The sequence below is a fragment of the Carassius carassius genome, chromosome 2, assembly GCF_963082965.1.
Source record: "Carassius carassius chromosome 2, fCarCar2.1, whole genome shotgun sequence".
NCBI lineage: Eukaryota > Metazoa > Chordata > Actinopteri > Cypriniformes > Cyprinidae > Carassius > Carassius carassius.
In genome coordinates, this window is record NC_081756.1 from 28,141,150 (window position 1) to 28,213,238 (window position 72,089).

At 37.1% G+C, this 72,089-nt stretch overlaps 2 protein-coding genes across 7 annotated transcripts in view; both read left to right on the plus strand.

The window, feature by feature from the left end:
* The first annotated feature begins 4,561 nt into the window (after positions 1 to 4,561).
* On the plus strand, positions 4,562 to 37,873 carry LOC132107762 (cadherin-5-like). 5 transcript variants are annotated; one of them, XM_059513995.1, is made up of 13 exons: positions 4,562 to 4,788; positions 12,906 to 12,987; positions 16,561 to 16,785; positions 23,468 to 23,750; positions 23,905 to 24,018; positions 24,167 to 24,349; positions 24,453 to 24,634; positions 24,754 to 25,010; positions 25,138 to 25,274; positions 30,223 to 30,332; positions 30,437 to 30,539; positions 34,259 to 34,501; positions 35,176 to 35,457. In XM_059513995.1, exons 2-13 carry the CDS (start codon positions 12,922 to 12,924, stop codon positions 35,247 to 35,249), a joined length of 1,977 nt encoding a protein of 658 aa, XP_059369978.1. In that variant the 5' UTR covers positions 4,562 to 4,788; positions 12,906 to 12,921; the 3' UTR covers positions 35,250 to 35,457. The 5 variants fall into 5 exon arrangements, with proteins under 5 accessions (XP_059369978.1, XP_059369952.1, XP_059369944.1 ...); XM_059513969.1 differs by lacking the exon at positions 35,176 to 35,457 and adding an exon at positions 35,476 to 37,873 and having other exon boundaries at positions 4,578 to 4,792; XM_059513961.1 differs by lacking the exon at positions 35,176 to 35,457 and adding an exon at positions 35,476 to 37,873 and having other exon boundaries at positions 4,578 to 4,788.
* Positions 37,874 to 49,481: 11,608 nt separating this feature from the next.
* LOC132107793 (protein BEAN1-like) overlaps positions 49,482 to 72,089 on the plus strand; it is a 72,460-nt gene continuing 49,852 nt past the window's right edge. Inside the window, exons 1-3 of one of the 2 annotated variants that reach the window (XM_059514006.1) lie at positions 49,482 to 49,889; positions 51,883 to 51,918; positions 53,537 to 53,665. In XM_059514006.1, the coding sequence (XP_059369989.1) occupies positions 49,862 to 49,889; positions 51,883 to 51,918; positions 53,537 to 53,665 (193 nt within the window). In that variant the 5' untranslated portion in view covers positions 49,482 to 49,861. The remainder of the gene's footprint in view (positions 49,890 to 51,882; positions 51,919 to 53,536; positions 53,666 to 72,089) is intronic. The other variant, XM_059514015.1, reaches the window with a different exon arrangement.

Genomic DNA, 72,089 nt, shown 5'->3' on the forward strand with positions numbered 1-72,089 from the left:
ACAGTTGTGTCTGCTTTGTATTCGCCCCCTCCAGAACTGGTTGAAACCACAAGTTCCATCCCATGTGTGGCTTCATGGATACCTGAACATCAGGTTGAGTCAGGCCTGTGTAACAGCTCTGCTCCCCTGGACACATTATCTTTGGATGTAACAGTGCGTGGCCTTGGGGATGGCTTGCAGATGGACAGTTGTCATGACTGATGCCTACAACTCAGGCTGGGGGGCGCTGTGCAAAGGCACACCAACTTTTGGCCACTAGTCGAAGGCAGAAAAAGGGCTTCCCCATCAACTGCCTGGAGATGCTAGCAGTATGTGGAGCCTGTCAGTTCTTCCTCCCACTGACAGACCTAAAAGGATGCCATGTGCTAATCTGATTGGACAACATGTCTGTGGGGTCCTACCTGTACATAAATTGCCAGGGAGGCCTCTCCTCGTAGCATCTCTTAAGAGCTTGCTGAGGGTAGCACATATAACGGACAAATTGAACAAAGGAGCGGACATGTTATCAAGTAGCAATGTCCCCTCAGGGGAGCGGACGCTCCATCCTCAAAAGGTTCAGTGTATCTTGGAGATCTTCAGCAAGCCCGAGGTAGACCTCTTTGCCTCAAAAACAACTCTTAAAAACCAAATATGCGTTGGCCAACGATTGGCCCAACCTTCTTCTTTATGCTTTTTCCTCAATAGTGGGTTCTCATGCACCTGTCAAGGGCCAATCTCTGGGCAGACACAGCACAGTCATCCACTTTCTAAGGGCCTGAAGGGCCCCGCCCTCGAGCCGCTACAGTCTGCCAGCATTCAGTCGCTATCGTTGAATACTGCCCTGCTTATAGTACTGGCATCGGTAAAGCGAATAGGGGACCTGCAGGCGCTCTCTAATTTGGGCCTAATGACACTGAGTTGTCCTGAATCCAAGGCACGGTTACATACCTAGGACTGAGGGAAACCATGGCCTAGTGGTTAGAGAGTTTGACTCCTAACCCTAGGCTTGTGGGTTCGAGTCTCGGGCCTGCAATACCACGACTCTGGTGCCCTTGAGCAAGGCACCAAACCCCGAACTGATCCCTGGGCGCCGCAGCATAAATGCTGCCCACTGCTCCGGGTGTGTGTTCATGGTGTGTGTGTGTGTGTGTGTGTTTACTGCTGTGTGTGTGCACTTTGGATGGATTAAATGCAGAGCACAATTTCTGAGTATGGGTCACCATACTTGGCTGAACATCACTTCACTTCACTAAAGTGCTCTCAACTCCGTTCAGAACATAGGTCATTACGGTCTCCACGTTTCCTCCCTCTGAAGAGGACAGTGAGCTATCTCTCCTGAGAAATTATATTGAGCATTCTGTCCCCTATATGCAGTCGGAACAACTCTTTGTCTTCTTCAGTAACCGCACCAAAGGGCTCCCGATCATGAAACTAAGACTCTCTAGATGGATAGTAGACGCCATCTCACTAGCATACTCTTCCTTGGACCTTCAATTCCCCATTAGAGTTCACCGTATCACGCTCAAGCTTTTTGTCATCAGTTCACCTGTCACTTCTTGGCCCGTGGGTATCGAAGTGGCAGGAGTGGATGGATTGCTTATGGAAGTTTGATATCTTTGTCATTCCACTACATAAGCATGGCATGATTGTACTGTTCCCATTTGCATCTAGCATGATGCAGTACGAATGTAGTATTAAAAGGGAACATACTCAGTTACTTAAAGTAACCTCAGTTCCCTAAGATACTGGAATGAGTACTGTGTTGCTAGCCATGCTATGTAACTGCATGACTCAGTCGTTGCTTCAGTCGAAGTAACCTGAGAATCCTGTCGCGAATGCCCGCTTATATAGCCAGAGCAGCCTGCCCATTCTGGCGGGCTTTGGCAGGCTTGGCAGGCTTCGTCGCCATAGGCTTATGCAGCACACCTGCCTAGCCATTGGTTCATTTTTTAATACATTGCACAAACCACTGGCCGTGCAGTTTCACTGCGTGATTGAAAAGTCTTGAATTCAGGAGAAAAAAGTATTTTTCCCATATGCGTCTAGCAAGATGCAGTACTCATTCCCGTATCCCAGGGAACCGAGGTTACATTAAAGGGATAGTTCACTTTCAAATAAAATTTTGATATATTTTTAGCTTACCTCAAGGCCATCCCAGATGTAGGTGTCTTTGTTTCTGCAGTAGTTTCCATTTGATATTTTTAGGTCAAACCGTACTTGTCTGTGACTCACATAATGGAGGTCTATGGTCACCACCTCAAAGAGCATGCACAGAGAAGTCCAAATTAAACAATTCCCCATCGTAAGTACACACTGATGACCTAAGACACAAAACGAGTGGTTTGTGTGAGAAAACGAACAGTATTTATAGTTTTTACCTCTTGTACACAACCACGTCCAACTGATCTGAGGGCGCGCGTGCTTCCTGCTTTGTGACGTGTGCCCGCGTTCTGGCTTAGTCTGCGCAAGCGCGGAAAGCGCCGGAAGTGATCTCTCGCGCTTGTACATCACTCATAGTTTCGGGAATTGTTTAATTTGGACTTCTCTGTGCATGTTCTTTGAGGTGGTGACCATAGACCTCCATTATGTGAGTCACAGACAAGAACGGTTTGACCTAAAAATATCAAAATGGAAACTACTGCGGAAACAAAGACACCTACATCTTGGATGCCCTTGAGGTAAACTAAAACATACCAAAATTTATTTTGAAAGTGAACCATCCCTTTAAGTAACCGAGTACGTTTTTAAGTGTGTTTCTTGCCTATATAAGTCATGGTCTCTGGAACATTTAAAAATGACTATATAATGGCTATGGCAATTGTATTTATAACCCCATTAAATACAACCCAGGTTGTCCTATGTGCTTTACAATCAAATAAACAAAAACACATTACTCATGAAATTAAAAACAGAAAGACAGAAAGAAAAAATTATGATAAAATACAAGACAATAATGCATCAAAATAAGTTGTATGCCTTATGTTTTTTATTTATATATATATATTCCTTCTAAAAAAATAAATATTAAAGTTAATACTATAAATACTTTTATAAATTATTGCAAATAAAAACTAATATAAAAATGAATAATAACAACAACAACAATACACATTTTAAATCATTGAAAATACAGTAGGTACAGTATGTTTTTTAATGTTCATCGAAGTCACAAAATTTATTCTATATGTATATATATATATATTATACTTATCTGTTATTTTTTCTGGATCAGATTTTCCTGTGTAGGGTTTAAGGGGCTGCTGGTGCATCCTGGACAGGTGACCAGTCCATCACTTTTTCTTATTATTACTGGTATTATTCTTTTTATTGGATAATGAAACTCATGAAAGGTTTGCTACATTCACACTAACTTGAGGTTTTATTTCTTGCTGAGAAATAAACCTGACACATGTACTGTATAGTAGCACTGTATGTCTACGTACAATGACAATAATACTGGAAAAAAATTAAAAAAACATTACATTTTTCATGAAGGTACTTGGAGAGAGCTGACCTTGATGATTAATTCTCCAAGACATCCACTAAGCATAAAATTCTTGCCTCAGTCTCCAGTTATGTAACATTCCATATTGTATAATTATATATAAGTCTTTACATTCCATCTGAATTGAACAGGTATCATAGAATGAGGTGTGTAAAATGTAAAATGTAAGTCAAGCTAGCTGGAGGTTTCCTAATCATTTATTTTTTAAATTAAAGTTATGTTTCAAGACCACAACATTAAGCAGGTTAACATCTCTTCAAAGACAGGAAGCAGATTTAAAGTGACTTAAAGAGTGGTCTGAGCCAGGGCTAAAAAAGGATCAAAGGTCAGACCCAAATTTTTTTTTTTTTTTTAACCAGAGTCCTTGTGTGGGAGTCAGCCACGTCTTTCAAAGTGAAGTCCAGTGGACATATTCAAAGAAATAAGAAAATCCTCACAAAAGCCAAGAAGCAGACAAACAAACAAAATCAAATGTCAAGCAGGGCTGCAATTCAGCAATTGCCTCTCTGTCTAAGCACCCAGGGGTATTTATTTTAGGTCTGCTGTCAAAACGGCCCGGCTATTCCATGCAATTAATCCTACTAAACTGACTCTCTACACTTAGATCAATGGGGCACAACGCTAAGCACTTCTGACATATACATATATCCACTGCAAGTCCCAGTCCCTAAACTCAACCCTCCGCTCAACCCACAAGTAGATTCACCCATCCGCCCCTTTCTCACTTACTAGTTTAGACAAGACCACAGAGGCAGATATGACAGTCACAGCCTCTTTAAAATTTAATACCACTCTGAGAAAAACCTCTTGGGATTACTTTAACTCCTTTAACCTGTTTATTGTGCTCTTTATTCTATAGCTTTGAATAGTAATTCACTTTTGCTTCCCCTTCTTTTTAAGGGAGCGAGCGAGAACTTATGATCTCCCACTTCCAGCCCCCTCAGTCGAAATTGCTCCCCATCTCTCGCTCACTCTCTCTCATTCAGCGGCGCAATGCTACGCTTGCCAGTAAGAGCTACTGGTGGTCAGGGGGGCTGTGAATCTTATCTGATTTTCCAGAGAGGGATTTGGAACTGGACTACAGAGGCAGGGACAATAACAGGAAGTGGCAGAGGAACTGCTGGGCTGGGCTGATCACTTTTGCCTCTGGAGGGGCCTGATTAACCAGTGAGCAGCTCTGTGGGAGCTCAGACAGGTTCACATGCAGCTGGAAACAGACACCGCTGACCTGAAACTGAGGAGGATAATACGATTCATATACTGAAGGGATTTTCAAATCAAGGAAGAGTGTTGAAGGGACCCTGGTAGGTGATTCATTTTTATTTGTATTTTTTTATGTTTGACATATATTTAGTGTATGATTATATTGATTTTTCTAGTAATATTTTTAAGGTGAGATATTTACAAATTGTAATAACTGTGTAATATACTGTGTCTCTGTGTGTTCTAATTGATTTGAATAAGTTTTTTATGTATATTCCAACATTTCTTATATGTATCTTATAAAATCTGAAAGTCTGATTTGAATGAGGCTTCCTGGACTAATGGGAAGGAAATTCCCAAGGAACACTGATTACCCATGGGAAGACTTTGAACTTATCTGGATGGGACATTTTACTTAGGGAGAAAAAAAAACACTTATAAATCCCTACACCATCTGTCGTGCTTCTTTCTTGAAGCAGCACAGCAGCTACAGGTTATTCTTAAAGTCTCTTCCCATAAGCCACTGTAAGAATGTTTTAAAAGGTGCAGAAATGAGTGATATGTCATCATACAAAGAATGAAAGTCAGTGATGTTAATTATTAAAGGTCATATGAAACATCTCAGTTCAGTCTACAAATAATAACAAAATAATAAAGAGAGGTGTAGCAGATGAGTCAGAGGTGAGAACAGGTGCAGTGCACACACTTCAGACAGTGGCAACGTTAACAGGTTTATGGAAATTGTGACACAGAAGACATGAGATAGAAATGAGGGGAGAGTTGATGTATGTCAGGCTGAATTTCCTAGAGGAGAGAGTAGGCAGACTGCAGATTGCTGGAAGCTGCTCTGTGATTAAACCTATTTTAATCTGAAACCCACACATGGACACACACACACATACACAGACAGACTTTCAAATGACTGGTTTAAACTGCCGACTGAATTATCTAGAACTTAATATTTAGTAACCAATAGTTCAAATAAAATAAAAGAAGTAAAGAAGAATCAAGAGTTGGAATTCAGTGTAGCAAACACAGACAGGCGAAGTGGTGCTGTTACAACACATATCAGCACTCATGGAACACAGCTTATCCAGTAAAAGTAGTTTAAGTTGTTTTTCTAAAAAAAAAAAAAAATGTTGGTGACTTTGTTTCTTAAGTAGAACACAAACTGAGATATTTAACTCAAACCGTTGCAGTCTGTCACTCTTATAATATAAGTGGATTGGAATCATGGCTAAAACACAATAAAAAACAAAAACAAAACTAAATGAAACCCTGCGGCTTGTGATGATACATTGTTGTGTAAAGTGTAGCTGCACTGGGTTGTACATAATAATTAACTCAAATGATATATAGGGAATTTGAATAATTAATTAGGAATATGATTAATATATATATCATATTACAGTTGCATTAAGGTTATTGAAGATGAAAAATAGGTCAATTGTATATATTAATAACTCATCACAAGGCACTGTAATTTACTCATTAATATTTCAATATTCTATTCTTCATATCAATTATTGTGATATCTTTTACTAGAAATTAATGTAAATCAAACGTGGTTCGTCCAGCAAACGGCCATAAGATTTATTTATTAATTCTCAGTAACGCTATCACTTCTTATAATTCCAGGACAAATAGTTTCTGGCCATGAAACCATTCTCCTGTCCTTATAAAATTTATATTACTTAAAAGTAACAAATTAGCTTTGTAGCTAAGATCGACATTTCATTGACTTCGTAACATGAGCAACTTAGACAGACAATCTGGAGTATACGGAATTTAATAATTGAACTAATGATACATCAAACTACGATTTATACAGAGTAAATACGCGTACGACACTATAGACAGTAAACTTTGTACAAGACATAACGGAATCCAAATGAGGGAGAGAGAGGGAGAGAGAAAAAGAGAATAGGCGTGATCACAGAATCACGCGCTCAGTTATGCAAACTCACAGACAGTAACCCTTGAAAGGCAACATAGAAATCAAATCATAGACAAACCTTAAGCAGCATTTAAATCCCCATAGAGAATGATACTTGCAAGTGTCTCTGTGTCTCTTTGTGTGCTGGAGCAGCGTGCGTCTGTCTGGGCGTGTCCTCCCGTGTTCTCCGGGGTGAGCGGACTCGCGCGAAGTTTTGAAGGTTCAAAGAAAGCAATGTTTCAGAATTCGTCTTCCTCGTGTGGAGAGGCGAATAGGTGAATAAACTTAGTAATGAAAATAAATGAAAAGGAAAGAAATAAAAGCTCCCGGTGGAGCCATGGCTGTTCTCTCAGATGAAGTGCTGAGAGGGACGGCGATAGGAGAGCGGACCGAGGCCGCGAAGAAGGACGAGCAGGGTCCAAGAAAAAGGGCAAGAGCGAAGAGGGTAAAAAGCAGGAGGTGCTTCCTGGGTCAGTCATTTATAGCTCGACTGGTTCACACCTCTGTTCGCGTGAACAACCAATGAACGTCCGCGATCTGAAGCGGGAAAAAGTTCCTTTGTCTCTGGGGCAACACCCACCCTAATAAATTAGGGCTTATCAGATTTCAACAGTGATATTCTAGCAAGTTCGTAATGCCAGATTAATACATTTTTCATTAATTTCCTTTATATAAGCGAGTTAAACAGATACCAAAAAGAACATATATAAATGATCAAAACATGAAGTTACATTCAAATGCAGAATTACACACATTTAAAGTTTGATTAACACACAATAAAACTGCAGATACTCCAATTTGATATGGGGAGACATCTAAGCACAAAAAGAGATACATTCTATACCTTTAAAAGGTGCTTTTCTCTTTCCTTACAAAAGATCCCAGCGAGAGCTGGCTTCCCTGTTTCTCCCAGATGAGGTCATAAAGTTTTTATGACTAGGGGGAAGGGAAGGGTTACCAACAGGGCTCTATTTGGGAACATTAAGGATGAACATTTCCAAATAAGAAGTTACTGTCAGGAGAAAGCAGGCTGGATTCAGATGCGGGTAAACTCAAGGCTTTATTCGAAACAGGAGAAGAGTCACGGTTCACAGGTTACACTCGCAGTGACAGGATGAGTAGCAGATGAGTCACGTTTCACAGGTTTCACTCGCAGTGACAGGATAAGTAGCAGATGAGTCACGTTTCACTCGCAGTGACAGGATGAGTAGCAGATGAGTCACGTTTCACAGAAGTACGTATAACCGCCGGACCGGAGGGATGAACAGCTGGAAGCTACTAGGAGCTCAAGGCTTGTAAGAACAAGGGCAGAGGAATCAACTAAACACACTGGAGCCTGAGGACAAGACACGACAAGGTGAGTACAAAGAGCTGCTAGATGATCGGAGCTATTGGTATGAATAACAACAGTCTGACAATAGACAGAGAAACACAGGGAATAATAAAGGGGAAAAAATTAGAAGGACATAGAGAACAGGTGGCGAGCAATTAAGGTTAACAACGGGGAAACAAGGGAGGCGGGGAAAACAAACAGGCAGACGTGGTGAGCTGTCAAACCATCCCAACACACACACACCCACACCAAAAAGACAGGTGATTAGCCCAGAGACCCGACAGTACCCCCCCTCCCAGGAGCGTCACCTGGCGCTCTAGGAAGGGGCCTACCTCGATGCCGCCGGAAGTCCTCAATCAACGAGCGGTCCAGAATGTCCCGGGACGGCACCCAACACCTCTCCTCTGGACCATACCCCTCCCAGTCCACAAGATACTGAAACCCCCTGCCGCGACGCCGCTCATCGAGTAATCTCTTAACCGTATAGGTAGGAGATCCATCCACAAGACGAGGGGGTGGGGGGGTGGGGCGACTGCAAGCAGGATTAAGGGGGGAAGAGAACACAGGCTTGACCCTGGAAACATGAAACACCGGGTGAACCCGACCAAGAGTAGGAGGGAGCTTGAGCCTATCCAATTCCCGCGGGAGCTCTATGGCCGCGAGTTCATCCGAAATGGCGAAATCCAACCCCTCAAGAAAACGAGCGCGCAGCGCGCTCTCATTCCAGCCGCATGCCGCAGCTAAAGTCTGGAACTGGATAGCATAGTCAGTGACGGAGCTCCTCCCCTGAGACAGTCGTGATAACTGGGCCGCCGCCTCGTCACCCTGAGCAGAGCGATCAAACAATTTGGCCATCTCTAGACTGAAATCCGCGAAAGTGGCACAACAGGGAGCCCGCGATCTCCATACGGCGATTCCCCATTCGCGGGCACGGCCCGAGAGGAGTGTAAGGACATAAGCCACCTTGGTCTCTTCATTTGCGTAACGCCGGGGCTGCAGAGAAAACACCAGCGAGCATTGGGAGAGAAACGCTTGACAGGCGTTAGGATCGCCATCGTAGACCGGCGGATTGTTGGCATGGGGTTCGGACTCGTGTGACATACTGGTGTGAGGAACGGGCCCCCGGCTCGTTGCCTCTCGTTGAAGATCGTCCACCCGTGTGAGGAGTTCGGAGACTCGGGCACTGAGAACGTCCACATCCTGCACGGTGGTGTTGAGCTGGGTGGCATGCTGCCCTAACAACACTCCCTGTTGAACGAGAGCCGAGCGAAGCGGATCAGATCCCGCTGAATCCATAAACGTGTTGTGGTCAGACTGTTCTGTCTGGAGAAAGCAGGCTGGATTCAGATGCGGGTAAACTCAAGGCTTTATTCGAAACAGGAGAAGAGTCACGGTTCACAGGTTACACTCGCAGTGACAGGATGAGTAGCAGATGAGTCACGTTTCACAGGTTTCACTCGCAGTGACAGGATAAGTAGCAGATGAGTCACGTTTCACTCGCAGTGACAGGATGAGTAGCAGATGAGTCACGTTTCACAGAAGTACGTATAACCGCCGGACCGGAGGGATGAACAGCTGGAAGCTACTAGGAGCTCAAGGCTTGTAAGAACAAGGGCAGAGGAATCAACTAAACACACTGGAGCCTGAGGACAAGACACGACAAGGTGAGTACAAAGAGCTGCTAGATGATCGGAGCTATTGGTATGAATAACAACAGTCTGACAATAGACAGAGAAACACAGGGAATAATAAAGGGGAAAAAATTAGAAGGACATAGAGAACAGGTGGCGAGCAATTAAGGTTAACAACGGGGAAACAAGGGAGGCGGGGAAAACAAACAGGCAGAAGTGGTGAGCTGTCAAACCATCCCAACACACACACACCCACACCAAAAAGACAGGTGATTAGCCCAGAGACCCGACAGTTACAAATCAGAAAATCATAAACATCGCACAACAGGCTAACACTGCAATGCCTATCAAATACATCTTAATAATGACTTACATGATGAGTGGGTGTGTGTGTGTGTGTGCGTGTGTGTGTGTAAGTTGTAAGGAGAGTTCGTAATCTCTTTGAAGCTGGAATGTGTTGTCGGGCCGTGGGGGAAAGAAAAAACAGGGGTTTCGTCTTTTTTTCTTTTGAGGCTCCCGCGAGTGTCTCTGGAGACTCTCTCTAAGGTGTAATAACTGTCACCCACAGCAGGATGTTGCCGACATCACGGCGCCCCAAATGGTGAATTATGTTGGAAGATGTAGTAAAACTCAAAGTCCTGGTTTACTCACGTTCTGGTCTTTGAGTGCAAAATGTGTTAGAGTTAGGATTCATTAATATGGAACAGATGGCTGAAATACCATCAGCTCATTAGCGTTACAAAAGACACTAAATTATCATTCTGTGCAAGAAACTGAACAGTATTTATATTGTTTTTTACCTCTGATTACACAATGTTTTAACTCTTAGAACTGTCCTGGGCATGTCCTCCTATGCGCATTCTCAACAGCAGGAGCGTGAGGTGTCTTCTTCTTGCTTTATAATTTCTAGGAGTCACTCAATTAGAAGTGTCAATGGAAAAGATGGGTTTTATGCTCAAGAGATTACACTAACAATTAAGCTGTCTATAACTAGCATGATCTATAAAGGTCCAAAATCCAATTACTATGCAAAAGTATTAGGCCACTAGTATTTTCACCAAAAATAAATAAATAAATAATTAAAAAATAAAAATTGTTGTAAGTCTATTTCTATCTTTTGCTGTAGTGTGTAATATCAGTTTACATTTCCAAACATTATTTTTGCCATTACATGTAACAATCCAGTGAGATTTTTGTTTGCACAAGGAGTCTGACAGTGGCCAGTGATCCACACAGAGATCTGGAATAACATGAAGAAACTGAGACAGACTAAATCCAGAAGAACTGTGGCAATGTCTCCAAGATACTTCAAGAAACCTAACTGCAAAGCTACCTGAAAAACTATGCGCAAGTGCACCTAGGATAAAAGTGTTTTTTTCAACGCATAGTGGTCACACCAAATGTTGATTTAATTTAAGTTAATAGAAGTTAATTTATAAAATCTATTTATAGCATTATTTTTGATGGCATCCTCAATTTACAGCATTTTTATACACGTGTATAAAACATTGCCACAATTCTTCTGGATTTAGTCTGTCTCAGTTTCTTCTGTTTCTTCATGTTATTCCAGACAGTATGATGATGGTGAGATCAGATCTTTGTGTGAAGCACTGGCTGCTGTCAGACTCCTATAATTCATTATATAAAATAATAGACCTGTTCAAAAACAAAATAATAATAATAATAATAATAAAAAAAAAACTTTTACAAACATTTTCAATGATGACAGCGCATCATGCAGATTACATTTAATAATAAAAGTAATCTAATAATAATAGGCTTAATAAAAAGAAAAATGTAAAGGCCTACATTAATTGGAATTGCGAAACCCTCTTACTATTGCCAAATTTGGATGCTTTTTTAAAATTTCTCTTCCTATCTTCAACACATGATACGACGGATCTCACCCCCCGCAGCGCATGCATGTCCGCTATGCCAATGTGTGGAAATGGTTGGAATTTTCGGCACTTTATCTATGGTTAAAAATAAATAAATAAAGTATAATTTACCATGTTTTCCTGCCAATTGCCACTAAGAGCGCCTGACACTTGATGGTCAGAAAAAAATGGCTAAATAGCCTAGATCTGTAAAAAATAAATAAATAACAATAAAATAAAATAATAGTAATAATAATCCTCCTTTCTCTCTTTTCTATGTGCGTTCATAAATTGTATTAATTTGAAAATTTCATATTTGGCAGTTGGCATTAGAAGTTATAATACCAGAATTATTATTATTATTATTATTATTATTATTACTATTATTATTATTATATTTATTTATTTTCTTTTTTTTAATCTGTCTTTTTTGAAGTACATACATAAAACTGTACATACTGTACATAAAAAACACAAGGTGGCTGAATGTGCATGCTATTTAAACAGCAGAAGCTTATAAGCATTCATTACTTTCACTCAATTTTTAAGCACCCCTCTGAACTGTTAAGATCTTTCTTAGCAACCCCAACAAAAAAATCCTGGTAAACTGGTATAAAAATACTGCTACAATTAATGCAAATTCAATTGATGGGGGCCTTTAATCAGTCTGTGCTCAGGGCACCGCTGCATCATATAATCCGTCCCTGCAATGCATTATTTTCCACAAGTATGTTCTTAACTTCTTACTTCTATTCACTAATGCAAAAGATAATTTGTTATGACCTTGAAGAATAAAGTCATTATATAAATTTGCCTTCTTAAATTTATTTATATTTCTATAATGATTCTTTTAAATAATATTTGTTAGAGAGAATTTGTACAATAACTATTTTAACTTACCAAAGAGTGGATAATGAACAACGTTTTCCTTTTGCCCTTAACTTATGTTTGGAGAATGAAAGAAAAGAAAGCACAGACATGATAAACAGGAACATCCAAGTAGGAATGAACTCAAAGCATAGTTAGCATAGTATATTATGCACTGCCCATAAATTTCTGAATCCATTGTTATAATGTGAGGGCTTTTTATACATTATGTGAAAGTAAAAAAATTTTGAGTGGAACAATTTAGGAGTCCCTATAGCAAAGATTTAGCAATTTGGGAACACTTAAGAAGCATAATCCACCTCATCTTAATATCATCATAAGAATTGTCCATCAAGCTAAAGCGTGTTTATCTGAGATGGGAATGTCGTAGGCTAGGCAATGTATTAGTAGGCTTTAATCGTGTCACATAGTTCGAGTCTGCTGTTTCCCATGATTCATAAGAATACAATCTAAAGTCTGTGTGATAGGAGGAAGTTGATAATAATGAACTTTATCTTTCTCTTTATTTCTTATTTCTTTCTTTCTTTCTATTTCTATTTTCCTATTTTTTAAGGAATCCTGGAACATCTATGTTTATCAGATTTACAAGAAGCTCTGTCTTTACATCAAAGTCTAAACTCTCTCTATATTTCACAGTAAGTCCTCTCTATGCTAAATCCAGTCCAAGTTTTAGCTCATTGAGAAATCAAGCAAACAGTTATCTCTTTCATAGGGTTGGACTGGTGCCTATTAAAAGAGAGCAGTTTGTTGTTAGTTAAACAGATTACAAAGAACTGCTCTAAGACCATTGAATTATCAAGTTGCAAATTAATATGACAAATCAAAATCTGAGGCGGTCTCTGTAGTGATCATTCTATAAGCAGTACATGTTGCCTCGCCCAAGATGTCGTCTTGTTTCTTCTATAAAATGAACACTTAAGAGAACTTCATTATAATTTTTGACCACAACTGCATATAAGCAATCTTTCTATGGTCAGTCATCTTGTTCAGTTGTCCAAAATTTAAGGAATCTCATCCAGTTAACAATATATAGCAGTTCTTTAGTTTATTTTAATAAGCAAGTTCTTCTTTGCTGGAAAAGAGCAAGCAATTCCTTCTTTGCAGAATGCAGAAAAGAGTAACCTATTCTGTCTGATATGAGCATTTCCTATTCTTATAAATACATCAGCATGATGCATATTATTATAACTTCAGAATGAAATCATATAAATAATCTACCAAATGTAACAACCAAAGTAAAAAAAAAAAACTAATATATATATATATATATATATATATATATATATATATATATATATATATATATATATATTCCTCTTTTTTGTCTCTTTCTTTATTATTAGCTTAATATGGCCGTTTAAAATAGTCACTCAATCTTGCTCCCATTGGTCACAATGCACAAAATGTTTTCGTTAATACAAAAACTATAGTCTCAATCTCTGCAATGTATCTCATTTGAGGCTGTCCCCCAGAGATAACGGACACTTCATGCCCGTAAAGATAAGATGTAATGCAAACCATCTCTCTGAAAACATTTAACATTATACTATTTTTTTATTAATCAATATAATTCCCTTGTGGCTCCCACTTTTCAATTAATACTTAATAAAAATTAAGCCAAGTCATCTAAATACAGTTTTCATTTCTGCTCTATTAATTCTTTACATTTATATAGCACTTTTCTAGGCACTCAAAGCGCTTTACATTGTCAGGGGGGTTTCTCCTCATCAACCACCAGTGTGCAGCATCCACCTGGATGATGCTACAGCAGCCATATTGCGCCAGAACGCTCACCAGCTTACTGGTGGAGAGGAGACAGAGTGATGAAGCCAATGAGCAGATATGGGGATTGTTAGGAGGCCATAATGGTCAGAGGGCAATGGGCAAATTTAGCCAGGATGCCGAGGTCACACCTCTACTCTTTTTCGAAAGACATCCTAGGATTTTAATGACCACAGAGAGTCAGGACCTCGGTTTAAGGTCTCATCCGAAGCACGGTGCTTGTTGACAGTATAGTGTCCCCGTCACTACACTGGGGTGCTAGGACCCACACAGACCACAGGGTGAGCACCCCCTGCTGGCCTGACTAGCACCTCTTCCAGCAGCAACCTAGTTTTCACAGGAGGTCTCCCATCCGGGTACTGACCAGGCTCAGCCCTGCTTAGCTTCAGTGGGCAAACGGTCTTGGGCTCCAGGGTGATATGGCTGCCGGCCATATTCTATTCATTGTTCTCCCTCTAATCAACAGTATTGTCCTACTTTTGGCTTTGTTGGTGACTGACATAAAGCTGTGCTTTCATTTCCCTTCAGATTGCGCAAACTGACATTGTGAATTGAAAATACGCCTAATGGAAACGCACCAATTTCCCAAAAACTTGCATGAGGTGGTTTTCCAGGCAATGCGAAAAATGAATAATTCGCAAGACTGCAGTGGAAAAGGTGTTTTCGCATTTACAGGTCACATGTATGTAAAGTCATATGATAATTCTTCCATGTACATCTAACCTCCAAAAAAAAAAACACTTCATACCTGGCCGTTCTCCAGTATAAGGGCTTTCCCTACCATTAATGCTTAGACAATTTACACTGTATATGTATGTGGTGCAGTGTGGCTCTACAGCCACTGAAGCTGCGCGCGGCAACTCTAGTGAATGCTCCTGTTTGTTCCGGCCGCGCAATGTGAGTTCCTGAAGCGGCTCTCTGCTTCTGTAAAGATACATGCACACGCCTCCTTTGAATAAATAGAGCAAAAGTCCATTGCCATGACTTATCGCGAATGGCAAAAAATTACGTTTTATTAGCATTAAATTGGTAAATGGAAACGCTGTTATTTCGCAATACTTATCGACATTTATAAAATATCACCAAGTTTTGCGCAAATCTGTAATGGAAACGTGCCTCTTAAAAAATCAACGCATTGATCTAACATGGCTGAGAGAGAACAAAGCAAGAGTAAATTCGTTTCAAAACTTCATTAAATCTAAGTGAACTTAGAATGGTAAATAGCCATTAGTTGACTTTGCTGTTTCACCCACCCTGTCCAGATGATTTTGATTTTTAAAACAATTTGTTTGTTTTAGTGCCTTGCAAGGACACAAAACTCTCAAATCATTTAAAAATAATTAAATCTAGGAAGGACTGAGAATGTCAGTCTGAGAAATAGGTAACAAAGATAGCCTTTCACGAAGTGTCCTTTCACTTTTTAATAATGAATTATGAAAAAAGGTATATTTTGCAAAACGTATATTCTATTAACAGTTGGTCGCGACCCAATACTGTTCTTCCCATATGTCTTACACAGTACGAGGATAACCCACTCTGCCAAATACCCACTCTTAACCCTAAGGTTGTGGGTTCGAGTCTCATGCCGGCCATACCACGATTTAGGTGCCCTTGAGCAAGGCACTGAACCCCCAACTGCTCCCCGGGCGCCGCAGGATAAATGGCTGCCCACTGCTCCGGGTGTGTGTTCACGGTGTGTGTGTGTTCACTGCTGTGTGTGTGCACTTTGGATTGGTTAAATGCAGAGCACAAATTCTGAGTATGGGTCGCCATACTTGGTTGTATGTCACGTCACTTTCACTTTCACCATTCTCAGTCCTTGCATGGGCCCATGGAAAGAAGTATGAACATTAAGCCTTTTAGTCTGCTCACAAACTTCTTCCAAGTTTATTATTACATTCACACATTATATAGTTGCATTGCAAGTGGTGGTGTTTTAGTTTATCCAATGAGATATGGATTACAAGTTAGCTGAGGTAAGCATATAGTCAGCAATTACTGGACATATAAAGACTAATATTGGCAGTAGAACACTTCAACTTTCAGTATAGGACAAACTAAACCTGGGCCCACAGAGGTCCCTCACCATTCTTCACTGATTCAACTCTATGTATCATCTGCACATGTGCATATACATTGAGGTAAAGAGACATAAAATTAAAGAATATAGAGAGAGAGATACCAGAGGGGAGAAGGGATTGCACACTCCACATTAATAGAAAACATCTGTGGAATGGAGCGAGTAAGGGAGGAGGGATTGCAAAGAGGCAAACTCACAGTAATATCTGACAGAGATCATGATATAATATAACAATTTCTTTCCAGCAATAAACGTACTGAAGTTTGTCATGCTGAAGAAACCATCTTCAAAGACATGTATTAATGTATATAATTTTGTTCTGTTGTTCCATTCACATGTTGTGCAGATGATGAAACAGTCAGCCTGCAGGCAGTTGACTGAGCCTGGCTTCTGGGCAGGTGTCCTGGTTGTTTTATGTACCCTCAGCATGGGAGCTGATGTCCACAAAGCTCTGAAAAAACCATCCATGCCAAGCAGAGTGCTTCAAAGACATAAGAGAGACTGGAAATGGGATACACTTTTTGTGTATGAGGAAATGGCTCCAAAAAAACCATCTAAAAAAATTGGAAAGGTAAAGGGTCTTAACAATGACTTAACAATGACACTGTAAATTCTAATTAGTAAAGTTTAATTAAAAAATGCATGCAATCCGATTGCCTTAAAAAAAAAAAAAAGTAAAGTGAAATAAAAATAGTAATTTGTTCTAACAAATGTTTATTTAGTGTTGTAAACTTACACACAAGTTTTGATTATTCATAATCCCTTTTTTCAACAACTAAATGAATGAAGTAAATAAACTTAATGAAGTACAATATACTATGTGCACATTTAAAACATCTATTTTATTGAAGTTTAGCTAACTCATGTAACATTTCCTTCAACTTGGAATTTCTAAGTTTAATTTACTCGTACAGCAATCTAGTTTGAACCAACTACCTTAAAAAAAAAGTTAGCATTACTCCAGTAACTTAAGTGCTTCAAACATCCATTACAAATTACTGAAAACTATGTTGAATTCATCACACACATACAATTACAAAAAAAAAAAAAGTTAGAGACAGTTCAAGGTTAAAGGTAATGTATTGTTTTATTTTTTTTAATGCAGTTTTAACTTGTATTACAAACATTTTGAAACAAAGCAAAAAAAATCTGATTTAGGATAAGCTTCTTGTAAACTGTGGAGGTAGCAGTATGATGAGTATAAGTATGCCACTGACGTACAAGCATAATTACTTTTTTTTTGTTCTTTCTTGAAGTTACTGAGGAGCAGAAGCTGTTAGTTACCCACATTCTTCAAATTATCTTATTTTGTGTTCAGCGGAACAAAGAACTTTATGCAGGTTTAGAACAACATGTGTACATTATGACAGAATTTTCATTTTGGGGTATGAACCAGTGGCGGTTTCTCCATTAGGGGGATTTGGCGATGCACCACCAAAGGAAAGGGAGGGATTTTTTTTTCTTTTACATTCAACCACAGTGTTACACTAGCTTTCACTATTGTAGACTGATTGTGCTGCCTCTTGATAGTCCAATCAGCGTCGTTTTGTTTTGTGTAGTACCGCAACTTTAGGGGCGATTTCTGTCAAACTGAGAATCGCCCCGAGTGCTCTCATAGACTTCCATACAAAGATAATTTTTTTCGAACTGCAGGCACTGCAATGCAATCTCAATGAGTTCCTAACGTGCTTTCGTCATCGTGCGTAACCTTAACTTGTGCAACGACTGGTGGGAACAGTGACATCCAATAATATTTAAAAACTATTTTTAATTTTAACAACAAGAAAAAAATTAAAAACTACTTTAATATCTTTATCAAATGTGAAAAAACAACAACAGAGAAACGGGGACAGCTATGCCTTTGTTACGTTACCTCAGCGCAGATTATTCTATCTTGTCATTGAAAGAAATACCATTCAATCGTCGTAGCAATATGGATAAATTGTGTTCCTGTATCTCAAGTGGTAGAGCATTGCGTATGAAGTACAAGGTTGGGGTTCGATTCCCCGGGAACACATGATAGGTAAAAATTGATAGACTGAATGCACTGTAAGTCGCTTTGGATAAAAGTGTCTGCTAAATGCATAAATTACATTTTTATTTAATTTAAATTGGCAATTAAAGAATTAGGACAACCAAGACCAAATTTAAACATCAAACAAGTATCTACAAAGGGCGGGAAGTCGTATAAAAGAGGATTTTCAAGGACGTGGTATGTGCGGAGAAAAGGAGCTAATAGGCTGCGAAGTAGCTGACGGTTTATTCTGTTAATTTAATGCTACATTTTGTTCCATCGTGAGAGCGTGAAGGACATCACATAGACAACTACAGGTGTCACCGAAATGCATCATCTCTCGGAGAAGGTGAAAAAACACGAAAGAGCAAAGATGCATATGGAAAGTAGGGAGCAGTGTAATATAAGTGATTAATTTAAGTAAGCAGTGTAATGTAAGTGAGGAATGAGATATAAATGAGCAGTGTAATATAAGTGAGTTGTGTAAACAGTGATTTATGTGACTTCAATTATTTCTTATTAAACTGTAATTGAAGTAAAAAGGTTTTTTTTTTGGAAAAACTACATCCTGGCGTCAGTCTTCATTTGCTGCTGAATTGTGTTAACACGCATATAGAAACATAAGGAGAGCAAGAGATTGGTTTCTAATGTCAGTTTATTTTTAATTAATAATATTAGTAGTTCAGTTCAGCAAAGCAGACCTGACATAATGTGTGACATATACATCTTGGCATCTAACATAAAACATGCTACTGTTCAGACCCTGCATTGTGCAAATAAACTCACGAGAAAATTACAATCAGAAGAGGTCACCTTGAGGTTGCAGTACCTAGGGAAAGACAGTTCTGTTAAATTAGTGGTGTACAGTGATTCCTCAATGGAAAACCTTCCAGATGATGGGACACAGGATGGACATTTAATCATTCTTATGGGAGAAAATGGAAAATTCTCACCTATATCCTGGCAGTCAAAATGCATCAGGAGAATTGTACGGAGTACCTTAGCAGGAGAGACTTTGGCACTTGCAGATGGGATTGACAGTGCTGTTTTCCTCACTACAATCTACTCTGAGATTACCACTGGTGACTGAGTGCTCATGCAACAACTTGCCCATTGTGTGTATAACAGACAATCATTCCCTTCTCGATGCTCTCAAATCTACAAAATCTGTCACACAAAAGAGACTGCACCTAGAAATCAGCAGTATGAAGGAGCTTATAAACTCTGAAACTGTTCTGCAGATCCTGTGGTCAGCTACCAAAGAGCAGCTAGCTAACTGCTTGACAAAAAAGGGGTATCTGCACTTGGCCTTCTGAAAGCTCTCAACATGGGTGAAAAGAGATGGTCTTCATCCCTCCTAATGTGGCGCCACTCTTCTCTCTAGAAATATGGCAAATAGTCTTAGAGTTTATACTTGACTAACTGGGGCCCAGCTCATGAAGCAGACAGACTGGCTAAACTGACCGTCTGCTAGCTGCCTCCCATCACAGAGGTCAGTTAATTCTTAAGACATAGAGACTCTTTCACCTAGATATCACACTATAGAGACTGTGTCTGTTCCCCGAACTAGAAAATACAAAAAATGTCCAAACCAAGTTAAGATTAACAATTTAATTGAGGTTCAACAAATTAAAAACAGGTGCAATATGGATAAGCAAATGATAAAGCTTGGCTTATTGAATATCAGATCCCTTTCTACGAAAACACTTTTTGTAAATAATTTGATCACTGATCATAATGTAGATGTACTCTGTTTGACAGAAACCTGGCTAAAACCTGATGATTACATTATTTTAAATGAGTCCACCCCCCAAGATTACTGTTATAAACATGAGCCGCGTCTAAAAGGCAAAGGGGGAGATGTTGCTTCAATTTAAAACAACGTTTTCAGGATTTCTCAGAGTGCAGGCTTCAAGTATAACTTGTTTGAAGTAATGGTGCTTCATATAACATTATCCAGAGAAACAAATGTTAATGATAAATCCCCTGTTATGTTTGTACTGGCTACTGTATACAGGCCACCAGGGCACCATACAGACTTTATTAAAGAGATTGGTGATTTTACATCGGAGTTAGTTCTGGCTGCAGATAAAGTTTTAATAGTTGGTGATTTTAATATGCATGTTGATAATGAAAAAGATGCATTGGGATCAGCATTTATAGACATTCTGAACTCTATTGGGGTTAGACAACATGTTTCAGGACCTACTCATTGTCGAAATCATACTCTAGATTTAATACTGTCACATGGAATTGATGTTGATAGTGTTGAAATTAGGCAGCCAAGTGATGAGTTTCGGTTCCTTGCCGTTGTCGCCTCTGGCTTGCTTAGTTGGGGTCACTTCATCTACAGCGATATCGTTGACTTGATTGCAAATAAATGCACAGACACTATTTAACTGAACAGAGATGACATCACTGAATTCAATGATGAACTGCCTTTAACTATCATTTTGCATTATTGACACACTGTTTTCCTAATGAATGTTGTTCAGTTGCTTTGAAGCAATGTATTTTGGTTAAAGCGCTATAAATAAAGGTGACTTGACTTGACAGGTGTTTGCCAACTCAAAGACTGAAATGATTTAACAATGATTTTCTTATGTTTTGTCAATGTTTTTTCATTCAAACTAAATCTCTGTTAACTAGTTATGCATAAAAAAGTAAAAAGAAAAGAAAAGAGGGGAGATTGTTAAGTTATGTTTTATCTTCTGCGCATGTGCGAAGAGCACCATTTTGGGGGTTAGCACAGGTTTTTGTTTTTTTTTTGGAGTTCAGTTCAGTCTTGTATACAGAGCTTCTGTGGATGAATGTGTTTGAGCAGTAAAGAGTGTTATTGCTAAGAACAATTGTGGTTATTGAGTCAACAGCCAGCACTGGAGGACACATTCTAAGAGCCGGCACTGGAGCGAGCTCTGGGGTTTAACTGGGGAACTTGAGCCCATCCTGGGCTTAAGCGGGGAACTGGAGCCTGTCCTGAGCTTCACTGGGGAAATGGAGCCCATCCTGGGCTTAACTCGGGAACAGAAGCCCATCCTGGGCTTAACTGGGGAACAGGAGCCTGTCCTGGGCTTAACTGGGGAACAGGCACTGGAGAATGTGAAGCACCCTCAGGGCTGGACGAGGAAACCAAGGACAATGGATGGCTGGACGGGACCAGCGGAGAAGATGAGAGGAGAGTGGGCAGTACAACTTCCAGTACCGAGTCACAGTCTATAAGATCATCCACCTCATTTTGACGCTCACCATCAGGCGCGATGAAGTGGGGTCCACTCCACTCCACACTAGGGATGGGTACCGAAACCCAGTATTAAACTGGCCCCGGGGCTAAATAATGAAAGACCGTAGTATCAGTAAGATCTGATGCTATCGGTTTTGCTTTCGGTACTGGAGGGAAAAAAATAATGTACTATGTATTTTTCCTTAATAATGTTATCGTGCACAAAAAGATGCTGGAGCCAATGAGCAGGGGGCGGGGGCTGGTTGCAGGACGACTTAAACTCCGCAGACAGTTTTTAATGTTTATCAGACAATAACTACTCAAGATTTTGCTTAAGTATAATTTCGGGACAATTAGGGCCAGATTCGGGATTCGGGACAACAGTTTAGATTTCGGGACTGTCCCAAATTTTTCTGGAAATCTGGTCACCCTAACTAGAGCTCGTTGTCATAAGTGCAACAAATTTTTGCTTGTAAGGGTGGAAACACAAGCAATCTGTCAAAGCATCTTTCAAAAGTGCATTATGTGCAGACAGAGAAATCAACATATTTTCTACTTGTTTTTAAAATTCCAAATAAAGAAAAATCAGTATGTATCTTTCTTCAAAAGAATGGCTAAAGAGTCCTTTTGCAGCCTACCTACATGCCCCACCCGTGTTGCTTTGTACCACTGTATCTTCTTTAGCAGAAAAATATAGTTTATTTCATTTGTTTTATGTTCATTTGTTTTTTGTATAATAGCTATTTGTTTAAACATGGCTGTTTCTTGCACTACAAATAATTGTTTTATTAATTTTACCTAATTTTTAACTACCAAGCATGCAATCATGTTCTAGTACACCCCAAAACAAATTCAAGACATTGTAAAAGAGCATTATAGGATGCCTTTAAGGGGCGTAACATTTCTGTCACATGCTTGAGATATTCGGCCAATCGCAATGCACTGGGTAGCTGGCCAACCAGAGCGTTTCTGAAGGCGGGACATAGAGGAGCAACAATAATCTACAGTATGTGGAAAATAATGTGTTTTTCTAATCTTGAACTGCATAACCACATTTCATTACACCAAATAATGTTGTTTTTAGCAACATAATATGACCCCTTTAAATGTCTGATCATGTAATTACTATGATTGTGATGTAGTAAAAATATGGACAATAAAATCATGAACTGAAAAATAAATTTTTTACCTAAAAAGTAACCAAAGCCTCAGTATCATACAATTATAGAGAGAATAGTCCAAAATATTACATTAAACAATTAATTATCAGTGGCACATAATGATTCATTTTAAAACCTACCGTGAGCTCATCTTGAGAACTTTTGACATGTTCTCGAATTATATCTCAGATTTTTCATGCTTTAATTTTTAACTAGTTAAAAGTAATTTGCCACAAGATCTGTATTTCTACAGTCTTTGTTCTAACAGCAGAGTGTTTCAGCAAAATCGGCGAACAAATTAAAAACTGCTTGTTCCGCATGCTCTCAAACCATCCTTATTTCTTCTTCTGTTTTGTTGTTGCACATCAGCACACTGCTGCCACCCACTGGTAAATTAATGTCATTGGTTTTGTTGCGGCTACTTGTATATTTTCAGTAAGAGTTACTCATTGCAGCAAGTCGTTTTATTCACCTTAAAATTAGCTGTAACTTAATAAAACCGAGTAAGTATAACAACTAAGTAAAGATAACTAATTATATATAAGTAAGGTAAACTATTAGATTTTACAGTGTATATAGTGCTTTTTGAATAAATACAAAATCTACTACTTAAAGGGATAGTTTACCTTCAGTTGTTGGTCCCCATTGACTTCCATAGTATGAAAAAAAGAAAAGAAAAAAAAAAGCTATGCAAATCAGTGGGGACTGGTAACTGAAGGTGAACTATCCCTTTAATTCAAACACACTTCAAGGAGAGTCATTTGATGAATCACTAGTAGCTATTATGAACATAATCTTTGATTATTGTCTTTGCTTTTGTTTCTACCCCTTTTTTCATTTCTTTGCCTTTCTTTTCTAGCTAGAGAATACATTCTTCAATACGTCCTCAAAATATAATCTCTCAGGAGAGGGTGCTAACACATTTTTTACTGTAAATGAATATGGGGATATCAGTGTCCATGCAAAGTTGGACCGGGAGGAGAAAAGTATCTACAAACTGTCAGCTTCACTCATCAACAAAGAGAGCGGTAAACCGCTTGACAAAGATGATACATTTGTAATAGTGGTCCTAGATATTAATGACAATAGCCCTGTTTTTCCACCTGACCTCTCCGGATCCATCAGCGAGTCTTCTGAAACAGGTATCAGAGTAACATAAGCATAGACTTTTCACATAATCACCATGATGTCCATGTGTATACAGCTACACAGATAGAACTAAAGACTGATTATGTAGTAGAACTTTCATTTATTTATTTATGTATTGATTGATTGATTGACATATTATCTTTCTAGGATCAATACTAATGACAGTAAATGCAACTGATGCTGATGATGGCAGCACTCTGAATGGAAAGATTGAATACAAACTGCTAAATGGGACAGACCTCTTCTACATCAACAAAGAAAGTAAGCAATTATAAAGTTTGGGGTCAAAAATGTTTTATTTGTATTATTATTATTATTATTATTATATCTTATTATTATATATCATATAATATATAATAAGTAACTGTATTTTCTTCTTCTTCTTCTATTTTTTATTTTTATTATTTAGGATTACATAATGTAGGTGAAATCAGATTATTGAAAAATAGTCTTGACCGTGAGAAACAGAGTCAGTATATAATTGCCATACAAGCCAAAGACCTGCCAGGAATTGAGAATGGGAATTCTGCTACTACCACTGTGACAATTAATATTAATGATGTAAATGACAACATTGCCACCTTCAAGAAAGGTAAGTTAACTGTAAACATTTAAATATTTTGAAAAGACACACCGCATGCTAGACTAGACTACTTTTAAAGTCAAAGTCAACAGAATGTCTTGTTCTCCTGCAGGAAAATACACATTTAATGTAAAAGAAGACAGCAAACCTGAATATGAAATTGGCGTATTAGAAGTGGATGACAAAGATGAGATACAAAACAAAGATCCAACGTTTACTATACAACCTGAATTTAATGAAGTCTTTCACATTAAACTAAATAATATAAAAGATGGAATTCTTAGCCTCAAAGTGGTAAGCATTTCAAGCTTTTAAATCAAACTAGCTACTAGTCAACTTGAATATTTCAGACTGAGCAATACTGTTATGAATTATTGTTGTTTTGTTCTTTTTGTCTGTCTTTTCACTCACAGCCACTTGATTATGAAACGAGGAATATGTACAAATTTCATGTAAATGTAGATGAGCACACAGTGTCTAAATCACCAGATAATCAAGCACCCAACCTGCAGAAGAGAGCTGAAGTTTTCATCAATGTAATTGATGTTGATGAACCACCTGTTTTCAGCAAAACTGAATACAACTTCAGTTTCTACGAAGGCCATTTCAGTAGTCCAATCATTGGAGCCGTTTCAGCAAAGGATCCAGATAAAACTGGTAACAAAATACGGTAACTCTATATTCATTCATTTATCAACAAAAAAGAAAGCCTTCTGTGTCATCCTGTACTGTCATAAAAGTTACAGAGTAAACAGATGAAAATAGTTTCACCTAAATCTGACATTTGACTACTCTAGGTACTCAATCGAAGATGCAAACTGTCCTGTAGCTGTGGATCATGTACAAGGACAGCTGTCCGTTAAGAGACAACTGGACAGAGAGCAACAATCCTTGCACACAATCAATGTTACAGCACATGAGGATGTACCAAATGGTAAGATATAAAAAAAAAGCTTTCACAACTTACCCATTAACACTACCAGTCAAAAGTCTGGGCAAAACTTCATATTTTGTATAATTCTTACTTTTTCAAAATTTTAGAAAAATATTTACTGTAAAATAAAAATAAATTAATATATTATGTGAATTGTGTGAATTATTATTCCGGGAATAAGCTGTGTTTTTTATATTAAAATTATTAGCTGTTTCTTTTAATTCATCCATAAGCATAATTCATATTTACGATAATAATTTAAGAATTTTTGCCTAAGCCTTTAAATTAAAATATATTTACCGCCATGATGAACATTAATTCACTTAAACGAATCATTCACACAAAAAAGAAAATTCTGTCATTAGTTACTCACCCTCATGTCGTTCCAAATCCGTGAGACCTTAATTCATTTTCGAAACACAAATAATAAAGATATTTTTGGTGAAATATGAGAGCTTTCTGACCCTGCATAGACAGCAACACAACTGAAATGTTCCCAGGCCCTGCAACATAGTAAGGACATTGTTAAAATAGTGTGTTACATCTGTGGTTCAAACGTGATGTTATGAAGCTATGAGAATACATTTTGTGCGCAAAGAAAACTAAATTAATTCAACGATTTATTCTCTTCTGTGTCAGTCTTTGTTCATAAGAGTACCATGACACATGCATGTGCATTCCTCTCCCAGATATCAAGCAAACATTGAAACAATGTTAATCAAAGTTGATGCATTAATGCTAACTGCTTTGAATTAATGTTACAAAGTGATGTTGGTTCAATACCATTTTTGCACCCACAATTAATGTTGAAACAATGGTGACATTTCCACACAAAAAAAAAATAAAAGAAAAACAATCAATTGAATAAACATTATATTATGATTGGTTCTACATCACTGTTGTGGAATCAACATTGAAAAGAGCAAAAATAATCAATGGTCATATTGTTGAACCAAATTTACAATATATGATTGATTCCACATCACCAATGTTGCATCAATACTGAAAAAAAATAATAAATATTGTGACGTGTGGGGCGGGGCCGAGGGACATGGGAGCGAGGACAGGTGGAGTGATTGGAGATGAGCTACACCTGTTCGACCCACTGCCGGTCTCGAGGCCCATGGAGGAGATGGAAGGATATAAAACTGGAGCGATGACAGTGAAGGACGAGAGAGGTCCAGGCCTGGGATTTTAGTTGTGTTTTGGTTTTATTTTGCGCGCATCAGTCGTCCGTGAGGGGCTGATGCGCTGCTTTGTGTTTATTTTGATCATTAAAGTTTTCTGTTGATTGTGCACCGGTTCCCGCCTCCTTCTTCCGGATGAATACAAAGGTTTATTATCGTTACAAATATTAATAATAATAAATGATAATGTCAGTGAATCAAGGTTACACTGATGTCTATTCTAAATCATTGATGTTGAGTCAATATTGAAAATAAAATTGATCAAATGATATTACCAAAAGTATTTTTTTGTTAATGTTATGTAGGTTCTAAATCATTTTGCTGAATAATTGAAAATACAACTGCAATGTCATCATAAAGTAGTATTGCCATCTCAAATACCAAGTTAATATTGAAATAGTTAATATTTCTGACCACTTCAAAATTTTGGGGAAAACCTATTCAAACATAAATGACACATTTCCAGCAGTTGAGTCAGTTTATTTTCTTTGATGATAGTTCACAATCACAACCAATAACAAAAAGATAGAAAATTAATTCTTACAAAAAAAAAAAGAATTAAAATAAATAAGTTTGTCAAAAAGTGCAAAAGCATTAAAATCTTTAAAAATAGTATTATTTTCAGAAGTCTTATTTCATTATAACAAGTGGTCAAACGGTTCAAGTTTTCAAAACCTGGCTTGCATCAGTCTACTGCCTCTTTTCCTTTGGATTGTCTGAAATCTGAAAAAGCAAGCATGATGTTACTTAAGAGAAAATCAAATCAGTTGTCATACATAGTCACACTCAAGAATGCTAAAATGCTAAACACATTATTATTTTTTTTAATTGCTCAACACAAAAAAAGGATAACTAATACTGTTTAACTATGTAGCCTACATTTAATAAGTGTATCTCCATCCATAATTAAACACACCTGAACCAACTAATCAAGACCATTAGGATCAATGGCTGCATCCAGAAACTTGGGCGGGTGACTTGCTGGCTCGCTGCTGTATCAGGCAATGACTTTGCAGGCACCGTTTTTGCACAGTTTGAGTGGCACCTCATGAAACTGCTTTTGGACAGACTTCTGAGGAAGCATAATGGTTTAATGATCTACAGCAAAATATAGAGAGCTTTGGTGATAACTAAGTGGATATTTAATTACTGCAATATTAATATCTCGCTAGAAATGACATGGTGGAAGGTGGAAAACGTTGATCAAAACATACATTTACACACAAAGTGACCCATGACTGCAACTTTCAGAAGCCATCTTTATTTTTTTGGCTTAACTGTCACAGAATTGAACGCACAGGATTGTGGGATATCTAAGGTAGCGAAGGATACATTTATGCTGCGTTCAAAAATCTGCTAGATGAAGGCATCTCAGGAGACAGGAACTGAAGCTAACACTAAATTTGGACATGCCTAATTGCCTTCCTACCTTGGAATCCATCCTCCAAAGGCAGTATTTTTCAGCCTGACCAATGACTATTGCATAAATCAAATTTTCTATGAAACTACAAAACATTAAAGCGTGGTGAGCCACAATCCTGCAGCGTTTTGTTCCAACCTTGCTAAAAATTTGTCTGCCTGTAGCTTTCCAGTAACTTTGTTTAGCTGGTTCAGGTGTGTTTGATTAGGGTTGGAGCTGATCTCTGCAGGACTGTGGCTCTCCAGGACCAAATTTGGCCACCACTTTGTAAAAATGTTTTTCTTGTAGAATCAAGGGTTTTGATTTTGTTTGTTTTTCATTGATTTTTATTATTTTTTTTAAATTATACTATTCAGGAATATAAATGATTACCTGCAGTAACTGATCTCTGGCTAATTTCTTTCTTCAAACAAGTTAACACGTTTGATTAAAATATCTGGTTTAAGTTGTCAGAGATGTTCATTGGAAAGGGCAGATAAAGTGATGCTCAAAACCGTGACCAGCAATGTGCCGCTTGGTGGTGAGACAGCAACGTAATGACATCATATAATTAAGATCAAGGAAACAGCCAAGCAAACAGCCTAGCAAAATTACATACAATTTCTAATATATAAAATGTTGTGTGACCGGTGTTTTTTTTTTTTTAAGTGATTCCAAATTTTTTTTTTTTTCATTTCATTTATTGTTTATAATTTCTAGTATTTGTACAGGCTTTGTATTTTTCAATGTCAAGAGTATTATAATTAGCAATTCATTTAATTTTGAAACAGATTTTTTATACATGACAGCATTAAAGTTTACCCATATGATCCATCTTAAAACATAACTGACTGTGTTTGAATTAATTGTGCAACATAAAGGCACTTTGAGATTTGAGAGATGAGTCGACATCAAGCCACCTGCATAAAAGCTCACTGCACAAATGAATGCACGGTTCAGGCAAAGTGTACATAATATGTATATGACTGCAATAATGATATCATTATTCCTTCATGAATATATCTCTCAATGAGTAAAACTGGTCTTAAATTTTATTACAGATTATGCAACATTTTAATTATTTTCTTAATTATTTAAATACATTTCCCTGGTTTATATGGTGCTCTTGTAAGAAAATAGCAGTTGCTGGGACAGTCTTTCAGTGTCATCTTCACTTAAAATGACAATCTAATCCTTTTTATGTGAGATAAGCCTGCTGCTGAGCAGGTTTGGGTTGAAGGGCATGTTGCTATGAGCTTTGAAGAACTTAACAATCCTGGACCATGTCAAATCACCAACAATAAAATCTGCTAACTGAGTAATAGATGCAATACGTGGGCTATGTGTAAAGTATGATATTCTTGCTTGCGTTCATGTCACTTGCACTTCAAGAAATCTGTTAAATGATGTTGAAATAACTTTTTAATGTGTCTTATTAGATTCAGTCACAATAAATCAAATACAAGAAGTACAAAAAACAAAGGAACTAAGAAATAATAAGATAGATGCACCATTGTTTGAAACCCAGAGAAGTAATGCATGTCAGGTTCATCCAGGTTCTACATTAGAATGCCGGCTCCTGCATCAGCAAAACCATGCATGCTTCGTGTTACTCTTGTGAATGTGCGGCGAAGACTGACATTGTTTATTGTTGAATAAAGTTTAAATTTATTTGTTGTGCGCAAAATGTATTCTCGTAGCTTTATTTAACAACTGATGTCACATGGACTATTTGTACAATGTCCTTACTACGGTTCTGGGTCTGGGAATATTTTAGTTGCGTTGCTGACTTTGCAGGGTCAGAAAGCTCTCAGATTGCATCAGTAGTATCTTAATTTGTGTTCCGAAGATGATCAAATGTCTTACAGATTTAGACATGAGGGTGAGTAATTAATGACAGATTTTTTTTAACTGCCTATCCCTTTAAGTATGTGTAATCCGTGTGTAAAAATATGTGTTTTTAAAATATGAATATGAATATGATTTTGGGCTATTGTGATGTCAGTTATGATTTTCAGTCTTTTTTATATTCTGGAGGGATCACAAGCTCACTGAATTAGCTCTGGCTAAATTATCTGTTATCAAAAAGATTCTGTTCAACAAATCCAACACAATATAACTTCTGGGAACTGTTGTGTTTTTCTAATTATTATGTTTATTTGAAAGAGTATACTTTGATTTAACTATAAGTGAATATAGTAGCAAACATTGTGGTAAAAATTTCTTTATATCCTTTCATAATTTACCCTAGCCAAGTAACAATAATATTCATAGTCAAATTATTTTTTTAATAGTAGTAGGTCACTGTCATTTTGTACATAAAAAAAATTGTATATTTCAGTTTTATCCTCTGAATCCTCAGGTCTAATGTCATATGCACGGGTTAATCTGAAGGTTCTTGACATTAATGACAATGCACCAGAAATAACTAATGGGACTTTGCATGTTTGTGAGAGTGACACCGCAGGAACAGTAAGGAGTCACCTGAATACATTCCACATTAACAATAGTATAATGCTTTTCCTTTTGGCTGTATATTTCATTCCTTTAATCCTTCATTTATTACCCTCTTGCAGACCATTGGGACTGTGGGAGCCTATGACAAGGATGAAAGTTCGCAAAGGTTCAGTTTCACTCTGGCAAAAGAGAGCACAAACTTTACCCTTCATAACCATCTAAGTGAGTTAATTCATGTTCAATAAAGTTGGTCCACAGTGTAGTTCTAACCGAATTTAATCAGTCAGTATAATGTTTGTAAAGATGAATTCAAAAGATGTGAGGTCATAAAAGATACGTTCTAGTGCAGGCACTGTTTCATGAGAGACAATACAATTTTTTTATAGTCCTCTGTCTACTCAAAAGCAAACTAACTGATGCTCATTCCTAATCAGGCATAAAGTTATTGGAGAAAACCCACTAAAATGTTGTAAAATCCGTTTGGTACAATCTTTCTAAAAGCAGCAACCATGCACAATGAATATATGATCTGACACTCCATGTTCTAAATGTGCCAGACTGGGGAACAGAATTGAGCTTTACAATGAACTAAAATAAAGTTTTCCACGGTGGCCTAGAGAGCTCAACATGCTGCAACTCAAGAAAACACATGCAAATTGAAAAAACACCAGCAAACGAAGAAAACATCTTCATCAGTTTGACAACACAAGTGTTGCAAATCATCACAACACATGCATATAACGAAACACACTGCAAATCCTCACAACACATGCAAATTAAGAAACGCTGCAAATCTCACAACACATGCATATAACGAAATGCGCTGAAAATCCTCACAACACATGCACATTAAGAAACAATTAATGAAGCATTGAAAATATATTTTCATTAACCTTGAAATTATATTTAGCTGAGGATATTAAAGTCAGCCATCTTAAGTAACGTTTTACATTTAATCATGTAATTATTCAGCTTATTTAAGCTAATAATATCCAAAAAATAAAGGAATCATGCAATCAGGGTGTTTAAAAAAAACTCAACTTTCAGTTCACCAACAACTCTATTGACCAGTAGCCACTGCACAATAAGCAAATCCCAGCCCGGTCCGACACTTTTTGAGGTCTCCTTGAAACATTTCCATTGTGGTCAGTCCTTTTTGCAGCGCGTTTGCATTAATTTGCATGTGTTGTGAGGATTTGCATCGCATTTCATTAATGCATTTGTTGTGAGGATTTGCAGGGTTTCTTATTTTGCATGTGTTGTGAGGATTTGCAACGTTTCTTAATTTGCATGTGTTGTGAAGGATTTGCAGTGCGTTTCGTTATATGCATGTGTTGTGATGATTTGCAGCGCGTTTCGTTATATGCATGTGTTGTGAAGAATTTGCAGTGTGTTTCGTTAATGCATGTGTTGTGAGGATTTGCAGTGTTTCTTAATTTGCATGTGTTGTGAGGATTTGCAGCATTTATTAATTTGCATGTGTTGTGAAGGATTTGCAGCACGTTTAGTTATATGCATGTGTTGTGAGGATTTGCAGTGTTTCGTTATATGCATATGTTGTGATGATTTGCAGTGCGTTTTGTTATATGCATGTGTTGTGAAGGATTTGCAGTGTGTTTCGTTATATGCATATGTTATGATGATTTGCAGTGCGTTTTGTAATATGCATGTGTTGTGAGGATTCGCAGTGCGTTTCGTTATATGCATGTGTTGGGATGATTTGCAGCGCGTTTCGTTATATGCATGTGTTGTGATGATTTGCAGCGCGTTTCGCTATATGCATGTGTTGTGAAGGATTTGCAGTGCGTTTCGTTAATGCATGTGTTGTGAGGATTTGCAGTGTTTCTTAATTTGCATTTGTTGTGAGGATTTGCAGCATTTCTTAATTTGCATGTGTTATGAAGGATTTGCAGCACGTTTAGTTATATGCATGTGTTGTGAGGATTTGCAGGGTTTCTTAATTTGCATGTGTTGTGAGGATTTGCAGTGTGTTTCGTTATATGCATGTGTTGTGATGATTTGCAGTGCGTTTTGTTATATGCATGTGTTGTGAAGGATTTGCAGTGCATTTCGTTAATGCATGTGTTGTGAGGATTTGCAGTGTTTCTTAATTTGCATGTGTTGTGAGGATTTGCAGCATTTATTAATTTGCATGTGTTGTGAAGGATTTGCAGCACGTTTAGTTATATGCATGTGTTGTGAGGATTTGCAGGGTTTCTTAATTTGCATGTGTTGTGAAGGATTTGCAGCACGTTTAGTTATATGCATGTGTTGTGAGGATTTGCAGCATTTCTTAATTTGCATGTGTTGTGAAGGATTTGCAGCACGTTTAGTTATATGCATGTGTTGTGAGGATTTGCAGCATTTCTTAATTTGCATGTGTTGTGAAGGATTTGCAGCGCGTTTCGTTATATGCATGTGTTGTGAAGGATTTGCAGCATGTTTAGTTATATGCATGTGTTGTGAGGATTTGCAGGGTTTCTTAATTTGCATTTGTTGTGAGGATTTGCAGTGCGATTCGTTATATGCATGTGTTGTGAAGGATTTGCAGTGCGTTTCGTTATATGCATTTGTTGTGAAGGATTTGCAGTGCGTTTAGTTATATGCATGTGTTGTGAGGATTTGCAGGGTTTCTTAATTTGCATGTGTTGTGAGGATTTGCAGCATTTCTTAATTTGCATGTGTTGTGCAGGATTTGCAGCACGTTTAGTTATATGCATGTGTTGTGAGGATTTGCAGGGTTTCTTAATTTGCATGTGTTGTGAGGATTTGCAGTGCGTTTCGTTATATGCATGTGTTGTGAAGGATTTGCAGTGCGTTTCGTTATATGCATGTGTTGTGAAGGATTTGCAGTGCGTTTCGTTATATGCATGTGTTGTGAAGGATTTGCAGTGTGTTTCGTTATATGCATGTGTTGTGAAGGATTTGCAGTGCGTTTAGTTATATGCATGTGTTGTGAGGATTTGCAGTGTTTCTTAATTTGCATGTGTTGTCAGGATTTGCAGCATTTCTTAATTTGCATGTGTTGTGAAGGATTTGCAGTGCGTTTAGTTATTTGCATGTGTTGTGAGGATTTGCAGCACTTGTGTTGTCAAACTGATGAAGATGTTTTTTTGTTTTGTTTTTTTTTGTATTATTTGCTGGTGTTTTTACAATTTGCATGTGTTTTCTTAAATTGCAGCGTGTTGATCTCTCTCGGCCACCGTAGTTTTCTCTTTTAAACTGGCAGAAACAAGTAGAAAAGAAAGCAAAGTAGCTTGTTAAGGTGCACTGACTGGAACGAAATAAAAATGTATTTATTAAAATGTTAATAAAAATGTTATACCATATAAGTATATTAAAATGATTTCAGAAGGACCATGTGACAATGAAGACTGAAAATTCAGCTTTGCCATCACAGTAATAAATTGCATTAGAATTAGTTATTTTAAATTGTAATTCTAATTGTAATTTTCTAATGTTACTGTCTTTACTGTATTTTTGATAAATACATGCATAGTTGGTGAGCATAAAGGACTTGTTTCACAAACATTAAAAATACTCAAACATGTTTTAATTATTCATGAGTGTAATCTGTACATTTTATTTACAATTAGATTTATTTTATTTCTGTGTATTCAAGTGACAACAGAATGTTGCTTTTTGCAACTGCAACTGAGCATTTCAGTTTAGGCCACACGAATGTCAAAGCGAAGATTTGCTTTTCTTACTATTGTGTGAAATGGGATATTCTTAGGCCTGGTTGCACTGAATTGTCAGAATAATCTCAGGAACATTTCCCTCCGAGCATCAACAGAAAACAAAAGCCGAGTCCAATGACAACAATAGCACTGCTGATGAAAATTGATAGTTTGCACCAGTGGCATACATAGTCAGTCATTTCTCCTGAATAAGAGCAAAATGAATGACTGCATCTCTTCAATTTTTTATATTTGTTGTAGATAACACTGCAAGCATAAAGCTGAAGCAAGGTGGTTTCAGTACTGAAAGCTCAATGAAATATGAGCTGGAAATCGAAATCAAAGATGGAGGTACACCAGAACAGAAGAGCATTAACCTTGTCCAAATTAAAGTGTGCACATGCCATGCGGGACGACGGATCGAGTACTGCAAGGCCTTCGCCCAGACCGGAGTGAGCGCCAGCGCCCTCTTAGCAATTCTTCTCTGCATCGTCACCATCCTGGGTACATTTACACACATCTCTTATCTCACTTGCTTTTCTTCTTTTTGTAAAAAAAATATCCAAGCAAGGCCAGTGACAAATTCCTTAGTGTTTTCCTTTTAAAAATAAAAATTAAATAAATAAAAACAGAAACACATTTTTAAAAAGATAAAGCATAATTTAATCAAGCCCATCAAAACAGATTATGAAGGATTCATGACCTGACATGAAGGTGGTTACATTAATGATGCTTGTGAATATAATCATGTCTTTGAGGAACGGCTATCCACCGTAATTTCCCAAGTGGAGACCCAGTTTATTTAATTCACATTCAAAGGATCTTTTAAGTGGTCTGGTGGTATAAACATCCCAGGGATGGAACGCTGTAAATATGAGCATGTAAGAGAGTCATTTAGCTCCATATTCTCTGTCATTGTTAGTTAATGTACTGTATATCACTATGAAAAAAAGGTGCAAAAGCTGTCAATGGGGTGGTACCTTTTTAAAGCTACACTTTTTGACTTCTTTACAGCTAAAGGGTGCATATAGTACCTTAAAGGTTCATATTATTACCTAATATAGTACTCCGTATCGACTCAGTGACAGACTTTGTACCTTTTTTTGTGTGTGCAAGATTACATTTTGCTTGCATCTCTACACGTTTTCCAAAATAGAGGTTTGCGCTTGCATTTCTAGATGTGAGAAACAAGGCAGAAGTGATGACAATCAAGACGATCCAGCCACACCATCAGACAGACGAGAAGTGTTGAAGTATTCTGAAGCTGTCATACTCCCATAATAATGAGTCTTCCTTTTCAACACCGAGGCTATTTTGAAATTCTCATGGGTCCTACCTTCTGTTCGTTTCCACTTGCGTTGTCAGTCAACATTTATAATGAGTTTACATTATAGAAATAAACCAGGAAGATGTTAGAATGATTTTTAATGAAAGAAAGAATAATATTGACATTTATATGTATTTCTTTCATCTCTTAGTCATTGTCATCCTCATCGTGTTGCGAAGGCGCTATCAAAAAGAAGTCTTGGTTGCCAAGTGTTCTGGCGATATCCACGAGCAGCTGGTGAGCTATGACGAGGAAGGCGGTGGAGAAATGGACACGAACGGTTATGATGTTTCCATCCTGTCCTCTGCTTGTCAAGACAGCAGCTTTCGGCCCGGCCTGAGGCCTTCACTATACGCCGTGGTGAAGAAACCTCCTGCTTGTAAGGGAGACATGGGCATGATGATCGAGGTGAAGAAGGATGAGGCCGACCATGACCGGAATGGGATTCCCTATGATACTTTACACATCTACGGCTATGAGGGATCTGAATCCCTGGCTGGTTCCCTCAGCTCTTTGGACTCAACCTCCAGCAAATACAATGTGGACAATGACTTCTTGCATGAGTGGGGACCTCGTTTCAGGACCCTGGCTCAGCTCTATGGAGTAGACGACTCCGACACTGATAGCTCCAACTGATCCTGCTGAAGGTCAGGGTTAGGTAGTCATCGTCCTAGAAGAAAACATCAGCTTGATGGAGACTGTTGTCTTCTCTTCATGGGATTTTTTGTAATGGTCCCTTTATGAAAGGGATTAACAAGTGCCAATACTTATTTCTTTCAAGTATTATGACATTATGATGAGCACTACTGCATTTGTAATTTTCATAGAATAAGTGTGTGTTAGTAGAAAAACATGCTTTGCTTTTTCAGACTGGTTTTTGCCCAGCTAAATTTTGTATAAAACAGCATTGGACACTGGTTGGACAAACTCTTCAGTTCAGGTTAATTTAACAGCAAATCAGATCTCATTTTAACAGAAAATATGTTCATTTTGTGAAGGTTATTTTCTGTTTCTTTTCTTAATGTAGATTTTACCAGTCTCTTGAGAAAACATAATTATTTTACATTTTGGCGACTTCATACGAAAATGTTACCCACTCCTAAAACTGAAAACACACAAATTAGATCATACAAATCAAATGAATTTGTACCCCAAAATAAAAGATAAAAGAAGCAATGAGATTGTGTTGTTCTTAATAATTTGTAATTTTTTTGCATCTTGTATTCCTGTAAAAATCCCCAGTTTGTTTGTATACAAGTGTTTACTGGACTCATGGTCAGCGTAATTGCAGAGCCAGCATTGTTCAGCAGACTTCTCATCAGGAAACTACTGTATTGCTATGGGAGCAACAAAGGAAATTGTGATAACTGTACTTTGAAAGAATTAAAGGCTACTCCAAGTTTATTTGACAGAAATCATCAGCACATCGATTGTTATGAGTAAAGCCCAAATCTCAAAGGTTGACCAATATAAGGCAATTGCAGACATCTCAGGAAACGTGCAGTTAGTTTAATGCCTGTTGAAATGTGAAAATTGGTCTGAATAACTGTATCACCATGTGAATCATAAGTGGGGGTATATATTTAATAGCGTCATAAAAGAAAAAAAAAACAGAAACACTGAACTTGTCAAATAATATTTTGATGATAGTTAAAACATAAATACGTACGTAGCAAGGCAGGCAATATTTTTCATCCTTCATTTGAGACTAAATAGACAAGTGGGTCTCCTTTTATTAAAAAGAAATTTGTAAATCTTCTTTATACCTTAAATATTTACCACTGTGCACAAACTCTACCCTGTTTCCCATATTAACCAGGGGCACAATATGTGGAAGCCACCTTCTCCCTTTCCTATAGGGAATTACACGCCAAGCACTCTTCTCTCGTCTCATTTAAAATGAGCAGCTCCATCACTGAAATGTCAACTTCCTGTCTGTCTGAGCACAAGCAAACGCACGTCCTGTTCTCTTATCGTTCAAGCGAAGGAACAGATTGAAACTGTTTTCCTGTTTTCTTGTCTGGAAAAAGGATAAAGAAAGAAAACTTAGGAGAGTAGGAAAATGTTAAAGAACAACATAAACCACACTGTCTTGGTCACAAAGACATTGCTGCATTGTTCTTCAAGAGAAACAGTGCTGCTTTTGACTTTTAATCATACAATGTAATTGGTCTCTTTTCACCTTTTTCTTAGATTAATTGCTGGGTAAAGACCATTACAGTACAAGAAAATCATCTTTTCATGATGGAAATCATATTTCTCAAGTAAAACTGTGTTGAAGAAAAACTGGAAACATTAACTAAAATGGCCTTCGGTTAATATGTGATTGTTCATTATTGTTATCATATTTCCTGTATGTATGTTTTGAATTAGTGGTTATTGACATTATGGCCAGTTTTAAGTATAATGTTATATGAACGTTTTTCTTAATGAACAAATGTGTCTGAGATTTGTTGGGAAGGTCCAGTAGACGTCAGTGTTGGGCAGTCAGACTAAACATTTCAGTATGTGTAAGACGGACAAAAATATGTGCCTTTCTATTGTTAAAATATTATATAAATAATAATTTTGCCAATTTTGTATTTGAATAATAAACTTCATATTCAATAATAAAGTTTATCTGTCCTTAATTTAAAATAAATTTTAGAATACCATGAAGTTTACTGACAAAATGTGTGTTTGTGTGTGTGGAGGCAGAAGAGTGTTTGTGTCTCGTTAAACCAATGTTGTCTGGGTAGAAGAGGGTGCCTTGAGGTGAAGTTCACAGTGTCTGTTGTTTATCTCACAGACAAGCCAATCACACAGATAGCGGCACATTAGCGGAAATTCCAGTGATGTCATATCTAACACATCTGTGAGACACCCAGCTGGGACATCCCGAGGCTCCATACTCAGTCATTCATAGTATATACAAGCAATTGCTTTCTTACAATGAACACAGAGATAACGCAATATAACATGGGGGGGGGGGGGTCAAATACTTATTCATGTAAAGAAATCACACTCTAATATGTTTTGCCATCACAATTTTCTTGTATAACCGATGCTGTCTTGTGTAACGTAAGAAGTACTTTTCTAATAGTTACACTACCATTCAATAGTTCTTTTTTGAAAAAAAAAATAAAAGTATTTTATGGTGTTCCAAAATACAGTTAAAACCGTAATGTTGTGAAATACTATTACAATTTAAAATAAGTGGGTTTTTGTTGTTGATGTGGTTTTTGTTGTTGTTGTTTTTTTTATTATTATTATTAGTATTAATTTAAAAAAAAAAAGTTCAATTAATGTGTTGGATATTATTAACTAACGATGTGCAATATTTTATAGCATTATTCTAGGTTAATGATTTATATACATTTATTTTATGATGCATACATACACAACCATTTAAATGTAATCATTTATGCTCACCAAGACATTTATTTGATTAAAAATACAGTAAAATGTTCAATAACTGTTTTTCTATTTTAATATATTTTTAAAATGTCATTTATTACTGTGATGCCAAAACTGGTTTTCAGCATTACTCCAATCTTTAGTGTCACACGATCTGCTCATTCTTTGCTCAAGAAATATTTCTTCTCATAATCAATGTCAAAAACATTTGTGCTGATTAATCTCTTTGTAGCAACCATGATATGATTCTTTTCAGGTTTCTTTAATGAACAAAGTTCAAAAGAACACCTTTCATTTGAAATCGAAATATAGAAGAAAAAAAATAAGAGAGCAAAACAAGAACAAAGATATGAAGGCAATATACAGAACATACATTTTATCATGTATTGGTCACTTTATTATTTATCGAAAAAATAAATGAGGACTTTTATTTATTATTATTATTATTATTATTTTAATGGCATCTGAAATTGTAGTAAAAATTATATTGCTCTACCAAGATATTTGCAAAATGCAATAAATGTCAAATAATATTGAACTTAAATAAATACTTTAAAAGGTTAAACACAATAGAAACAGAAAATTGTGTAATGACAAGTTCCATTTGTATTTTCACAATCAATCATTTATGTCCATCATTATGTGTATTTGGGAGGGATTGAATGGCAGTTTCTCTCTGAAGACGATGAGGAAGTTGAGTTTAGAGTTACAATGTTTCTCCTTCCAGTTGTTAATGTAAAACAATTGTTTAAGAAGGTCAAAACTAGCATGTAAGCACTTCACAATTTTTAAATTAAGAAGTGATATAAAGTAATAGGATAGCTGTGACTGGGTATGAGATTCTGAACTCCAGAAAATCAGTAATGAGGTGCTTTGACAGTTACAGATTTGAATAAAGCACCCTAACCATTTCAGCATTAAAGGTTTCTTCAGGATGCTATGGTTCTAAATCAAACCAATACTACATGTAAAGAACATTTAGAGACACATCTTTTTTAGAGTGTAGTTTGACAAAGTAAACACAAGAGGACACCATAATATCATTACAGTAAATGGACCATGAAGCCTGGCCTATTTTAAACAGCTTAAATACACAAGAACAAAGCAGCAGGACTCTTTTTACATTGACATTTGATTTATTTGGTGAATATTTGTGATCTGCAAGCATACATGTGTATTTCAGAGAAACAAAGATCTGAAAATTAAAATACATTAAGGCAACAGCTATTTGCTTTTGCTTTACACTATGGGGAAACTCTCTGATATTGAAGCCTGATTTGGTCACATTCGTGTAGCTGCACAAACCAATAACATTTTCATCAAAACGTTCTCCTTCAGCACTTGCAGATCACCTTCTTCCTAAAAATCAGTCCTCGCAAGCCTGCTCTTCTCTTTCCCCCTCTCCTAGGAGGACGAAACTGGGGAGAAACCGGGCTCTAACACCAGGTTCAAGTATGAAATCACGCTGGCTCAGTTCCCGCTTGTTTCACCCTTCCTTCAGTACTTCAGTTCACCCATTTTCTTCACACGCGAGGATCAGCGCCCCTCATCAACTACGAGTGGTTTGATTTCCTTCGGCAGATCAGAGGAAGAGCCCTCCCATAGCCTCCTTGAAGAGTGGTTCCTGACAGGACACCATCAACAACTGTGTGTTACACAATAGTGTAACAGCCCGCCCCGTTCCTTCCAGCAGTTCACAAGGAACTTATGTGAGTGCCCCCTACTCGGTGTGTGGTTACAGCAATCTCTCCCCTCTGGAAGAGGCAGTCGCTGCACATCTGTGCCCTCCATCAACCCTGTGGTTAAAATCCCATGCAGTGTATCCATCCAAGGCCAATGGCCAAGCTGAGTCAGTGCTTGACACGATGGTGGTGCTCCAAGTGTTCCAGACCAAGTTTCTCCAGCCAGAGTTCTGACGCAGTCAAAGAGCTGTGCACAGCAACTGACTTGACTCTGCATGCTGTTAAAGCCATGTGCAGGGGGCTGACAAGGCCATGGCCAATTTGGCGGTGCTGGAACACCACGTTTGGCTGAATCTTATTGACATCAGGGATGCTGACACGGTTGCCTTCCTAGATTCGCCATGTCTTTTCCAAAGGACTGTTTGGCCATGCCATGGGTGGGTCTGCCTACCCTTACCAAAAAGTAGTATACTTCAAGTTAATTTTATTAAGTATACTATACTACTATATTAAGTAAAGTTCAAGTATATTTTAAGTATACTTTATGTAGCAAGTATACAAATTTCAGTGTTCTAGTAGTATACTTGTAAGTGTACTGTTTCAGTACTTCTTGGGACTAAATTGGCCCACATTCTAGTATATAAAAGTATATTTTTAAGTATAATTTAAGTATAACAGCAGCAAACTTTGATTACACAACTAGTTTACCTCTATGTTTGTAGTTTGTACTGCAATTATACTAAAAGTGAACTTACAGGAATACTGACAGTTTACTAATTAAATAGTTTGTACACTTTGAAGTATAGTCTCAGTAAATTACTAGTTTAGTATTTTTATACTGCAAGTATACTCATAAGTTTTCTTTAAGTGAACTTTCCATCATACTTTAAGTATACTACTAAGTCCCTATTTAGGTTTTAATTTGTATATATTTTGTTACATGAATATCTGAACATACAAAACATCCAAAGAAAGAACAGGGTATCTGCATGTAAACAAAAACATTTTATCCTAGCTTTATGCATTCTTTTTAAAAACACTTTAATGTGGGTAAGTTTCATGAAAAATAAAGAAATAACATTTTAAACAAAAAGCTGAAAAAAAGACTATGAATTGAATTCAGAATGATAATCAAAATGTAGATGGAGTCGATCAACACCCCAAAGCTTGATTGTAATTATTACCTCTTCATCGCTCTATATTTTATATAATAACATTACAGTTTTGATGCGGTTTTGTTAGATTACATGTGTTAGTATCTGGTGTTTCTTTTTTTCTTTTTCACTTGTGTTTTTTTTGGAAATTCTGTGCAGATGTGTGCTAGTGCCCTCAGCCATATAGCAATGAAAACACGGATTCTAGGAGTATAGCTCAAATTTAGAATTTTTGTAAGTATAAGTCAGGTATACTTAGTAAGTATATTTCTGAGAAGTACATCAAGCCCATTTAAGCCCACTTCCATAAAAATAAACTAAAAGCATACTTTCCTATTTTTAGTTTTAAAGAAGTATATTAATAGCACACTTGAATTAACTTCTTTTCCGTAAGGATATCAGTTCACAGCACTATAGAAGTTATTGCAGGCAATGCGTCACTTCCTGCCAAAGCAATCCAGTGCAGTGGGCTTCATCTGCTCTGTAGCCTAAGTCTGAGCCTGGGCATCAGCAGTGCCCCCGGACAGCAAAACACTACCCGTTTCCTAGGCGTCAAGGTCCCCACCACAGAGTAACATTGGATCCTGAATCTCAGAAGCCTTTGGGGTCTAAATATCAAAGAACGAGGTTACTCACTTCAGAGGTATTATTCAAACAGTTCCTCTAGTGAAAAGTGAGTCAGGCTTTTACAGCCACTACTTCCTCATTCCCAAAAAACATGGCAGGCTCAGGCCCATTCTTGATCTCAGGCATCTGAATCGCTTGCTTCTGAGACCGCAATTCAAAATGATGTCTTTGAAATAGGTCCTCACACAAGAATGACTGGTTTATATCGGTGGATCTAAAAGACTTACTTCATTTGAAAGATTCTAAAGAAATGACACTCAGAGCCAACTTGTATAGCAGTCGACTCCACCCCTTTTGGTGGTTCATGCAGCTAAACGAATGTGATCAAATCAGGCTTCAATATCAGAGTAAACAAGAGATTCCCCATAGCATGATTATCTCAGGGAACTGAGGTTAAACAAGTAACCAGAGATTTTAACTTCCATCCAGATTTAGGGTTGCTGAAAGGTTTTGGGTTAGTGAAGTTTTTTTTTTTTTTTCACAAATTGTAATGATTTTAAGGATGCAATAGATTGATAAAAGGTGACAGTTAAAATGTTTAAATTCTTACAAATATTCCTATTTCAAATAAATTATGTTATGTTAATTTAGCACCAAATCAGGGTATTAGAATAATTTCAGAGGGGTCATGTGACGTTGAAGACTGCTGGAAATTGCTACAAATTCAGTTTTGCCATCACAGGAATAAATTATATCTTTTAACCAGTAGAACAAAGAAGTGTACTACATTTAATCAGTGCTAATTTAATACAGGGACTCTCTTATTTACAGTACACTCAGTTAGACTCATTTGAGATCAGATAAATTACTTGGGAAGAGAAATGGATTACATTTAATGCCTTCATGATGTACAGAAATGAGGAGCAAATGTGAGTTCAGCAAATCCAAGGAAATCCCTTAATGACATAGTTTCTCTCTCTCTCTCTCTCTCTCTCTCTCTCTCTCTCTCTCTCTCTCTCTCTCTCTCTCTCACACACACACAAACACACAAACACACACACACACACACACACACACATACATGTAAACTGTACGAGAGTGTATTTTCTTAAAATAAAGAAAAAGTAGATTGGCCCTATTACAGATTCCTGCACAAGAATTTAATATAACCTCATTCAGAAACACTTCCTGTCACATTCCCTCTCTCTCGCTCGCTATCCCTTCTCTCTCTCTCAGCAAGCCACAATGTACCTTCCACTCTGATGCCCTCACATACAGTTCAATTAGATGTCTTCCTTGGCTTATGTCATGCGTATGTTACACACTCACTCTTTCTTTCTCACAAACACACCAGGGACAGCATATGTGTCTGCATATCTGTCTCTTGTGTGCATGTGGATCATAATCTTTGGCCTTTTTTAGTAGCACTAACAGCAAAACTGGAAATTTGAAGCAGAAATATACACTTGTCAGCTATGCACTCATAAATAAAGGTTCCAAAAGGAATTTGGGGTTCCCCAAAGTGAATAGTTCATAAAATAATATTTTGTGCATTGGAAAGGTTCCATGGATGTTAAAGGTTGTTCACAGAATGACTCACAAAGAACCTATATTTTTTAATTAAGTGTAGTCACTGATCTCATCACCCTCTCCAAGCCCTTTGTACCATATGGTGTCATATTCATATATTATGTTACCCACAGTAACCTGTCTGAAACTTAGAAGAAAAAAAAAAAAAATATTGTACATACACAGAGGGGGTCATTGTCACTGTTGTAAAGAACCACTCAGATTGGCCCAACAACATAATCAAATTAGTGGGAGAAGGTATAATGCATGTAGGTCTTTTACTTGTGCTTCTTATTAAAGAAGCTGCTTATTAAAAAATGATGACAAATATTGAAATATACTAGCCAGTTTTGATCTTACTCAGAGGATACAGGGTGATTGCAAAACCTTAAAGTGTACCCTGCTACCAAATAATAAAAAAAGTGTATTTTTTTTATAATCACAAAAAAACTGTAACTTGTTAAGCAAGCGACAGACAGAAATCAGAAGAGCCCTAATGACGAGCCACCTGTTTCACTCATTGGTTCTTCAGTATGATCTTTCCTGGATGCAGATATGCGGAAACACCAGACTACTCTATAATCTGCTAAAATAATGACTTCATAAGAGATCAGAATAAATCAAATGTAACAATTTATTATTAGAAGCCAGTTCAGAATTAAAATCAGTTCCAATTTAGATAAATACATAACATTGATTGCTCAAAGATTGAAACTTAAAGATGCATACATGACAGCAAAGAGATACACAGCAGTATGTGAGTTCTAGTGCAGAGCTCCAGATTCACATACGCTGTGGGGTTTTTCTGGCTACAAAATCCAAAAGAAGTGTTTTGTCACTTCGCTTATATACTCAGACCAGAAACAAACAAATCTTCACATCAGTTGTAAAAACATAAAGACCTTTTGGTTTGTTAGGATGACCCAGGGTCTCACCTGGCTGGAGATAGAAAAACATTCTCATAGACTCTGAGGCAGACTTACCCCTCAGCAGCAGAACAGAATTCTTCAAAAGATTTCAGACTTTCTCATAATATAAGTGACTACTGTGAAATCGAGACCATTTTACCAATCGCACAGAGACCTTTAGAACGATACCAAACATGAAGGGGGAAAACAACAGATTCACAAGATACATGATATGTAGTAGTGAAACCCTTTTGGGCGAAAAGAGTAAGAGGGAGAGGCAGAGGCAGAGAGGGCAGGGGGGAGAATGGGATCATAAATAAGCAAGGAGAGAGGTTTGGAGATGGTCCTCTCTGCAGAACACTAGATCCAGGGGGCGTGGTTGGATCCAGATCCAACTCCTCCCACCTTACATGTACCTAAACCTACCTGTCTCCACCCCCTGATCCCTAAACCTAAACCTACCCATCTTCATCCCCGAACCTACCATTCTCCACCCCCTAGATGTGGATCCAAACCATGACCTTGGATCTTGTGTTCTGCAGTGAGGGTCTACTGGAGGTTTGGGCAAGATAATGTAAAATTAGCTCTTTTTGGAGATCTCTTTTCCAGATTAGTTTTATTGTTTTTTTGCATGGCATGTTTTGTGTGAGTTTCTGGCGCTTTGGATTCATGAGGAAATAATTTCACTCCTTGCACTGTAGCCTATTAAGGTGACGAGGGAACATTTAGATGTCTTAAAAGAGCAACGATGTGTAAGTGCTTTGACAAGTCCCGAATAGTCTAAGGCTCTTTGTTATTTGTTGTTGTTGTTTAAATGATAAATAAAAAAAAAACAAGTAAATAGAGTAGGATAAGAATAGAGAATCCTAGTGTAGCATTTGGACAAATCAGACACACAATTGTTCATTAGATTTAATAAATCAATTATTCATTAACGCAAACACCCTCACCCAACACCAGACTCGGTGCCTTTATGTCTGTGAATGACGTCCAGGCCCCTGGATACCATGGCAACCAGGACACTTCAGCCAGATCAGATAAACTTTACGACCTAAAAGTATGTAGAGAGAATATTCCCTCCTACTTAATTCCCTCAAACAGACACATACTGCTATAGGAAATTACTTCTTACAGTAATTCATTGACAAATTTCTCTTTCATGCATATCCCCAGGTCCAGTGTATGATTACTACCATCTTGTATATGGTTTTGTGTATTGTTTATGTTTTATGCATGCTTATGATAGATCACTAGTAAATATAGTCTCACCTATACCATGTTTGGTATCTATGAGTTCGTATTTTTATGATCTAAATGAGAGTTTAGATTATATGTTGATACTTATGTAACACATTAGTATTATAAGAATCTTGAAGATTCTTCTCTTGATCACCCAATTAGCCTTTCGCCGAGCCCCGCCCCTCTTAGTTACTGTTGCTACCTTCGACAAACAAATGGTCAAACACGGTCAGCGCGACATATTGCCATTACGGGAAGAGGTATACCAGTGCATTTCAGTGACCTTTTTTGGAGCAATACCTCCGCGATATCCTCCAGATCGAGGCAAAAGGGGTTTCAGTATGCAGTGGAGGGATACATTCAAAATATAAAAATACGCAATGAAGGAGACACGACTACTATCGAGGCTAATGCTTACCGGTCTCGAGCGAAATCTGAGAAATCCCATGACCTGTACCTCAAATGCAACCAGCACCGCCTTGTGGACCAGTCATGCTCTTGCACTGCTGGGAAAGTTCTCTTTCATATGTTATGGTCTATTATTGTCTATTGCGAGTAGCGATTTTGTTCAAATACAAGGGTATGTTAGCTAGCTAAACCTACATGTGTGTCAAAGCCATTCAAAGCTAACTAACATTTCTCTGTTGTTTTGAGAATCAGGATCAGAATGTTTTATTTCCATTGTTGATGAACAGAATTCACAAATAGAAAGTTGCTTTGGCTTAAAAGGTACATAACAGATAAAATAATAAAATGAAATACATAAAATAAAATAAGGCATTCAGATATCCATTTTATTTTATTATCTGTTATGGACCTTTAACTAAGCCAAAGATATTTCCTAGTTGTGAATTATGTTCAACAATGGATATAAAACATTCTGATTCTGAAAACAGCTAATAGTAATAACATAACTAATAACATTAATAACTAATGCTACATCTGTAATTCTTCTTAATTTAGTTCACCAGGGTTTTGCTCTCATATTGTGGGCAGACGTATTTATGCTTCGTAATGTTCGACGCATTTAACTGGGAGTGGGGCCGTCCACACTGTTTTATCCATTATAGGCACCGCTCACGTTGTGTTTTCGGCTTTGGGTATGGAAAGAACACAACTCCTCCAGACAATCTCAGGGTATCTAGTGTCCGATTTACAAACGCCGTAGGCTTACCGCTTCACCATCTTGCTTGGAGTCAATGTTTGTCGGAGCTGCTCACATAGTAACGGTTGCTATGATGTGTGATTGGACAATGGCCGTTCTGGGGGAGGGGCCGGCGAAAGGCTAATTGAGTTTCATATGCATAACACCATGCTAGAGACAAAGAGTTGTAAAGTCACCATTGGTTCATGACCCCCGAGACGTGTGACCTCGACAAAAGATAAAGGCCTCACATCAGTGACCCACCTTCAGTCTGTGGTTCTGTTAGATTCTGAGAAGATGAGGATGTGAGCTCTTCTGCAACCCTTAAGTCTGAGCCAGGCTTCAGTCTTTTCTTTACATTCACGAACGATCCTTTAATCTCAGCTGATGTCTCTCTTAGCTCTTCATCACCTTTATCTGGGAGAAAACTCTCCCAATCACCACTGAGCCAGAATAACATATTTCGGAGTTCATTACTTAGACGAGTGGGGCGGGGCCGAGAGCCGTGGGAACGGATCGAGGCCAGTGGCGTGATTTGGAAATGAGCGACACCTGCTCCACTCATTGGTCTCGAGTCCCATGGACAGTGAAGGACGAGAGAGGACCAGGCCTGGGCCTTATTTTGTGTTTGGTTTTGGTTGTGCGGCACAGTCAGATAAGGCAGTTCAGGGTGCCATGGTGTGGCAGATAGTTCAGGAGGAGGCCATGGCAGAGCAAGCACTTGCCTCGACTACTCTGGTCGGAGACGTATAGCCCCCCGAAAAAAATATCTTGGGGACAGAAACCCATACTGGGCTGCACTCGGGAACTGAAGTCCTCTCTAAGATAGACTCTGGAAGTGAGGCCCTCCCTGGGACCGACGTAGGAACAACAGCCCTCTCTGGGCTGTACATGGGGACTGGAGCCCTCACTGGGCTTGGAACGGACTCTGAATTAGTTTGGGCAGTAGAGGATTAGAAGTGAAGAAGAAGTGATGTGACATTCAGCCAAGTATGGTGAACCATACTCAGAATTTGTGCTCTGCATTGCGATTGCGAGTCTGGCTCTCTAACCATTAGGCCCCCTATGGGGAAGTCGTTGGGACTGAACTTGAAGAAATGAGCGGACTCAGGGGTTTGAGCCAACACAGGGGTGTACAAAAGGGCTGGAGCCGACACTGGAGTGGACTCAGGGGCTGGAGCCAACACTGGAATGGACGTCCTCTCTAGGATGGACTCTGGCAAGGTTCCACAAACACATATACAGCTCTGAAATACAAATATAGAGGATTTAGAACTTTAAAAAAAATGTTTATACATTTTAAGTATGATAATAATAATAGATGTCTTTTCAGTAAATTATGCAAAGTGAGTGATATATGGTGCAGCAAAGTTCATGCCAAGAGCAAGGGGCTGAGATTTGAAACAAGCAATGGCAATTCGTCTAATGGCTTATGCACATTCTGCTCCCATTTATATCTGCTGAGCTGTTGCATTCTCAAATCCCAATGGTGTGATCTTGTACTAATGTGAGATAGTGATTCACACTTGCACTTAGAAAATGCTGACCTGCTGTACTATACCTCCTCTGAGATTTAACAGCTGCAAAAAGACAAGTAAAATGAAGGGGCCTTCCTGAGTTGTATGTGAGCCACATTAAAGTTACATTGACAACTATACAGTCCCTGTTGCATCAGACGACAATAGGTTGTCTTTTCCTTAAGATCCAGAAAACAATGAAAGACGTTGTCAGAATAGTCCATCTGCCTGGTTCAACCTCTATCCACACCACAATAGCGCCATTTTGGAAAATCTTTTTTGGAGAATCTTTTTAGAAGCTTTTACGGGTTTGGAACAACATGGGGGTAAGTGATTAATGACAAAATGTTCATTTTGGGGTGGAGTATCCCTTTAAAGTTTTGTTATGTTGGAATTTAGAAGGATTCATGTTGCAGTGCAGTTTTGGGAGTTACTATTAGTGAGAGGAATGGACACATTTTATTGCGCTCATGATTGTGCTGCTGTAATTAATGGATGTATTTGTTTATTTATTTTTCTTGTGCTTTCTGCCAGTATTGTATTTTGAAAACAATTTACTGAATTGATTGAGTCAACTAAGTTCAGCCAAATAATTATTATTTGAGTGTAATATAGTGTTGCTTCCTGTTATTATCCTTGTAGTATACAGTACTGTATACAAATCTATGTACACTCATAACAATGACAAGTGTGCCAACTATGTGCCCTTTATTCAAAGTAAACAGAAATGTGAGAAGTGAGGAAGTCACCTAAAAGGTTATGATTCTTCTCTTTTTAAATAAAGAAATGTATTATTTATTCTCCTAGCATTCGTCTGTCTTAAGTGCAGTATTCTCTCTCTCTCATTCTCTCTCTCTCTCTCTCTCTCTCTCTCTCTCTCTCTCTCTCCCTCCCTCTCCCTCTCTCTCTCTCTCTCTCTCTCTCTCTCCCTCTCCCTCTCTCTCTCTCTCTGTTTAATGGCACAGCATCACCTGCCCTCATTTATTTATTCAGAAAGCCTTAGGAAGTGCCGGGAGACTCAGCCATGAGGCGGAGAGCATACAGATGCACCAGTTGTTTACAGTGATTTTTTTACAGTCACTGCTTTGAAAGCGCCGTGATCAAGTAAAGAAATCGTTTGGATTCGGAGTAGAGCGGCGTTTGCGCAGCTGTCAGATGATTTGATGTAATGTAACAGTCTGTGATCGATGGCACATGCATGTAAGACTACCAAGCGAGATATTTAAACGAGTGGAGGAGCCGGATTTGCAAGGATTGTGGTAAAACATGTCTGAGGAGGTTAGCAGAGTAAAATTCAGCTGAGGCTCTGAGTCCATATGGGCTTTTTAGAGCACTCCGAGAAACACTGACGTTTAAGTTGCATGGGGCTATTTTCTCCTCTGCGAGCGGGTAAGTAGGTTACGTTACTTCACCTGTTTCTTACCTTAAAGTCATACGGTCTCCACAGTATGCTCTCGTTTCACAGACTCTGGTCTCTTAATTCAGAAATATACACTGTGAAGTATTTTGTCAGTTAACCTAAAATGTGATTTGCTTCATATGGAAACGCTAACTGTTTAGTTAAAAGAATCAACCTGACTACATTAAATCAAATCAAAGTATTGTAAGGGTAGCAAACAACTGCATGTTTTTAGCTATTTCTTGTAAATTATCGTATTTGACGTAATATGCACGAACTGTATATATATATATATATATATATATATATATATATATATATATATATATATATATATATATATATATATATATATATATATGTGTGTGTGTGTGTGTGTGTATGTACATGTATGTAATAAGTATATACATACACACACACACAAACACACACACACACACACATATATATATATGTATGTAATAAGTATACACACACACACACACGTATATATATATATATATATATATGTGTGTGTGTATATATATATATATTTGTTTGTATGTTTGTTTGTATGTATGTAATGTATAAATATATACATATATATACACACACACACACACACATATGTGTATGTATATATATATATATATATCAGTACAGACCAAAAGTTTGGAAACATTACTATTTTTAATGTTTTTGAAAGAAGTTTCTTCTGCTCATCAAGCCTGCATTTGGGTAAAAATACAGAAAAAACAGTAATGTTGTGAAATATTATTACAACTTAAAATAATAGTTTTCTATTTGAATATAGGCTACTTTAAAAAAAATAATTTATTCCTGTGATGCAAAGCTGAATTTTCAGCATCATTACTCCAGCCTTCAGTGTCACATGTAACATCCAGTCTATCACATGATCATTTAGAAATCATTCTAATATTCTGATTTATTATGAGTGTTAGAAACAGTTCTGCTGTCTAATATATTTGATCAATAAAAGGTTACAAAGAACTGCATTTATTCAAAATATTTTTTTTCTAATAATATATATTCTAATAATATACTTTCTTTACTATCACTTTTTATCAATTTAACACATCCTTGCTGAATAAAAGTATTGATTTTATTTTAAAAATAAGAAAGAAATAAAACTTACTAACCCCAAATTACTGACCAGTAGTGTATATTGTTATTACTAAATATTTATATTTTAAAAACATAGCTTTTTTTTTTTTATTCATCAAAAAGTATCACATGTTCTGAAAAAATATTAAGCTGCAGATCTGTTTCCAACTTTGATAATGAATTATCATATTAGAATAATTTCTAAAGGATCATGTGATAATGATACTAAAAATTCAGCTTTGCATCACATAAATAAATGATAATTTAAAGTATAATAAATTTAAAAACAATTATTTTAAATTGTAATAATATATCACAATATTACATTTTTTTCTGTGTTTTTGATCAAATAAATGCAGGCTTGATGAGCAGAAGAAACTTCTTTCAAAAACATTAAAAATAGTAATGTTTCCAAACTTTTGGTCTGTACTGTATGTATGTATGTATATATATATATATATATATATATATATGTGTGTGTGTGTGTGTGTGTGTGTGTGTGTGACAACAGCAACCTTAATAATAGTTGAAATAATAAAATTAAGGTATTTTCATAATAAAATGAAGGTCACTGTGTAGTTTGTTAAATTATTAGCAAAGCCGCATGGTAGCTTGTTGCTGTAGTCAGTTGGTCTCCCTTGATTCTGAATAATTGCACCTGCACACACACCTGAGACACCAAGATCCCATGAGATGCAACGCTGTCAGCATCAAACCTGCAAGCAGGAATGTAGAATTACAATAAAATAATACCTTATGGTAATGAAATTAAACTTTTTGTCCCCTTCTTGCGTTCACTCTTTCTAATCTTTCTGTCCCATTGTTTTTCTTCATTTTTACTTCTCCTCCTGCACTGTCATCTTGTTTTCACTACTTCAGATATAATCAAGGTTGGCAAGAATTACACAAAAGCATGTGAGTACTTTTTATTTTGAGTCTTTTATGCATGTTTTCTCATGTGAGTCCTGAATTAGGTTATCTAGTAGTGTGCTTTATGTATGCAATTTGATTATGTGCTCTTGTTCCATTTTAACCCATGTTGTGTTCCAGTCGTTTTGACCTGTCATTTTCTTTTTTAATGAAAATGCTAGTTAATGTTACTGCATTGGACTACAACTTACTGACTTTGCTCACGTATGGAATAAAACAATTATAATTTCCCAAAAAAGTTTTTTTTTTTTTTTTTTTTTTTTTTTTTTTTTTTTTACTTTTTGGAGGGGAATTCCCCTTACCTTGTTACACTTGTGATGTTCTTGGTCAAAAACGACCAGTCTACAAAAATTGCTTATACATTTCTTCTGATGCTATATTATTACCAGATATTAGATTTAATAAAGATTGAATCTGATATATGGCAAAAATATAGCAGAAGACATAAGACATTTTAAAAAGGCTGTTTTTTGACTGTGAACACCAGATTAGGTAAAGGATTTTCTGCATAGCATATGGGCTAAATATACTGTATGTACTCAACTTGGCTGCTGTTCAAGGAAAAAAAAATAGATCGAAGAAGGTCACTATTTTTTATTGCCCAGAGAATCAGCCAGAACAAGAAAACAAGAACAAGTTTAAATTCCATTTTCATGTAGTTGTGACAACAGTGTTGTTTTTGAAAAGTATTTAATATGGTCAAATGGAGAAAGTAAATAAATCATTAGTAGCCTGGGAAATGTATGGAGGCCCATTTCTGCCACTGAATAATAATAATAATAAAAAGGTTATTGCGATTTGTTTATCTCACAATTACACAGAATTGTGAAATATAAACTCACAATTGCAAGTTCTACATTAAGAATTGCGAGATATAAAGTCACACTTGCAAGTTTTTTTTTTCTCGCAATTGCGAGTATATATATCTCACAGCTCTCACTATTTTTCAGAATTGTGGGTTTATATCTCACAGTTCTGACTTTATTTCTCAGATTTGCAAGTTTATATCTCACAATTTATAACCTTTTAACTCGCAATTGCAAGTTTATATCATATAATTCTGAGAAAACAAAGTCAGAATTGCGGGTTTGTATCGTATTGTATTGTAATGAGAAAGTCAGAATTGTGAGATAAAAAGTGTCAATTACGTTTTTTTTTTTTATTATTATTCAGTGACGGAAACGGGCTTCCATAGAAATGAGCCCTGGTAAGTTATGCTACAATACATAAAATAAATAACGCAGAGTATTGAATTTGAAGTCATCAGGTTTGATAATAAAGATGCTGTTAAACTCTTTTCAACTCAGTTGTGGTTTTCTAATTATCTCAATATTTGTGCAAACTGGACTTGCAGAGAATACAAAAAATAATATTTAAAATCTGAAATTATATGTTTTTACTGAAGTCAGGCATAATGCACAGGCTGAAGTGTAAGAGGTGGTTAGTTGGCATACTTCTCTGGATAAATGTCCTCTGAACTGACTTGATGTGTTTTGGCTTGGAATGGGCTGGGTGGACACTAGGTGAGATGTAGCCAGTGCCTTTAAACATCTGGATGGCTGTCGTTTTCTTTCTCTTTGATCTCTCGCTCTCATACCTGCAGATGAAAACATCATCCTTCGTTGTCCAAAGGAGAAGGTCAGAATTGGAACCTGCTTGGTCAATCGTTTAAGATGTCACTATAGGAAAGACTGTGGCAGGGAGTACATGTTGATGAAACTTATTTGTTCAGGTAAGCCAAATGTCCAATTTCCGGTATTCTCTAAATGCACAATGTATTCAAAGAGTGAAGATGTTTTCTGACATCCTTTACTGTCTCGTCCAGTCCATGATTTATATCTCACCCATTGCTGCATACCTTCGAGTTATTGAGCACGATTTTACACAAATTTATAGAACAGAGGTTTCACACACTTGTAACAAGTTTTATCCTGAGGAATAAACAAACAAACCAAACTGTAGGCAGCTAGTTGGTGGTTGAGACAGAAACCATGGCAACATGGCTACAAGTTGTAATTCAACTGGGCTATCTTGACACTGAGTTGATTAAGCAGTGTTGTTTTAAAGAGATCCCTTTTTCTTTGTACTTTGCCTGGCAGTTTAAATGAGCTCAGAGTTACAGCACAGCAAACAATAAAACATGTAAATTACCACTCAGAGTGCCAGAAATGTCTTCTAAGGATGATCATTTAAATGTCATACCTATATTTGACTGAGAACAATACATCTCCTCGCTGAATTACTGTACATAAAGGCAGGTTGTCAGGGCTCATTCTCTACCTTGCAAACAAATCCAATAAGAAATTAGTTTTGCTAGTCCGTTCAGTTTGAGAAAAATGGTTTCTGAAATGTTAATGCATGCCCAAGGGACAGCAGTCACTTCTTTTCCTTGCAAATTTTTAATCAGAATCTCATCTTTTGTTATTGCTGTAATTATTATATGAGACCAGTATTGTAAAAACCTGAGGCAATGCTTGTGATTATGTTACTGTTCTTTCACTGACATATAATCATGTTTGCAAAATGGCCACCATTCTCTTTTAAACGCCTTTGTAAGGGACAGGTAGCCCCTTCAGCCATAGCGTATTTAGGACTGACATTTGGCTAAACTCTTTCCAGACAGAGAGATTGTATCCACTTACATGGATGATGTCACAAGGCTTTTGACACGTAGCAAAAGATCATGACGACTGCATTTCATTTTACCTCATAAAGCACAACAGTCGGTTTAAAAGTAAAAGCTTATTTTTCTCCATAGAGCCATAAAGACAAACCTACTATAAATTTATGTTGTCCAATGTATTGTTATATACTTTTGTTAAAGCCATCGGTTGCCAATATTAATAGCTGAATTTGTTGTAAAAAAAATAAAAAACAAGAAATTATGTCATTTAACTGGTCTCCAACCACACACGCATATATATATATATATATATATATATATATATATATATATATATATATATATATATATATATTATTATTATTATTATTATTATTATTATTATATATATATGTTTCTTTGGAAACTGTTGCATCTTGTTGTACTAGTTAGGAATTATGAACAGGAATAGGTAGGGAATGATGCTCTGTGACAATCCATGTACTGCATTGAAAAAGACCGCAGGAACTAGGTGTGATTTTAGTACCGGACTGCCTTTTTTGAGAACCAAATTAGCTCCTACTCCGGAGCAGGGTCTAACCAGCACAACTGGTACTAACCGTGACGTAAGTAGACATTGATTGGCCAGACGCATTTGAAAAGACCTTCACCCACCATGATTTAAAACACTGTGTAAACATACTGTAATCATAGAGCATCACAGTCCCGCCCACAGCCGGTGCCGGAAGTAAAAATTCAATACAATTTCTGCATTGACAGTTGGGGTATAAGCCATAAAAACATAAACATACATGGTAGACTTAAAACCAGCTACGGCTGTACTAAGTGATAGTATATGCTCATATAAACGCCAAAGGTTCATGGGGCACTAACCTTGTTTTGAGATAAACGCCTTTTATTCACGATGTCTTGGCTAAGTACTTCATTACCCACAATCCTGAACAATCCCACAGTGATGCATCTGATTGGTGGAGCTCGTGTAACCGTCTGGTTAAACCCCGCGAAGGTCCGTGAAGACTGAAGATCATTAATAAAAAAATTAAATAAAATAAAAACCTGTGTTGCGTTTTTGCACGGTAGACTTATCAGTACAATCATGATCTCCTTGGCTGCCATGAGTTTTGCAGGGAGGTTGGTAAAGTTAGTTAGCATTATCGTCCACTTTAGCTATGGTATGGTATATTAAGTCATCGAGTCATATCAAGCATTTTATAATGCCACTGTCAAAACAATATTTAGCCTAGGCATACCTTTTTGTGCATTTACTGAACATTTGTGTAATGGCAATGACATGTGTTGTCGACTGAGCTGTGATTGCAGTCAGGTACAAAGCACTGCACCATGTTGCTGACATTATCGTTAACCACTTTCACACATGCACACAATATAAAATACACAATGATAAATATAAAAATCAATACACAATACCTATATAAAACACTATTTATTTACACGAGTAATACTGAAAGAACTGCTATTACTGCACATTCACTATTTAAAATAAAATTCACTGGAGGAAAAAGTTCACGCGGGCGACCGTCATCAGATTTCGAAGTCGCTCAAAAGGCTCGTTCGCGGTTGTGGCTTCAGTCGAATTCAGTGAGGCGCGGTGGTTTATGGGATGAGTAGTTCCTGCGCTCAAATGAAAATATGTACACAGTCTTGTACCTTTGACTTTTTTTGGATTTTCTCCTAATTTTTTCACTCGAAATTATATGCTATATGCTTATGAGTTCAGCCGTAGCTGGTTATCCTCACACTTGCTCTAAAACTCTTTAGATACGGATTTTTCCGAAAGTCAATGGGAGAAATGAATGGGAAATTTACTTCCGACACCAAAGCTCTCTCGGGCTGTGGGCGGGACTGTGATGCTCTATCGTGTCAACTTATTTCACAAGTATGGTGAACAGCGAGAGATGGACGGACTCTGAAGGGCAGACACTTGTAGCAAATGTAGCATTGCCAGTGTTGTTGGAGATTCTTAGTTTATCTTTACGTATACGTCGACATTCCATGCCCATTATTGTGAAACCCGTGAGACACAACAAAAACACAGCTGCGATCACAGCATCCTCCATCCTCCTGTTGTTAATGTGATTCTTCTTTGTTTTCGTTGTTTAACGCCACACAATGGCATCGCTGATGACCGGCTTACATCACATCCTAGTACACGCAGTCGGTGCGAATGCAACCCTTTAAATGGTACTGGGAAATAGTTTGTGCAAAATCGTCCCAGCACTTTAGTACTGTACATTTAGTTCTGAAACTAAAGCTGTGTGAAAGGCCCTATAGAGTAGTGCTCTAGTTACTCCCCTCAATTCATTTTGATACATGATACATTGCTCATCTATCCAACACATTAAATGTCACGGTAGCCGTGTGATACCTGCAGCCAGCTTTTTCCCTAGACTCCCAGCCTGCATAGCAGAAGAAAATAACAAGAAATAAATACTGATAAAAGGCTACATCGTTTTGGCTGTCAAGGACCAAAGGAGCACTATAAAAGATCATAAAAGTGATCATAAATTTCTCAATTTCAGAAAAGAAAAAGTCCTACTGACACCAAATTTCATATTTTAATATATTTATACATTTAAATTGTAACTTTTTAAATTGTATATTTTAAAATGTATATATTATATTAACGTGTATATTTATCAGAATTCACCTTTTGTGTTACAAGAAAGAAAGTTACACTGTCTAGGTTTGGAAGAACATTGGAAGAGCATAACAATTTAATTTCCCACTGTCCCTTTTAAATTGTATTGTGTGTTTGAAGAATTTTTTTAACACATAATCATAGCTGTTTTTGTGCATTTTAGTCAGAAAGCAATCTAGGTCCATATTCTATACATACTGCTTTATATTACATGGTTCATATTTCATATTACTTTGACCAATTAAAGAGATTGTATTGATCAGCAGGTTGCCTCACTGCCATTTCCTCTCTTCCTGATGTGACCTTCCATCAGGCACCGTCTCAGCTGGTAACATCTTTGTGTTGCCAGGTTGCTGACGCTGGCTCTAGCCCACTGGGGATGTGTCTGCTGTGCATGTGGAATAGCACACCCATCATACCTCTTCCTGCATCATTGGCACAAACAGCATCCACCATTATTGCTACTACAGCCCACTCATAAACACTCACACTCCTACAGTCATCCCAGAGGGAGGCTAAAAGAAGCGGCAGAGAAGACAAGGAGAAAGCACAATTCAGAGTAGTGGAAGATGTTGCCTTTATTGTTGTCAGACCGTTAGATTCCTGCGTGGTTGCCTCTCTTTTTGTCATATATTGTACGGTGGCTAAATGCTCTGTCTTCAAACTTGGTGTCCTCTGGTATTGACATTCATTGCTACTTTCAAGTTCATGCAAATCCCAGATGCAGAAAGGCATTTTTTTTTTATTCAAGTGCATTATCGTTTTAATTCCAGAGCGAGAAAGAAGGCCTCTCCTACTGCTGCTCTCATAAACTCATCCAATTAGATGAGCAATGGGCTCTGAGTTTTGGGTTATTGGATGAGCTTCATTACAGCCCTCCCTGAGAAAGAGTACGAATGCTGACATATATCCTTGAGTTGGCTGTGCTTTTGCACAGCTGTCAATGACAAAGGTCCACATTAAAACAATGTTAGTCTATCACAGCTCTCCCCTCTACTGATAATAAAAATGTACAGTCGAAGTTAACGCACTTGTGATCCTTGAGACATCTGATATAGGCCAAGTGCATTTAACTGTACTGTATATTTTCATAGCTTAATCTATGAATTCTATTCCTGTTAAAAATGTTAACATGCTCTGTCTGAAATAAAATCTTTTCTCCGTGCCGAGTGTAATTCCTACAAAATTTGAAACATTAGACAAATAACACTTGGCATGGAACATGAGACTGGCACTGTTCTCAATATCCATGTGGTCTGCTCCTATTTTAGTGCACATAAATTTTATCAAACTATATCCTCCAGCTCCAGCCATCAGTCAAAATCGAGCCGTTTTTTTTTTTTTGAAAATTGATGCAAGATTGCATCCTTTTGCAGGCATGACTAATAATTTCACTCTTGGAAAGAAGCAACCTTGCAAGAGCTCTGAATCTATATGCATATGAGCTTTATACGAGAGTGAGAAGAGAAGTGGGAGTTAGCATGATGGTAATGCTTAGGAGTTTTTTGCCATTGCTTCTTGATCCCTAGATTGTTATTGCTGTGAAATCCTACTGCTTTGGGACTAATTCACTTCCTGTTTCATAGAGCAGTAAACCAATTTGACATAGAGCTGAACAAGTTTGCAAACGCACCAGTATAAGACATTTTTACCAATAATTATTTTCATGTTTTTATTTTTTCCCAAAATCTAGAACTGCACGTGATTAAAGTGGAATTAAGCATTAAAAACATTATTAGATATAGTAGAAAAGGAGAATTACGGTGACCCACACAAGACATGCAGACATTATTTACTGTGGCCATGAATTTATTATATTCCATCTTTTAGTAAACTATGGCCACATTGTAATAAAACAATGTGAAAGAAAATCAATTAGTAAGTAGTGGCCACAACTTAATAAAACTAATTTTTTATTTATCTCCACAATGTATGTATCTAGTCCTACATGCCATGAGGGTATAATATACGGTACATCCATAAATTAAATGTGCTTTTTACAATTGTTAGTGTAATTTTATGTATCAGAGATTGTCATATACATTTAATGGACTATGCAAAAAGCAGCACAAATAAAATAAGGTGCTCCATTTTTAGTTGTGCTCTTTGAGTAGCATCTCAGTAATAGCTACAGTTCCAGCCGGCAGCACTTTTAATCTGTGCCTGGCAGTCCGTATTATTATTCTAAAGTGAGAATATTTGTCCCTGTTTTCTGGGTGATCTCTATTTGGGTTGAACAGGGACATGGGTGGATTCTTGTTGACTGAGTGAGACATGCAGAAGTAGTTCATGGGTACCACTTAAACCAGATTAAGCCACGGGGCCAGTGCCTCATCCCATGGGTTCAGCCTGCCAGCCATAACAGCGAGAGTGGGATCAAAGCTGCCAAATCCTGTGGAAATGGGTCCTGCTATTGTATCCCCTGACCCACTAAAACCCTGGAGGTCTAGATAATACGGATCTCCGGAGTTAATCCCCCCTTAGCTTAAATTGCTTGGGATATAAGGTATCCAAAGCACCCAGGTTTATCGCCACTGTGCCCTTTAATCTGGGTTAAATGACATGGGAGTGATGTTTTTGAATGGTTGCCCTTGCATAAGAGAAAACTGTCTTAGAGATGAGATTCCAGGAAACCACTTTTCTGTTTTTTTTTCTTATTTTGAATGACAACCCCTGTGACAACCCCTTTCAACCCTATTTAAAACACAAATTTTCAGCTTGAGATAAGAAGTTCAGAATTTGTTTAGGCTCTCTGGCAACTGTATCTTATTGGAAGAGCCTTTTTGTAGTTTGTACAGTAGAAAAAAAGAACCTTACACTTATGCAATGTCCCAATAAAAACATGGAAGCCAGTGTGAGTGTATGTGTGTGTGTGTGTGTGTGTGTGTGTGTGTGTGTGTGTGTGTGTGTGTGTGTCAAGTCAAGTCAAGTCAAGTCACCTTTTTTTATATATAGTGCTATAGAATCATACGTTTCCTGTGGTCTTGTCCTGGTGGTCCTCTGAGACAAGGTCTTTACAGGGGATCTGTATCTGGGGCTCTAGTTGTCCTGGTCTCCGCTGTCTTTTAGGGCAGTAGAGGTCCTTTCTAGGTGATGATCCACCATCTGGTCTGGATACGTACTGGATCCGGGTGACTGCAGTGACCCACTGATCTGGATACAGACTGGATTTGGTGGCTACGGTGACCTCGGAATAAGACAGAAACAGACAAATATTAGCGTAGATGCCATCCTTCTAATGATGTAGCAAGTACATAGGGTGTTATGTGAAGTTTTTCCGGTTCCAGTTTACCTAATTAATGTAGCCTAAAAATCCTTTAACGGATTTGGATATTAAAAGCATATTAGTATGTTATGTGTAAACCAGGTTAAAGAGATGGGTCTTTAATCTAGATTTAAACTGCAAGAGTGTGTCTGCCTCCCGAACAATGTTAGGTAGGTTATTCCAGAGTTTAGGCGCCAAATAGGAAAAGGATCTGCCGCCCGCAGTTGATTTTGATATTCTAGGTATTATCAAATTGCCTGAGTTTTGAGAACGTAGCGGACGTAGAGGATTATAATGTAAAAGGAGCTCATTCAAATACTGAGGTGCTAAACCATTCAGGGCTTTATAAGTAATAAGCAATATTTTAAAATCTATACAATGTTTGATAGGGAGCCAGTGCAGTGTTGACAGGACCGGGCTAATATGGTCATACTTCCTGGTTCTAGTAAGAACTCTTGCTGCTGCATTTTGGACTAGCTGTAGTTTGTTTACTAAGCGTGCAGAACAACCACCCAATAAAGCATCACAATAATCTAACCTTGAGGTCATAAATGCATGGATTAACATTTCTGCATTTGACATGGAGAGCATAGGCCGTAATTTATGTATATTTTTGAGATGGAAAAATGCAGTTTTACAAATGCTAGAAACGTGGCTTTCTAAGGAAAGATTGCGATCAAATAGCACACATAGGTTCCTAACTGATAACGAAGAATTGACAGAGCAACCATCAAGTCTTAGACAGTGTTCTAGGTTATTACAAGCAGAGTTTTTAGGTCCTATAATTAACACCTCTGTTTTTTCAGAATTTAGCAGTAAGAAATTACTCGTCATCCAGTTTTTTATATCGACTATGCATTCCATTAGTTTTTCAAATTGGTGTGTTTTACCGGGCCGTGAAGAAATATAGAGCTGAGTATCATCAGCATAACAGTGAAAGCTAACACCATGTTTCCTGATGATATCTCCCAAGGGTAACATATAAAGCGTGAAGAGTAGCGGCCTTAGTACTGAGCCTTGAGGTACTCCATACTGCACTTGTGATCAATATGATACATCTTCATTCACTGCTACGAACTGATGGCGGTCATATAAGTACGATTTAAACCATGCTAATGCACTTCCAGCAATGCCATAGAGTGTTCAAGTCTATGCAAAAGAATGTTGTTGTCAATTGTGTCAAACGCAGCACTAAGATCCAATAAAACTAATAGAGAAATACACCCACGATCAGATGATAAGAGCAGATCATTTGTAACTCTAAGAAGAGCAGTCTCAGTATTATGAAACGGTCTAAAAATGGAGATTCGAGATTGGTCTATAGTTAACTAGTTCTTTGGGGTCAAGTTGTGGTTTTTTGATGAGAGGCTTAATAACAGCCAGTTTGAAGGTTTTGGGGACATATCTTAATGACAATGAGGAATTAATAATAGACAGAAGAGGATCTATGACTTCTGGAAGCACCCTTTTAGGAGCTTAGATGGTATAGGGTCTAACATACATGTTGATGGTTTAGATGATTTAACAAGTTTATACAATTCTTCCTCTCCTATAGTAGAGAATGAGTGGAACTGTTCCTCAGGGGGTCTATAGTGCACTGTCTGATGCGATACTGTAGCTGACGGCTGAATGGTTGCAATTTTATCTTTAATAGTATCGATTAGTAAAGTAAAGTAAAGTAGTTCATAAAGTCATTACTGCTGTGGTGTTGGGAAATGTCAACACTTGTTGAGGCTTTATTTTTCATTAATTTAGCCACTGTATTGAATAAATACCTGGGGTTATGTTTGTTTTCTTCTAAAAGAGAAGAAAAGTAATCGGATCTAGCAGTTTTTAATGCTTTTCTGTAGGATAGGTTACTTTCCCGCCAAGCAATACGAAATACCTCTAGTTTTGTTTTCCTCCAGCTGCGCTCCATTTTTCGGGCTGCTCTCTTTAGGGTGTGAGTATGCTCATTATACCATGGTGTCAAACTGTTTTCCTTAACCTTCCTTAAGCGTAGATGAGCAACTGTATTTAAAGTGCTAGAAAAGAGAGAGTCCATAGTTTCTGTTACATCATCAAGTTGTTCTGAGGTTTTGGATATGCCAAGGAATTTGGATACATCAGGAAGATAACTTAAAAAGCAGTCTTTTGTGGTAGAAGTGATGGTTCTTCCATACTTGTAACAAGAAGTAGAATTTACAATTTTGGCTATATGAAGTTTGCACAAAACTAAATAATGATCTGAGATATCATCACTTGGCTGCATAATTTCAACACTATCAACATCAATTCTATGTGACAGTATTAAATCTAGAGTATGATTTCGACAATGAGTAGGTCCTGAAACGTGTTGTCTAACCTCAATAGAGTTCAGAATGTCTATAAATGCTGATACCAATGCATCTTTTTCATTATCAACACGGATATTAAAATCACCAACTATTAAAACTTTATCTGCAGCCAGAACTAACTCGGATGTAAAATCACCAAACTCTTTAATAAAGTCTGTATGGTGCCCTGGTGGCCTGTATACAGTAGCCAGTACAAACATAACAGGGGATTTATCATTAACATTTGTTTCTCTGGATAATGTTATATGAAGCACCATTACTTCAAACGAGTTATACTTGAAGCCTGCCCTCTGATAAATCCTGAAAACGTTGTTATAAATTGAAGCAACACCTCCCCCTTTGCCTTTTAGACACGGCTCATGTTTATAACAGTAATCTTGGGGGGTGGACTCATTTAAAATAATGTAATCATCAGGTTTTAAACAGGTTTCTGTCAAACAGAGCACATCCATATTATGATCAGTGATCATATTATTTACAAAAAGTATTTTCGTAGATAGGGATCTAATATTCAATAAGCCAAGATTAATCATTTGTTTATCCATATTGCATCTGTTTTTTATTTGTTGAACCTCAATTAAATTGTTAATCTTAACTTGGTTTGGACGTTTTTAACGTGTGTGGACGTGTGTGTGTGTGTGTGTGTGTGTGTGTGTGTGTGTGTGTGTGTGTGTGTGTGTGTGTGTGTGTGTGTGGGAAGATGTTTTTCTCTCCCATGTGGGCGGGTCAAGTTGTTCGCAGTCAACCATCTTAGAACATAGGGGTGCATTATGCAAATGTAGAACCCTGTGATGTGTAATGATCATGGGAGTGGGATTCTAATTACCGTATTTTCCGGACTATAAGTCACACTTTTTTTCATAGTTTGGCTGGTCCTGCGACTTATAGTCAGGTGCGACTTATTTATCAAAATTAATTTGACATGAACCGAGAGAAATGAACCAAGAGAAAACATTACCGTCTACATCCGCCAGAGGGCCCTCTCGTGGCTGTAGACAGTAATGTTTTTTTCTTGGTTCTTGGTTCTATAAATAAATGCGACTTATAGTCCAGTGCGACTTATATATGTTTTTTCCTCGTCATGACGTATTTTTGGACTGATGCGACTTATACTCAGGTGCGACTTATAGTCCGAAAAAAACGGTACTGATGACTCGTTTAGGTTGTTCAGAGTCGATTCTTTCTTTTGGGAGACACTAACTTTATTTATCATGCACTTTCGGCTTTACAACTTTGCATATCGTTTACATTCAAATACAGCTACATTCAACTCCGCATGAAAGGCAATATTCAAAATGGCATAATAGGGGCACATTAAGCCACATGTGCAAAATGTTACGGTCTAATTTTTAAAGTGAAGTGAGTACTTTCAGCACCAATAGCATCACCAAACAGAAATGGTTTCCTGTACACCCCTCGTCCTGTCTACCATTGGTCAAACTAACTGACCAATGTTTGGGAGCAGTTGGAACAGACATTATACATTTAAATTAATTTAACATTCATAATTACATCACCTTTAATAGCCCCATATACATGAATAAGAACATAAATTAGTCATTTGATTGAGCAGAAACTTATTACTTTATCTAAAATAGACACTGCTGTAGTTTCCTCCAGCTATTGCACTGCAGTATGAATATAATTTAGAGGTTTTTGCATAGTCAGTGTTTATGAGGCAAAGACAGCTTCCTCAGTCTGTTATATTGTCAAGGGAGCTGTCAGAAGTATTTGGTAAACAGAGAGAGAGTACAGCAAGTCATTGTCAAAATCTTCCTGCTCGACTGTTTAATCCAAGTAGGCTTTAAATGAGAGTGCAACTATCTGCTTTCATGTTTACTGCTACTGAACCTTATAATGAATCTGTGAGATGTTTGTAAAGCTAGAATCTCTCAAAATATCAGAAGACGCCAAGAACAGTGCTGCACTACACCATAGGGTGCCTAATCTAAACATCCAACAAGACCCACTGCTCAACATACATTTGGCAAACAGTAGTATAAAATTTCTTGTTTTTGCTATGTTTACAATAGCATACTTCCACATGACTCTGATTCTGTTGTATGCAGAATGCATGTATGTACTGTATACTGTGGTATGTAAATATTCTGCATGAATTAAATACAAGGTTGTATGCCAAACTACGCAGTAAAATGTGTTCTTTCACAAGTGATGGTACAATATAATACAATAATAATATTTTGTAATATATAAGTATTTATGTTGCTTGCAATAAATACATAAAATAATACATTTAATCTTATTCTTATTAAGAATATGATTAATGTTAATTATTATTATTATTATATATTAATTTTATTTATTTGTTTTTAATCATTATCTGCCCAAACACTCACACTCTTAAAAGTTGTGACATTTTTACACACATGCTTATTTTGCATTACATATTGTGATTAATCTGGTTTACTATCATTGTGGGGACGCTTCATAGTTTGTATACTGTACAAACCATATATTCTCTCGGCCTACACCAATCCTACACCTTAACCTACCTCTCACACAAAACTTTCTGTGTTTTTAGATTAACAAAAAAAAAAAAAGGGAGAAAGGGAGGCCGGGATTGGGATGGATATATATATATATATATATAAGTTAAATTTTGTTAATTTCTTTCTTTCTTTTTCTTTCTTTCTTTTTCTTTCTTTCTTTCTTTCTTTCTTTCTTTCTTTCGCTTCATACAGTGGATGTCAGTGGTCACCAAATGTATTATAAGCATTCTTCAAAATATCTTCTTTTTGTGTTTATGAATAAAGCCCTATTCAGGCAGGACTACTTTTACAAGGGGTCGTTAGAGAAATTTCACAGATGTACTTGGTGATTTTTATCCCGTCCGAATCTGCCACTTCTGTGTTTTTCTCAAACAAACTCTGTAATAATACCAGAGCAAATTACCTACTGTTTTTAAGCAAACTCAGGGGATTTTTACTGGGGATATTTTTTCACAACATGTTTCCTAGTGTGTTTTGGCCAATGTGAATTACCGTAGATGCTCTTACTGCATGCATGGCAAATAATGAGATTGTGATTTGTGAATATAGAGCGTCACAGGCAGAAATGTAATCTGTGTCTCCCCTATGGGCTTTATTAATAGGTGAGCCAGAATGAGAGAAGGCTTAACCCTCAGTTTGATACGGTATGACCTAGATATGCAGAATTTCTCTGACCCACATCCAATTCACTACAGGCTCCACTGTGTACTGTACAGCAGGCTCTTTCTCCTCCATTATACCAGAAATGAATGGCTCTGAATCTCCTTAGAAAAACTCACTGTAGCATGTTGCATTCTTTTTCCCCCTTTGGACTAGATGTGCAAACCAAAAGCAATGCTTTAGACTGGTCTTTGATAGTATTGAGGAATTCAATACCATGCATGGTATAGATGGGATGACTGTAATTAGAGCTGTAGTCAAGTCCAGCTTTGTCGAGTCCAAGTCAAGTCCAAGTCCAGGCTAGTCGAGACCGAGTCAAGACCGAGTCCAAAGAGGTTCGAGTCCAAGTCAAGTCCAAGTCCAAAAGTTTCGAGTCCAAGTCAAGAGTCCAAATTATCCTTTTTAAGACCACATACTTAACTACTGATAATGTATGTGATGCAAGAGACAGCATATCTTCTATTCTAAGAAAATAATTTTACATTATTATTTGTAATGATCAAAAAGCATGTGCAAAGTAACAACTCTGTAGGACAGGGGTCTCCAAACTAGATCCGGGAGGGCCATTGCCCCGCGAAGTTTTCTTCCAACCTGCCTATCTGGAAGTTTCTATTGTGTCTAGTAAGAGCTTGATTAGCTTCAAGTGTGTTTAATTAGGGTTGGAGTTAAACATTCAAGTTTGGAGCTGTAGGGTCAAATTATTTTTGGGGGGTAAATCATGGTTGTCATGGGACACAGCAGCAACGATAGTACTGTATAACTGATATAGGCTTATGTTTTATTGATTTATTTTTCCTTTTTATTCAAAACAATTCCAAACATGCTTAATATATCAGGAAATATCTTGATTCTCAAATATGTGTAAGTAAATGCGTTTTGCACCTTTATAGATTATGATCAATATATACGGTGATGGGCAAAGTAGTGTAATCATAAAAACCCAACTTTTTACTTAAGTGCCATATCATGCCATAAAATATTTTTAATACGACTGAATTTGCTTTTAACCCTTTTGGGGTCTTCGGTAATTTCTGACCAGAATATTTTACATTTTAAATTTTTTTTCAATCACAGCTTCATCGGAATGACATGAAATGTGGTGACGTTTATGGCATTTGGGGTGTGAATACACAAAAAAATTGAGGGCATGATTCAAAGTCTAAGTGGGAGTAAAAAAAAAATAGTAACATTCAAGGTCTTCGGTCAAAAATGACCAGCCATAGGAAATGAATGGGAAATAGACAAAAACACAACAATTCAGAGAATATTTGTGTACACAATCTACAAATCAACCACAAAACTGAAAAAAAGTGCACAGTAGTGAAGGCATGACACTATTAAACATCAAGAGTCTGATATTGACACATCCAATCACACACACACACACACACACACACACACACATAATTACACATAGACACCTATGAAATACTGTGTCTGTAACACAAAGCAAAGTTTTGAGAATGTGAAGTCCATTCAATAATTTAGTCATAATGCAGAAAAATCTAACAGCAGTTAAGGTATGACACTAAATCAACACACACACACACACACACACACACAAGAACATGCACGCGCATACACACACACACATACACCCCTATGACCTGCTGTTTGTAAAACAACAATTAGAAGCAAGCGCTGCTTCTTGGGTTTCTCAGTGCACTTAGAAACTCAGGCTTGGTCCTTTGCACCATTCCTGTTATTTGAGCTGGTTTGTTATTGATGTTTCCTTTTGATTACTATTCCTTCCTTTTGTTTGTTCATTGACATTTTACAAAAATAGACATGTTCATTGCAAAATGTTTACATAAACTGTTATATTTTAATGAATTGCATTTTTTTTTTATTAAATTCTAAAGCAACAAAGGTTAAATGCTTACTTGTGTTCTCTTTCTAACATTATGTTCAGGTTTGATTGTTATCATAATGCAAAAACTTTAATGCAAATAATGCATGAAATCATTATTTATAACAAAAAATATCTAAAACTATACAAGAAGTACTCTTTAGAATGTATTAATATATATTCAAGTCCACTACTTAATATGAGTAAGCAATTATGTCTAAAAACAATAAGGGAATTCACAAGCCTCTCTATGGATTCCTATACTGGTAATAACTGGTTGCACCATGCACGTAGATGTTTTTCTTTCTTTGCTCTGACCAGGTGGTGCTAAAAAATCTTTAAAAAAAAGTATTTGAAAGGCCTAGTCTCTGATTTAATCTGAAATACAATATTAATTTAAAAATAATTTTGAAAAATTAGAAAAAAAAAATTATGTACTATTTTCTATGAGAAAAATTGTTCATAATTCTTGCATAAATATAAAAATTTTCTCAAAATACAAAGGAAAAAAAATATTATTGAATAAAAATATATTCCATTGATTTTACTGGGGGGTAAAAAAGATAAATTTCAGGTGTCCGGTCACTTTTGACCGTGAAGACCCTGAGTGTGACTCCCAAATGAGGGCCGCACAAGGGTTAATGTAAATTTTATTAACATTATTGTAAGTTAATTATTTTAACACTTTCATTTTACAGAGAGTAAAGAACATTTGCATTATCACAGAACATTTTCATTCAGTCTAGTCAGAGTTCAGGCACTCTCACAAACTCCCATTAAAATCACTGAAGCACTTTACATTATGAAACATTCGTATGCACATCGGCACTTTTTGTTGTTTCTGATGAGTGAATTCGCTAAATAATTCAGTCAGCTAGCAAGTGAACAAAACACCGCGTTTCAGTGATAACTCTGCTTGTCTCTGATTGGCCATTGCATTCATAAGCGCAAAAGAATCATTTCTGATTTGTTATCATGAAGAGTTGTACGAACGGGTCCGTCTTTGGCTCATTGCCAGCCAGCGAACGCAGATTTGAATTTAGCAGCTGATGCTGTGCACTGAACAATCTAATCACACCTGTGTGATTGTATCAAATATATAAAAAATATTATTCTGCAATTTTTTTTTTTTTTTGTCGTTTGGAAGCTGCATTTAAAATCCATTGGCTCAGAAGTCTCTGCCCCCTCACTTCAATTGGGCATGACGCCTCTGCGTGGAGCTGTTACTTTTTATGACCTTATTTATGTTGCATGTAACATAGACATTACAATAAAAAATATGTAATGTAATAATTAGGGTTGTGCCTGAAGCCGAATACCTTATTCGGAATGGCACGGATAATTGCTTAAAAAACTAATAACGGTCAAGGAATAACTCTGCATGAGTACTTGGCTGAAGCTGACACAGTCTGGTGTTTGATTGATAACAGCTGAGTCAGGGGATCAGCGCAATATTATAAAGAGACCACTAAAGTTACGAGTGTGAAGTGAATGAATGTAAACTTTGAGTAAAAAGAGCGCAAATCTCTCAGAAATCAGAGCTTGGCAAGATTATAATAATAATAATTATATAATAATAAATCACGCACATTATATTATTTGTATATATTTAAAAGGCAATGATTTAAACCTTAGGCTATGATACGAATGAATGGATTAAGCACAGCATGCTCACCAATCAAACAGCCTCGCTGCGCGTCTCAGTCTCTCAAAAACCAAAACAGTTCTCTCTCAAGAGTAGGCTAATAATCAGCTTAGATATGGATACATTTTCTACTTGTCCTACATGTTTGCATCTTTATCTTTTGCTGGTTTGCACGGCACACACACATTTTATTTAGTGAAGTTCACTAAACATTAAGACTTGCTTAAAGAGTTAATGTAATGAAAATGTGCGTATTGAATTGATTCAGCCGTGTTCAAATTATCACTAAACGTTTGTCATGACATCTCTCTGCTTGCATGATAAATATTATTTTAGAAATTAATAATTATTTTAGTTTAACATGACATACTTCTTCAGTGATAACTATGAAAAATATATATATATATTAACGATCTTATCAAGGATAACGACGCTGTATCCTAATGCAGATACGAAAAAAATTGTGATTGTTACAGATACAAATACTGGCAGTTACATGAAATTTTTAATATGTAATATCATAATAATAAAGTTTTTAAAATGAACATATGTAATTGTTGCATAAGACTATAAATTAGTTTTCATTTACAATAGCATGAACCACGAGTAGTCGAATAACTTGAGGTGTTTTTTTTTGTTTTTAAATCGACTAGTAGAAATCAGTAGACTTGCAACCACTATACTGTACAACATTAATTACTATTTCATTAGTGTAAATGGTAAGTTTAAGGCTATCTAGGTATAGATGTAAATAAAACACAATCTAACAGGTAGAAAATTAAATTAGAAACAACTAAACTTTTCAGGAGGTGAGGAAGCAGGAGGTGAAAAAAATTAAAGCTAAGATGGAGAAACAGAGGATCATAGCTGTACAAGGATAGCCATTTTTAAAATGAATTTATTAGCAGAGCTACTGCAAGGGATGTTTAGTGCTGGAAATCCATTTATCCTTTGCTGAAACTTCTGCGTCTTCATGGAGAGCGGGTCATGGTTGCCTAGCAACATCAGATGCCACTGGAGCGCAAGCGCAGGCTACAGAGTGCTTTGGGAAAAAGGAGAAAGCAGCACGCATAGCGTTTTCCACACATTTTCAGTCGCGACATGCAAATATGGTTTTGTTTTGAAGGATATATTTTTTTTTTACTGGACTCGGTCGAGACCAACGAGAACATTTGGCGAGTCCAATGGCCAAGTCCGAGACAAGTCCGAGTGCAAACGCAACGAGTTCGAGACAAGTCTGAGACGATAGAAAAATGTCTCGAGTCCGGACTCGAGTCCAAGACCGGACTCGAGTACTACAGCCCTAACTGTAATATTAGGTGAAATGATGCTTATATTAACACATTAAATGGCATATAATTGGACGTCATGTTGTCATTAGTATACATACTGTAACCACTTTGTTCCTGGTGTCACTTGCAGTTTCATGTATATTTTATGTAACAGCAGTGTTACATTTTTCATTAGTGGCAATACATTTGATTATTTTTAGTAACCTGAAAGCTAAAGTTGAGAAACTAAATCAAAATGTATTATTCAAAATTTATTATATGCATTTTGTTTTATATATGTTTTTTAGACGTATATATTTGTGTGTGTGTGTGTAGGGCTGGGCGATATACAAAAAAAAATATCTCGATATTGTCAAAATTTTTACGATATTCGATATATATCTCGATATGTTTGCATTTGCATTTAAATAATAAAAAATAAAACATGATTTTCTTTTGCCCATTAAAAAAAAAAAAAACTATTTAGATTAAACAGCTAATTTAAGCAGTTAAAAAATCTAGACCAAGATATCACTTACTGCTTTTTATTAAATGAATACATGTAGGCCTATAGCAGTGCAAATTAAGTAACAGTTACAGAAAGTGCATTCTTTTTTTTAGTGCATGCAATTCACAATTTAAACTATGCAACTGGGATAAGTATTTTATTTAAATTTTTTTAACAAGTTTTTAAGCTAAGAACACAAGTCTGTCAACTGTCTGTGGTTTTAAGAGAAGCTCTGTGGCATGAAACTATGGTCCTACTGACACTAAAAACCCTCTTAGATGGGGAGCTAGTTGCTGAAGCACATAGCTATTTCTTATATATCAATATATATAAATGAATACCAAAGACTTTTGCATTCTCTCTGTCTATATTATGGAAACTGGTAAACATATCAGTGAAATTCCCCAATAGTAATTCCAAATGGCCATAGCCTATGTTTCTCTATTCAAACATCAGCGGTCGAGTAAGTGCATTTATTTTGCGATCACAAATGCAAACAATACAGTTGAGATCTCACGACAGAACACAGACCGGCTGAACGACACTTTCATTAGATCGCTCAATTCCAGCTTGTTAGTGTTTTCAGATTATCGACGGCGGCTCTTCCGCAATGAGGAGTGAGCACGTGCGCATAGTTGCCAGATTGCTTAAAATAAGCAAACACCGGGCAGAAAATGTATCCTTGTAACAGTGGAGCTCTGATTGGGAGATTTAAACTCTTGTTATCTGGCAACCGCTATCATTACAGCTCTCGTAGTAGAGGGGCGTAGAGCAGTCAGCAGTTCCAACAGGTTCCTTTTTTGGACATTCGGCGTGTTCTTTTGGGAAAG

Excerpts from the sequence above, each read along its gene's own strand:
- LOC132107762 (XM_059513969.1), top strand. The coding sequence starts at position 12,922 with ATGTTTATCAGATTTACAAGAAGCTCTGTCTTTACATCAAAGTCTAAA. Across the intron at positions 24,019-24,166 it reads CTTCTACATCAACAAAGAAA|GATTACATAATGTAGGTGAA; the intron begins GTAAGCAATTAT and ends TTTATTATTTAG. Across the intron at positions 24,635-24,753 it reads GAATTCTTAGCCTCAAAGTG|CCACTTGATTATGAAACGAG; the intron begins GTAAGCATTTCA and ends TTTCACTCACAG.